We start from the raw sequence: 67,707 nt of genomic DNA, 5'->3' as shown, positions 1-67,707 counted from the left end.
AGGTGAGTCAGGCTCATTGGCATGGCAGAGTACACCCACAACCCTAGAGATAGTTAGTCACACCATCACATTATCATAACCCTATCAGTTAAAAGTGTTTGCAGTGAAAGATGTTTTTGAGATGCAATCTTTTACGGCCTTCTATTGTTATCAAATGGAACCGATGCAAAGCCCCATGTGTGTCTGTGTCTGTCTAATTCCACAATGGAGGTAGTGAATTACAATCCTACGTTACAATGGCTAAACGCATCTGGGTTCGCGTCACAAAAAGAAAAGACATTTCATACAAAGGCTCCTAATCTAATATCTGAAAGAGAGAGGGAGAGAGAGAGAGAGAGAAAGAAAGAGAGAGAGAGAGAGATGGAGGGATATGGAGAGCGATACAGAGGGAGCCATTGTTAGCATGACTGTGGTAAGTTAATTACTGTTCCTCTTTTTGTGATCCTGATTTCAGAACGGAGGCTGAAGATCCCAGGTGGCATTCTCTGCTCGGAATTAAGAAACGCATTCACGGGCGATTAGGCCGACATGGTGCCTGTCCTCCAGCATCACCAAGGTTACCAAGATTACAGGACTACATAAAGGGCAAGAACTAATGAAGGGTGCACTGGTACACTGATAAAGGCTCCCCAAAACATGTTATTTAGCACTTGTTACAAAAAATGTTTGAGGGGGTTTATGAGCATTGCAGACCTTTATTGCTTCTGTTCAGTTTAATGTTTTTGGTCCAGCACCTGCTCCCTCTCCGGTTTGGGACTATATGGCCTGACAATGGCTACGTTTACATGAGACATTTAATTTAGAATAAAAACTCACTTTGATTCTGAATAAAGCTTAATTCCGCTTTGAAGACATCATGTAAACACTTAACAATTCGGAATTAAATGAAAGATCAAAGTAAACTCGACTGAACTATTTAATTCTGAATTATTAATTGTGAATTAAAAATGTCATGTAAACGTAGCAAGTGAAAAACAAACCCACCCATTTATTTTTTTATTAGGCTAATTTATCGTGCAAAATTCAAGTGTGATTAAAAAATCTGAACACAAATCTCTACCCTTTTCATATCAATACATCCATACTGATCGATATGATAGCTCTGCACAGAGTAGTGCATGCTGCAAAAAAAATCACTGGCGCCATCCCTTCAGGGCTGCAAGATATATATGCAAGGGCAAAGACACGAGCACAAAGGATTATGAAAGACACATTCCATCCTAGTCACTCCATGTTCGAAAGGCTGCCCTCAGGGAAACGACTACGTTCCATAATATGTAGAAGAGAGAGACTGCGTAAGAGTTTTTTTCCTTAAGCCATCCGCTTTTTAAATTATTAAGACAATAACTATTTTTAATTATTTTTTATTTTATTTTAGTATTTTTATTTTTTACCATCCAACACAGCTCAGAGTAGTTGCAATCCCCATTTCACTGCCAATTGTGCTTGCACAAGGAAGCACGTGACAAATAAAAATCTTGAATCTTGAATCTAAAGTCAGCACTGCTCATCACTTAAACTCCTATGCATAGCCTACATACAGTCCTCCCTATGCATACATTAGCTTAACCCAGTAAGACACATTATAAATTAGCTGTTACCAGAATGGCAACTAATGTGTTTCTAGAGACTCTGTGCACTGTCGTAGTGGTGTAGTACTATGGTAGAAAAGGGTTTTCAGTGGCTTATACAGCATTGGTATGGAATGGTGTGTGTTAAGGGGCTACTTACTTGCTGTTATACAAAATACTATACAATCAAGGGTACTAAATTAAACTCAATGCTAACTAAATGGATCCTCATTACATTGTATGTACTGAGAGGAGAGCCCTTTCAGATGTTTTAAGTCCTGTGCCCATCCAAGTCTGTCAGTGGCCCTGGTGTACCTGTACTTGCTGCCAGCATTAAGTACGCCCTTGTGCTTTTAAGCCCTTAAACTGGCAAATCCTTAGGCCAAGCTGCTGAAGTGGCCATGTGCTCTCATCAACTATCAGGGCCACTGACAGCTTTTAGCTGGACAGGGCACAAAGCCATCTGAAAGGGTGCCTCACCCAACACATACAATGTAATGAGAACCCAATTGTTCTGGGCCCTCTCTCTGTCTGGGCTCGGAACAACTGACCCAACAATCCCCCCCCCCCTGTGTGTGTGTGTGTGTGTGTGTGTGTGTGTGTGTGTGTGTGTGTGTGTGTGTGTGTGTGTGTGTGTGTGTGTGTGTGTGTGTGTGTGTGTGTGTGTGTGTGTGTGTGTGTGTGTGTGTGTGTGCGTGTGCGTGAGACAGAGAGAGAAATGGTTTGGAAAAGGCAGCTCGTGAGGAGATGTGATCCAAACGTGTTCCCTTCCAGCTTGCCGGAGCCTGACAGTAGCTCTAGAACTGTTCCCTTGGCAACCAGGAGACCAGGATGGTAATTCAGAGATGCAAATGAGTTTTTGCAGGCAATTGGGTTTATTTTTACAAGAGCGCGGAGCACGTCTCGTCTTAATCATTGTTCACAGCGCTGGGTACGGTAAGCAAGGCTGAGCAGAGGTCTTCTGCTTGAGCTAGGTCTCAGTGCACTGCACACCAGCTTGCGGAGGGATTCACTGTATGCTTTGTGAGAGCATTACAATATTATCATAACGTGGGCATTCTTTATTCCAGGGGTTCCCAAACCTTGACAAGGCCCCCCAGATACCTCTATATTCCAGCCAAGGACCCCCTGCCATGGGCCGTGACACATTATTTTTTTCTGTGTACCCGATTTCACAACTCGAAGTTGGTGCATTCCTAAACCCATATGAGTAGGCTCACTACAGAATGCATACACCTCTGCAATGGCTAAAAAGGGATCCCAAAGGCTATATTTCCTTCACACTCTAAAGAAGGCCCAGCTACCACGAGATCTGCTCACTAACTTCTACAGGTGTACAATTGAATCAGTAATTACACGACAACAAGAAGATGTTACAGCGCATCATTAAAACAGCAGAGAGAATCATTGGATGCCAACTACCCACACTTGAGGAGATCCACCATACACGCTGCACAAACCGAGCATTAAACATCCTTAAAGATCACACACACCCTGGTCACAGGCTCTTCACCATGCTACCATCTGGCAGGCGCTTTAGGACTCTGCGTGCCCGCACTACGAGAATGAAGACAGCTTTTATCCTACTGCCATTAGACTCTTGAACTCAATACGTCACCTGCCCCCCCTCAATACTTCAGGACTATCGATACTGTGAGATGCACATGGATTTTTATGGATTTTTATATATTATTTATTTACTGTTAATATATCTTTTATTTTGTGGGCATTTGTGGGTTGCTACTAAACACAATCTCGCTATATTTGTATAGTGACAATAAAAGTCTACTCTACTCTACTCTACTCTACTCTAATAGCCTACATTGTAAAGAAGATTGTTTGGCTTATTTTTGTTTATGTTGGCTTCTTAGGCCATTCAATTTATAAAATAATTCATTTTATTTTGCTATATTTTTCCTGCCAACCTGCCGCGTCCCCCCTGGCCTCCCCTTACGGCCCCCCAGGGGTCCCCGGCCCCCACTTTGAAAACCACTGCTTTATTCTATTGCAATTCTGGCAAAACAAAAAACACCAGTGATCCATCGAAAATTTGTTGTGAACTTAACATTGCACTACCCTATTAATTTTTCAGGGAAGCGAATCTGCATTCTTGGTGTAAATAGTGTGATGCAATCCCACAAGAGCTGGCACTGTGATGTGTCCAAAAGTTCAGGAATCTCAAGTGCCCAGAGGCAAGTGCCCAACCGCACAGTAAGAAGCAAGTTACAACTAGGCCTATACAGTTCACAATACAAATCTCACAACACAAATACAATCACACAATACAAAAATCTCATATTGCATGCTTCGTGGATAACTGCTGTGAGGTCTATTAAATAGTCAACACGAGCAATGCAAGCAAACACGTGTACACAGCGACGCAAGTGTCGCCCCCATTGACAATGCATGAGACATGTGTCAAGTACCAAAAATAATGTGTTTTGCTAAGCATGGCGAAGACCCTGAATCGTGAACCCTGAAGACCCAAATTTGTGTTTAAATGATGCAGGCTGAAGCCCCCCCCCATTAGAAACCATAGTTGCATAACTATGTTAGCTACTCTGTTGCTTTGCAATGCAATTTTCCATTGGCAACTACCCAAGTTGCTAACTGGCTAACAACTACACTTTCGAGAAACGCACCCCTGGTTTCTACATTTCCCTGAGCAATGAGTTACAACATAATCTTAAATCATTAATTATAAATTCTTAAAACAATCGTTTTGTGTAATGTCATGGCAATCAGTCTTTTCAGACTTAAAGACAGCTGTTAAAATAATTAATGAAGTCTCGACCGTTACTTTTTATGACAAGCCTTCTCAGAATCTCGTTTCTTTCAATTTGTTCTTTTAATTGCAGGATAAATGTATTTTTCTATAAAAGACCTACAAAGTTTTATGACAGCTGCAAATTCTGTGCACAAAAAATGATTAATGTGTTGATTTAATGACTCTTTGCACAAGTTAATCAACAAGAGAGTAAATGATTCATCAGCTCTGAATGCTTCATTAACGCACATATCTCAGTGCTATATAAATGATGGCGTATAATAAATGTGAGCGTGTTTTTATGACTGGGTGAGGGGGGAGCATACTGTAGTGTGTAGTGCAGAGCTAACCATTTACCCTGAGGCCATAATGTTGGCCAGGGTGTGAAGGCCAATGCCCATAAATGCAGGGTCGCTGACAGCTTTGGCTGGCCGGGGCCGGGGAAATAGTAATCTGAAGGCCCCCCTCGCCCAATAGATGCAATGTAATGAGTACCCAAATCTTGGTCCCCTCTCTCCCTGGGCCCGGCACAGCGGACCCCTTTGTCTGCCTCTGTTGGCTTTCCTGCATGCATGCCCCCTCCACCCCCTACTTATAAGCGTTCCACTCAGCTGACTGGCCGAAGCAGTGGATCATTATTCACGCAAAAGCTTAAGGCTGGGCAGCGTAGTAAACAAAAAAGATTCACATTATTGTCTATTTTTTTCTCCGCTACAGAGAGTAAGCTGATTTAATCTGTATCAATAGTACATGCGACCAAGAGTGGGACAGGAAAATACTGGGGGAGAGAAATTTTGGAGGTTCAAGAAATGACCTCGGGCTGCAATCGAACCTGAGTCCCCCGGCTTAACAATAGGCTACCGTGCCTTAGCCAGTTGAGCCACAGCCGAGGCTGACTTCACCCTACATTTGATGTTCAGCATTTCTAAATGGGTGAAAGACCAATGTAAAACCAACCTTTGAAGTATTTGAAAAGAGTTTTTTGACCACGGAAACAAATGATTCTGCGCACATGGGTTCCTACAAGGCTATCCTGCCAGCTGCCTGACTTGGAAAAACTAACAGCCCTGTGAACTTACTGTCAGCATTTACAACTGACAGACTGTGCACGCACAACACCTCATGCAGACCCGACAGCCAACAAAACAGTTTATTAACCAACAGTCCCCAGAAAACAAGCATGGACACGAATCCAAACACAGGCTGGCATTGATAAACAGAGAAGGCGGTCAGAAAGGCCCTGTCGAGACAGCTAGACATGCAAGAAAACAACACAAGGACAAGCAAATGCCATGCAGCTACAATGTAGTATACACACACACACAACACACGGGCATGCAGGCGGGCAGGTAAACCAAAATCTATGACGCGAAACCGTCAGAGAAAAAGCAGGCAGATTCCATACACGGGAGGAAGTCACTCATGACAGTTGACACAAACAAAGTAGAGGAACAAAGTAAAGGAAATAGTCGGCTATAAATGGAGGCAGGAAGATGCCAGAAGAAAGATATAACTATTGTACACAATCTGAACGTGTACTGTCTTTACCATTATTTTTGTTTCATTTTATTCATTTTATTTCGTTGTATTTTGTATGGGGGTTTTGTATGCTCTGTCTTTGTGATTGTGTGTTTTTGTGTGTAGGAACCACAGACGAAGAGTAGCCATTGTGCTCATTGTGTCAAAAAAAAATGCATGCATTGTAGTTAAATATATGAATATGCATGGCCCCTATCAAATAAACCATTTCCATTCACTCATATAATAATACAACTGGCAAATACGATAAGGGGTAACTGATGGCTGTGTGGTTGGAGGGTAAGACGGATGTGCTGAGCACAGAGCAGAACAGAGTATGGTCTACTAACACAGTGATTTTGTCTGCCTTTTTGTCATACTATGAGTACCCCCTCCGTATCAGTTCCTCTTTTCCAGTCACTGTGCTCCATACATGTAATTTATTATTATTATTAGTAGTAGTATATTTGACATACCACCTGCAGTATGCTGCCGTATACCTTGGGGTACATGTCTCCCTGGTTGGGAATCACTGAACTGACACGACACAAACCCTGGACGACATAGAGAAGTGACAGGCAGGGGGAGACAAACACAAACCCTCGAAGAAAAGAACAGAAGTCATAATAATCAGATAACAGCTCCAAAGGTCAAGTATGATGTTTGATATCCATGAAGCACTACAAGCAGATGGACAATCCCCTTGACATTGTATGGACAAGCACAATACAATTATGCCAGATGCAATTACGTACATCAGAAAACATGTGAAGGTCGCATTATCTAAGATTGCAATGCACATGCAATGCACATCAGGCCAATATGATATTATGCCACTTGTTTTTTTGTTTGTTTTTTTGTTGCTTTTTTTGTCTAAATTTTCTGATTCTTGTGGATTTGTTTTTACTTGTTGTCTTTTTAATCAACAATATTCTATTCATTTCAGCTTTATTATTTTTTATTTCTTATTTATTTATATTTTCACTTCATTTCATTATTATTTCTTGTTGTAATCTAACTGTTCAACACATTGAGCTGCATGTCTTGTATGAGTTGTGCTATACAAACACAGTTATTATTATGATATTTCAATCTTGAAAAAGTTGGTAAAATACAGAAATGCAAGTAGAACTCACATGGGAGCTGTAGTTATGTATTGAGATATAGGCTTTATTCTTTATCAAGGCAGTGCAGAGTAGAAAACAGCGGAAGCACAGTATAGTTAATGCACGAGAAGAGATGTAAGAACAAGATGTGAGAACAATGTCAATTATGCAATAGCATGTACATGCTCTATTTAAGGCAGTTTAAAGAGGATATGCACCTTATTTTGTTCAAAACATGGCAATATGGTCTTTTGTTATGGCTACACTCTATCCAAACTCATCATGATAAAAAAATCAACACACAAACAAACAAAAACAAAACATAAGTTCCTCAATCTGATTTAAATTAACATAATGGCAAAATCTATATATATATTTATATATACTCAGACTTCCCCTGGACAGACGGTATAGTATTGCTAGAATCAGATAAAGAGTCATGCATCATGTATGACAGTCCTTGACAATATAGACCTACGTATTTAGATAGATATAACACAAAGTTGAGGATAGTTGGGGAAGGTAACACCCATCAACACATCAAAACATTAAAGGTGCATTGTGTAAAATGGTGGCCAGAGTAGGTATTGCAACTATGCTGCCCATTGAAACTGCTGTCTATTGCCAAATTAGATTTTTTTTTCATGAATATGTGCTGAGTGATGAACTAATATTTACTAGTATGACCGAAGTACAGTATGTTTAGCAGCTAAAAAGGTCTATTTCTGAAAATTCAAAATGGCGGACCATGGAGAAGATCCCCCTTTTCATGTATAAAAAGGGCACTTTTCCCAGTCCTAATGAATACTTTGAATGGGCAGCATGATTCTGTAAATACTAACAACTACTGAAATATTACACAGTGCGCCTTTAAGTTCCAAAAAGATGTCTTGACTATTTGATAATAATAATTACTGTTAATAGGTTTGCCTCCACATAGAAAAAATGGAATAAAGGTTGTCGCTATGGCAGTGATTTTTTAAGGGATAATTGCGCAAATGGTATCATAATGTCACGATATCATCTTCCTGATTTTAGAATTTTTAAAATCTGTATAAAAGGAGCTTTGTATCTGGAGATATAATGTTGTATCCTAGAGGAGATCACATTGTCCATTACGTAGAAAGTAAGACTGAGGAACATAATGAAAAAAACTTAGGCTTAGGCATACCAGTGCTTCATTCTCTGTGTGCACATATGATTGTCGGGAAAATATATCCTGAACTTATACAAATATCTCTGCCCCCTTCAGGCATGGAGTGCAGAATTATGCTGCAGATCAGGCTCATTGCTCATTGATAATGTATACACAGAAGGCACTGGTGCAAACGCAATAAGCTCTGATTTAGTTGTGATGCAATTTGGTAAACCACAGCTGTAAGTGTCCACACTCAATGCTTTCAGAGTACTGTGTGCAAATCCACATACAATGAGCAAGAGCATACACATATATCTCATGGTAGACACGAGATATAAGATGCACATTTGACAACAATAGCTGTGGGCTTAAAAATATAGGCTATGGGTTACATTTTCAAGTATAATGGGCTTGTTGCACCTTCAAGAAGTAGACAGAACACAAGCTTTCAGGAATGTAAATCCTATTGTAAACATTGGCTCCATGATTTCTTTGGGTTATGGCTTAAATTCCAGTGGCAGATAAAGCTATCAATCATTGACTATCTATTCAAATCTACCTATTCATTACTGTGCCATTAAATGCTTTCAGGTTCACATCACTATGAGTCATGTTTTAAATTTCCCCTCAGACTATGCAGTAATTGTAAATTACAAAACCATCAGTAGTGAATCAATCAGTTACTTTGTTTCTAAACACGGCGGATCCTGCGGGAAATAGTTGTGTTCAAGTTGGTCTGCGTCATGGCTGTGGGGAAAAAAAGGCAATAGCACCTCAGTCATAAAAACATCATGAACCAGGAAGTAACTTGGACATTCGCTACACAGCGTGTTTGTCCTAAATTCTTTCGTCCGTGGCCTTTGTAGGGCAGAGGGCATATGAAGGAAGACATGGGCCTCCTGTGACATACGGCATAATATAACTCATCAACATATGTAATCCACTTGAATACACTTGATTTATTTTGTATGATGTATTTTGTATTATTTTCATTCTTCTGGTTTCAGTAAACGCACACCATTTGAGGTGCGTACGGCAGACAATTAAACTCAACTTGAAAAAGAATGGTCGTCGCACACTCAGAACTTCATGCAGTTACATTTAATAAGGCCAACGTTTCGGCTTACGCCATCAGAAGGTGTAAGCCGAAACGTTGGTCTTATTAAATGTAACTGCATGAAGTTCTGAGTGTGCGACGACCATTCTTTTTCACATATTATTTTAATTAAAATACAAACTATCTGATACTTAATTATGCTATTGCCTTTAATAAATGGTTTCACATACTATCTGGCATCACATGAATGGAATGGAACAGGCCAACCATCAGAAAAAAAATCAGATTTTTGTTTTTTTGTTTGTGTTTTTATTATGCCTGGTCCTGCGCTGGTTGTACTAGCATCAACCCTGGATGTGCCTTTCTTCACTAGGCCAACCCTCAGCTATGGGTGTGGTACAGGGTTCTATCTATCAGTGATGCAAATCTGGTGTTCCTCCTCTACAGTGCCAACATTGCTGCAGAGCAGGATGCCACTTAGTGTCACACTGACGCCAAACCAGTAGCTCACTGTCCGGTGTACATGTACGTACAGTAGCTACCTGACCTGCCCTGTTACTTTCTGATTAAATCAAAGCAGCTCGATTGTCCTATGTCCTTTAGTTGCCAGTACGAGTATGTACATGTGTCCGTATATTTTAGTGCTTTTGACTGCTATTGAGAGTTCTTGTACTTTTGGACACATTTATGAACTTTCTTGCTGAAGCGCCTGTTCTTCATCTACACCTACAATGGGGGCTCTACATCCCCCCAGGAGCCCTTTTATTTCATTTTTTAAATTCTATTTTATCTTTTTAATACGAGGGGTGGCATTGGTAGGCCCTCATGATGAGGTCTAGGGGTATTGGCAGGCTGGTGATGGTCCCATACTCACATTACATACAGTACAATAATATACAGTACGCCTTAGATTACTGTACATGATACTCTATGTACGTAGTGTTGAGCATGTGAAATAATAACAGAACAAACAACAGGCATTTCAGAGTGGCTTCCCGTGGTACTTACCAGAGAAATCAATTTCATAAGTTTGTCCACTAACTGTGAAGGTCATGGTGCCCTGAGGGTCCTGCTGGTACTGGTCCTCAATCTCTTTGCTGCTCACAGAGCATTCAGTGTCAGTCCCACTCTGCACACATAAGAAGACCACACGTTACAGCAATGAGAACAATTACCAGTTTATTGCTAATTTAACATACGGTACATCGATGGTATGTACTTATCTAACACTTCCAATTCTATTTTGCAGATGTGTATACACTGCTTTCTTATATTTTTGTAAAGAAAATAATAATTGTATTATCTGATATGGTTGGTACTTCTCTAGTCCCCTATCTATGGATAGAACAGATGTACAACCAGTCAAGCAGGTTTTTCTCAGTTCCCGATATAGGGACATCAGGGAGATTATCTGATGCAGTCATGGGCTAGGTGGCTAAGAAATCTGGACTCGCAGCCAAAGGCTCACAAGTTCAAATCCTGACATGACACCCACTACTACATGCAGTGCCTGCAGTGCCAATTCGCTTCTCATTTGCATAATATTACACTTGGTCAAATAATTTTGTTTCGCTTCGCTCCCGTTCGCTTGCCTTCGCCTCCCTCATAGGAATGAATGGCGAAGTTCACTTCGCTTTGCCAAATTCGTGTGCATGTGTCCCTAGCGTCACAGATTCAAATCCTGACATGACACACACTACTTCATGCAGTGCCATCTATCTACTATCCATACTACGTGTAAATAGGGCCTTTGTGTTCAGCTAAGCAGTGAGCTGCCTCCTTACCCTGTGTTTGAAATCATACCACTGGCCACCTCGGCCACTGAACTGCCACTGACGAGGTCCTTGGCGAGGTTGTACTTGGCGTGGTGAGGAAAGGTTCATGTTCCGCATTCCAGAGGTAATCCTAGCACAAACAGAGATTAAGATTCATATGGATTAGTCTTTTTTAAAATTAATTAATTATTATTATTTTTATTTATTTTTTTGTTTGGGGGGAGGGTATGCTTTCATTTGATAGTGACAGTGATGGGATGACAGGAAGTGGTTGGGAGAGAGAGAGATGGGGAAGATTGGGAAATGACCACAGGCCGGTAATGAAATGAAGATTATTATTTTGTATATATTTTATAAATTAAATGACAAAGAAGGTCCCTTACTGTCTGTGTCCTTGAGAACTGTTGTACAAGGGACGTCGCTTAATTTTTCTCTTTGTCCCAGAAGAAAGGTTTTCCTGTGTCATATCTAAAGGGAACATTTCATACATACAAACGATCCATACATGAAGAGTTCAGATGCAAACCCCCCTAACTCCATTTCTGAAGACCTGCACCTCTATATTTTTAGAGAACACCGTTGTTGGTTTGGTTTACATTCATGTACTTGATAATACATATAAATAGTTATATTACATAAATAAAATAAAAAATATGCAATTTGGATAGCTTTGTATTAAATAAAAATGAATTAAGATTATTTTCTGAAATGGCACTTAGGGGGTTTTGCATCTGAACTCTTCATATGTACATGTACATGTTACTGACCTCATACAAGAACCTCATAAAAGACATTTTTTAGGCTTCATTTTAGAAGAGAAGGCAACATTTTAGAAGAGAAGAGTTGGTTATCATATAAACTGTTTCTTAGTCATTGCAGACTTTATGAAGCATTCATGCTGCATGGCAATTGAGTTAAGGTAACGAGAGTTGACAAACCTTTGAAGTTTATTTCAAAGTTTCCTGATCCGACATTGAACTGAAACGATCCTTTCTTATTATTCTGGTACTTTGCTTCCACGTCAGAGCTTTTCAAACCGACATTTCCCTTTGAGTCCTGCAAGAGAAAGAGAGACATTATTTAATGAGTTCTGTTGACCAGAGGTGTCCAAAAACTTGTTCAGAAGGTAAAAATTCTGCCTAGCGTTCCCTCCAACACAGGCGACTTAGTCACTACTCTACCGGTCTTGAGCACTTTCACTTTCATTGCGATTTGCTGAATTATGGTGGGCCCAATGTTTGCCATGCCCGGGCCAGATCTGGCCCACGGGCCACCATTTGGAATCCACTGCTGAACACCATGTACTTTTCCCACCTTTTATGATTATGTCCATGATTAGGACAGCAAGTTTTATAGCAGGTGGGTAAGTGTACAGTAATGAAATACTGTATAATACAATTACAATTAAACCTTTAAAACAAATGTACATACAGTATGTGCAACAGACCCCTTGATCACTACCTGGATTTCTTTTGTTCATGAAAATGTAATTGATTTTCAACAAAATTACCAATTTTATGAGTGAGATGTGTTCTTGTCAAACTTTCAAGAAATTGAATTGTTGACCTTTTCTCCAAACTGTGTCCAGCGTTTGTGACCTCTGTGGTACCAAAGCCACTGGGTCTGCTGGGTGTCCCGGCGCCGCACCTTCAGGTTAGTCTTCTTCAGGACCCGCATGTGCTTAAAGTCTATGGAGATCGCCCTGTGTTGAAGGAGTGGAAACCAATGAAAAAACATGTGTAAAGGGAAAAAAGTGGTTGATTCAGTGGTTGCATTGCAATCGTGGCCTCTAACTGTAGATAGACTCCTTCTCCTATTCACTCTTCTGCTGAAAACACTCAACTACATCATAACAACATTGCTATGACAATGCAGAGTCTTAAGTCACTGCTTAAGACTTAAGACTTCTTTTGGTGACAACACGGTTTTAACAGAGGCTCTGTGCTAAGGGGTTAAAACTCTAATGTGCTCATAAGGATCTGGAGGAGCAGGTCTTCAGTTACAAGGCTTATCCCTGTTAATAACTCACATCATCCCTCTACAACACAATGACAAAAGGATGTTTAGAACTGTAACAGTGTGTGTGTGTGTGTGTGTGTGTGTGTGTGTGTTTGTGCGTGCGTGCGTGTGTGCGTGCATGCAGGTGTTTGATCTGTTCTGATCTGATCCATCCAGTCCCGGTAAATGTCACCTCTACTGTTCTCTCCGATTCAGCGTCCCTATACCCTCAGTGTCCCTCAATACCCTCAGTGTCCCTCCAGGTACAGTAAGATACAGAGTGTATGTTGATGTGAGTAGCGTTATGCCGTGCCCAGACCAAGAGCGAACTGCGCTGCCTGGTAGCGTGGGTAGCAGAAGAAGCTTCGCCTTGAATTCGCTGTATTCGCTCCAGACGCAGCATTGACATGTTTGATTCAGCTAATCACATAACGGCTCTGGCTTGACAGCCTAGGACATTCAGAGTTATGAACGTTCCGATTGCTTTTCGCCGAACAGCGTCAGAGTGAATTCGCCTACGATTAGATTGAGTTTAATCGTCAAAATTCGCTCTGGTCGCTCAAGAAGCTTCGCTCCTGGCGAATTTGCTTTGGTAGCGCAGGTCGCGTGCCCTCCACAGAGAAATAATGACTTCCGTCGCTTTGTTCGCTCCGTTCGCTCCTGGTCTGTACACGACATTATAGTACATAGAGTATGTATGTGCTTCTCCACATCTTAATTATCTGTCTGGACTGGAGTAATAGTAATTATTTCAGGCAACCACAGTGAGTTTCTCTTTCTCCCAACACACACACACACACACACATACTGTACTCTCTCTCTCTCTCTCTCTCTCTCTCTCTCTCTCTCTCTCTCTCTCTCTCTCTCTCTCACTCACACACACACACACACACACACACACACACACACACACACACACACACACACTGAGAGAGAGAGAGAGAGAGAGAGAGAGAGAGAGAGAGAGAGAGAGAGAGAGAGAGAGAGAGAGAGAGAGAGAGACTCACCCATGAGGAGTATTGTATATCTTGATGCCTTTAGTGCAGGAGCGTGAGTACTGGGCCTCAAGGATATGGTCATTGTCAATGTTCTTCCACCCATGGCTGCCCTTTTTTAGCTGCCACTGGTACGGCCCCTGCACTACATCATCGTCACTCTCACTGTCTGGAACATACAGGACATAATAGAGCTGTAACAATACACTCAACTCACCATTTTGGTTTGTATCACGATTTTTTACCTATAGTTCGATACACCCCAGGATTTTTTTAATGTATCTTTTTTAATTAATTCATTTTGATAGGTTATAGGTAGAGAAGGTTACATGAGGCTTAAAATCATTTTAGAAAGTTTTACAATAATGATGATGCTGATTTGAAGCTTGGAAGCACTATTACACCGTATCAAGTGTGTGTTTTTGGACTGAAGGGTAAGAGCACTTTGAGGGGCATATCACGATACTGCCTTCTCACAATCCCGACACAGCATCATGACTTTTTGTATCATGATTTCAGGATTTCATGTATTCATGATTAACAACTAGCAAGGTGACTCGACTCCATGCCCTTTCTCCCCCCTTTTTCTATCAAGTGCTGTTCATGAGGACTTTGAAGAGGGCACATTCACACCAGTGTACATAGAATGATGGGAAGATTAGGGTTCTAAAGAATGTTGTACTGCATATAATGTGGAACTTTAGAACTTTTAATTGTTGTAGAACATACATACCGTAGTATGTTCCCAAAGACCAGTCATGGTCCAAACATGATTCTCTGCCACACAATAAGGACACATCTTTCAAGTGTGTAGTAGAACCCACTTTCACAGGCATTCTCTTACCACTGGATCGTGGCCTCCGTGAACGTGAACGCCTTTCTTCACCCTCGCTTCTGCTCCTGCTTCCGCTACCGCTCCTCTTCCTCCTTCCCCCACCTGAAGCGTTCCGTCCTCCTCCCCCTCCGTGCCCCTGGTGTTGCCTTTGGCCACCATCATCTGAATCCGAGTCGACAATGTGCCTCAGGCGACAGCTGTGTCCATAGCGACAGGTGCCCTTCAAGGAGTCCTTGCAGACGTGCAGGTAACGGCACTTCTTGCCATTGCGACAGTCACCGGCATTGTAGTACTTGCAGGGCTCTGACTGAAAGAACACACATGGAAGTACCCACACATATCAGCAACGTCACCTTTTTAACTGACTGGTAAACACACCTTGTATATTTGTATTACACATTACAGTATATTTAGACTCAGCATATATTTTCAACAAAGTGACTCGAAGGCCATGAAAACAAGGTCAACAATCAACTTCATGCAACATAAGACAAGACATTACAGGTGGCAGGTGGCTATTTGTATGGAGAGAAAGGATGAGGTGCTGCATTTAGCAATGCCCAGCAACCATATGTCTTAAAGAACTGTATTCACTAATTTATTCATTAGCTTAATTCATTATGACTCATTATTGCAGGACTGACTGTTAGTCATTAAAATATTCATCGTCATTGCTTTGTCTTGATCTTATGTAATCATGAAAATACACCTTTAGGGGGTGAGATTAACCAAGGTTTTACCCTGGTTAAATATGGTACATACTACATAGTACATTTGTAATAAATAATTAAGTGTTTATTGTCACTGCTACTGTGGGCGAAGTCCCAAAAGTTTTCAGAAGAACTTACAGTATATGTAATAAATTAGTTCAAGCTCAGACACAGAGTAGTCCCTGTGGACTAACAGACAAGAGTAAAGGCCGCAGAAGAGGTAAGTTAGGAGAGAGATGACTGACACTTTGGGATCTGGGACCTCCTGATGCTCCATGCTGAGAGTTGGTGTCGCTGTCTGACTGGTCATCTGAATCATCAAAGGATGAACTGGACTGCCCTGACCCATCACTGCTGTCATCACTGTGGTGGTCTACGGGTGGCGCTATCCAAACACAGACAATCAGCTATAAACATGCAAGCAAAAACAGAAAGATATACATCTCGCAAAAGTGTACAGTGTCTTCCTCACATCTCACGGAATGCAAGAGCAAGGATGGATAGATAGCATCCTGGCCAACATTTTTTGCAATTTGTAATACTTGGCCCGGGGCCAGGTCACAAAAAAAATCCTGGAAGTTGTCTTACAGACAGCACTTATGTTTATCTTTCAAGGGACCAATACATGAACTTTAGTTATGCTTTTGAGTCAATGCTGAGCTTTTGAAGCAGTATAGGTTTTCTGGCCCAAGTAAATAACTTAACAGTCATTGTGTAAAGGTTAACATAGCCTGCTGATACAGTAGAACACACAGTGAACACTTGGACAGTCTTAATCAACTTTCAGCTTTCATTTTCAATTTCATCAGGAAAGCAGTGGTCAAGAAAAAATAAATGTATTGCCCACGTTTCCAAGGGAACGGGGTGGGGGTAGTTCATCACCATGCTGTTCAAATTCAAAGACATGCCAAATAGTAGCAAGTTTGTTAATGGCTTAAAGATTTCAATTTCAGGAATGAGTCATTTTTATCTGTCTGCTTTGTCTGTTTTTTTCCCACAGCACACGTTGGAAGTTCCCTAGAGCCAGCAGCACCTAATGGCATACCACAACTGGGTTGGATTGTAGGCAAACAAACACAAATGGTGTTGTGCAACAGGGAGCTACCACACGTCATTTAAGTCAAACAAGTTTGTCTTATTCTCATTAGATCAGACCACAGCGCACGGTTGAAAAGTTAACATCTTTGCCCTTTGGCAGCATGTTTCCAACAGAGGTATCTACCAGTATCCCAGGTTCAGAAAGTAAAAAACCCTGCCAGATATTAGATCCAACCAGCTCTGACCCACCTGATTATTGAGCACTTGAGACAGGTAGGCCGGCTACTTTATGGAATCACCTGCATTGGAAGGAAACTGTGGCAGGGTTTTCACTTTCTGGACCTGGAATTGACACCTCTGGTTTTCAACATTCGTCATGTTTGTTTGTTTGTTTGTTTTAAATCGGGTTTTAATTTTACAATCAACTTTCCAAGCAGTCCAAGTCACTGACCTCCTACCTCTGCAGTGTCGGCTGTTCCTGTTGTCATGCATGCTTTATTCTTATCATTCAATATCAACTTCAGGGTCTTTCATTGAGCCCAGTTTCTTATATTGATTCAATCCATGCCTGCCAAAAGTGGAGTCCACTTTGGAAAACCACTGTATGATTGGTCACATTCATTTAGATCAGTTTGGTGACATTTCTCACATAACATCATAAGGTCATAAAAAGTAATAGGTCTTGTGTAGATCATCGATTCCCTTTCTAAGAATGGGAGATGAACCAAGACAGTGGGGAAAAACATTAAAATTAATTGAACTAGGCTATGACACAAATTTGAGAAGGCTGAACAGGTCAGAAGAGAACAACAATACAGTTATCGAGGGTTATGGGTTGTTTTGTTTTGTTTAAGATCTGAGTTTTTTATATGATCTACAATATCTTAGGCCTAGACCGTGAAACAATGACTAATTTAATCAAAGAAACTGTCATTGTAAAATTGCCCAATACCTCTCAAACATGCATAAGATTCTTCACCTTTTGCCTTCATGTGTGGCACAGTCATACTACAGAGGTTTCAGCCGCTCCAAACCATGTCAAAAGAAGACCAGCTATTGACGCTTTGCCATGGCAAGTGATATCAAAGGTTGCTATAACGTCAGCATAACCGATGAGGTTATTGCAAAAAAAAACTTTCAGAGTTTAAAGTAGAACAATTAAGCTAAAGCAAGACTTATTACTTACCCTCAGCGTTGGAAGCCATGTCATTGATTCAGAAGCAGCCACTTTCAGTTTCACTTTTGTCTAGACTCTAAAGAATATCGTCTAACACCAAGTAGGCTGTAGGCCTTAATGCTGTTTAAAATATATCACAATCCGATTGCCTATAGCTGTAGTGCTCCTGACTCAATGGAATCACCAAATTTGTTTACCCACCAACACCACCCCTTATTGCAATGACCTGTCATGCGGTGATAACGTGCTTACAATAATGGACAGGACAAGTCTATTTCGAGTAAATGAAACTGAAATTGAACATCATTGTTGGTCTTCCTCACTGGAAGTGGTGGTGAAACGTGAAATTAGCATACTATGGTGGACATGTATGACTATTCTAACCATGGGTATTGCCATTAACTGTCACAGTCTAAAGTTCTTACACATGTTGATAAATAATAGACTGATACAGTACTGCTGTTAAACAACATATCCCATAAGCAACCTCTTCTTCGAGCATGCGCAGTACAGTACATTGTGCTGAAGAGCGACTGGCTGTTCAGTGAGGACTGGCAAGACCCATGGTTTAGCTTACCAAATGTTAACTTCTTTTAAAATATGATCGATTACCTCTGTTTGTAAACATTTATTTTGACTCGTTGAAGGGTTGCACATATATCAATATTTGTTTACATCGCTACAAATCTATTTACGCTACTATGGCGGAAAGCACAAGCAGTGCTGCGAATCTTCCGCCCGGAGACCCACAGCTTATAAACATGATTGTTGAGCATCTGAAAAACCGAGGCCTCTTCGATGAATTCAGACGAGACTGTTTGGCCGATGTGGACACCAAAGTGAGTTCTTGACACCTTTAATATGGACACTGACTTTGCGCTGCAATACCGACAATTAACTGCCTCAAACGACTCATGCAGGACGGGATTACGTGTAACCTAACCATAGCTCGTGCTATCAACTAGCCAAAGTTGTACTCGCTGCTCTACCAGCACTTTCTCCTGAACTTGACCTCACGACCTGATGCCTTTGGAATAATTCATAATTCAGAGATCAGTAGAACTAATCGATTAGCTAAACAATATGGGTGATAGAACTATACTTCATAGTAGTTAAATATTGCATAATAAATGCACCTCCTACTGAATAAAAGGGACGCTACTGTTTGTATTAGTCTGAAATAGGCTACTGTGTATCTCTGATTGACAAAGATGGATGTGTTTGTTTCTCCGCAGCCAGCATATCAGAATCTACGGCAGAAAGTGGACAACTTTGTATCCAATCATCTCAGCACTCAGGACTGGAATCCTTCAATCAACAAAAACCAAGTGCGAAACGGTCTCCGGCAGACTGTCGTTCAGTGAGTAGGCTACATCAGTTGCATAACAACAACACTTTGAAAGCAGCAGCAATGAATCTGACAACAGAACTTGCTAAATTGTGGACTGTGGGATGTTAGTGTCAGGTTAATGGCAACCCAAGCCCACGGCAACCCAAGGGAGCAGTGTCAGTGTTTCCCACAGAAATTTTGGAAACTATGGGGGCAGCCGGGATTTTTTTTTTGTCCGGGGTTTTTTTTTTCACGCGGGCCTTTTTTTTTGGGGGGGGGGTTACGCCTACATTTCAGCCATTTATATTTTGAGAAATAAGGCTACATAATACACATGCAGGGGTCTATGTAATGAAAAAAATAATAAAACAAAATAGGAGCAGAAATAAGAATTTAAGATTGCTGTGAAATTGTTAACGCATAAACAAAAAGGGTCTAAGAGGGTAGGCTATGCCTTTTCCCCACACACACATACACATTCTACATGAGGGGTGCTGGTCACAGGGCCAGTTTTTCAAAATTCCTCCCATTAAAAGGGCTGAACAACATATTACACATTTATGTCTATATTCACATTCATTACACATTCATTTCTATATGCAGCCCGATGTCTCCTCTGCCTTGTCAATGAAGGCCTGTCACCTAACTCATTACAACTGTAAAACAAAGCCTGGGGAGTGTTAGTAAACTTATCCCAACTGTCCCTTCTCGGAAGGTTTTTTTTTATTGCCCCCAAAACCCAAGTTAACTACAACAACTTGACAAGGCTTTTGATCCCTCTCTCTTTCAAGCACTTGTGGTTTTCTCTATAGGATGTATTTACTCCAGGAGGAAAATGCGAAGGAAATCGTACTTGAAATCGCTTTTAACGTACACAGAACTCGTAAAAAAAAAAAAAAAAGTTAATTTTTTTTTTTTACATTTTCGGAAACTATGGCGGCCAAATTTAAACTATGGCGGGCCGCCATAGTTTCCTCAATGTATGGGAAACACTGGGGACGGTACCATGCTCCGGGTACCTCAGTCATGGAGGAGGATGGGGAGAGCACTGGTTAATTACTCCCCCCATCAATCTGGCGCGTCGGGAGTCGAACCGTCAACCTTTGGGCTACAAGTCTGACGCCCTAACCGCTTACCCATGACTGTCCTGAATGAAGTTATGCAATAGCGAGATGGGAGATGTCAGTTTTACACCATGTATTCACACACCCAACAAAGTGACTAAACCTCAATAGCATCCCTCTCCCTTGATTGTAGGCAGGGCTCTAAATTAACACCAGGCAACCGGCCAAATGATGGTGAAATTTCAGTTTGGATGGTAGAAGAACCAACTTACTACTAGCCACTCTGACCCATTAGTGAGTGTGTGTTTGGCTGGTAAGGTTTACATCTACAATCCATTATAGCTGGTGACCGTCAAAGTTAATTCAGAGCCCTGATTGTAGGTCATGTATTCAATTTGCATAACTCTTGTCCACAGATCCGGTATGCTGGAGACTGGGGTGGATCGCATCATCACGCAGGTCGTGGACCCCAAACTCAACCACACCTTCCGGCCTCACATAGAGGACGCCATCCATGACTTCCTAGTCACAGACAAGAAGGAAGATGGAGCCGCTAACGGCACGCCAACGGAGGCGGAGCCACAGATGGACCCTAGCAACGCAGGCCCCAAAACGCCATGAGGCGGGGTGGACTTTCTTTTCCACCGCAACTTTCTTTACACCCTTCTGGGCTAACTGCCAGCGGGTTTAAAAAGCTGCCACTGTTGGGGCTTTTGCCTCAGTGTTGAAAGTGTATGTGGTGCGTCGCGTTAAGGTGGAAATTTGCAGCACAAAAACTGGAAAGAAAGCAGGCAGCTTTGACTGAATTTCAGGGTGTTGGAGAATACTGTCTAAACGACATAAGTGACGCACCTGGATTTCTCCATGGGTTGTGTTTGTTTGATGTGTGAGAAATGAGCAGATGGCTGTGTGTGTATGTAGTGTACAGTACTTTCCTTCTGCTATGCAGCAATAAACTTCTGCACAGGTTTTCAACATGCCATATGAATTGTGTTGGTAATGTTGTTGGTTCACGAATGTGAAGACTTGTCCAAGACCACCACCTACCAAGACCAGATTGCATTTTTTTTACAAGAGCAGTGGTTTTTGGAGCAGTATGATAGATACAGTGCCCTCCATTATTATTGGCACCCCTGGTTGAGATGTGTTTTTTAGCTTCCAATTATTATTATTTTTCTCTAAATAATATGGGACCTTAATGGAAAAAAGAGAAAAATCCAACCTTCAATACAAGTGCATTTATTCAGTGGGGAAAAAATCCCACATAAAGAAATAATTATTTGACATCAAATAATGTGTGTCACAATTATTAGCACCCCTGTTGTTAATATTTTTTACAACCCCCTTTTGCCAACAAAACAGCACCTAATCTTCTCCTATAATGTTTCACAAGATGGGAAAAGACAGAAAGAGGGATCTTCAGCCATTCCTCTTTGCAGAATCTCTCTAAATCATCCAGAGACCTGGGTCCTCTCCTCTGTACTCTCCTCTTCAGCTCACCCCACAGGTTCTCAATGGGGTTGAGGTCTGGGGACTGAGATGGCCATGGGAGGAGCTTGATTTTGTGTCTGGTTAACCATTTCTGTGTAGATTTGGCCATATGTTTAGGGTCATTGTCTTGCTGAAAGACCCAGTGACGACCCATCTTCAGCTTTTTGGCAGAGGGCAACAGATTTTGATTTAAAATGTCCTGGTATTTCAAAGCATTCATGATGCCATGCACCCTTACAAGCTTCCCAGGGCCTTTGTAAGCGAAACAGCCCCACAGCATCACTGACCCACCCCCATACTTCACAGTGGGTATGAGGTGCTTTTCAGCATGCGCATCTTTCGTGGCACGCCAGACCCACTTAGAGTGTTTGTTGCCAAAAAGCTCAATCTTGGTCTCATCTGACCAAAGCACACGGTCCCAGTTGAAGCCCCAATACCGCTGGGCGAACTCCAGACGTTTGCGTTTATGATTGTGGGTGAGGAAAGGTTTTCTCCGTGCATGCCTCCCAAACAGCTTGCTGGCGTGTAGACAGCGCCTGATGGTTGATTTGGAGACTTTGTGACCCCAGGATGCTACCATTTGTTGTAATTCTGTAACAGTGAGCTTTGGAGATATTTTGATTTCTCTTACCATCCTCCTCACTGTGCGTGGTGGCAAAATAAACTTGGGTCCTCGTCCAGGCTTGTTTACCACTGTTCCAGTTGTTTTGAACTTCTTAATTATTCCTCTCACAGTAGATATGGGCAGCTGCAGTTGAGTGGCAATCTTCTTGTAGCCTCTGCCTGACCTGTGAAGGTCGACGCACATCTGCCTCACTTGTATGCTGTGTTCCTTTGTCTTTCCCATGTTTAAGAGTGGATAAGAGAAATGGCCTCGGTGTCACGTCATAGTTATACCCCAGGGAAACAGGAAGTGATGAATTACTAATTAAATGTTCCTACATACTCTGGTAAACTTTGTAAACTACTGTAGAAATGACAGAAATGCTTCAATTATATTTATTTCCTCGGAATTGTTAAGGGTGCCAATAATTGTGGAACAGGTGATTTAATGAAAAATAATTATTTTTTAGTCAGGGATTTTTTTTATTTTCCTACAATTCATTTGAGTTGAAGGCTACATTTTCCTAAAAATTTCAGTGTGACAGTATTCTTCTGCAATAAACACTGAATTTATTTTAAGGCTTTTAACACATCTCAACCAGGGGTGCCAATAATTATGGAGGGCACTGTAACTTTAACCAGGACTGTCATTCATGGCATGCCAAGGGAGGAATAGAGTAAAAAAGACGTGCCACTCACACCATCACTTGTCAGTTGTTCTTCAAACGTTTTAACTAGGTGCTGAGTCCCTCATAAAGTAGATGAATATAAAGAGGTGGAGTTCCGGGTGCAACTTAAAACATTCATGGGCAAATAATTATTAAAACTCCTTAAAGTTCCAGCCAGGTGATTTGACCTAGAACCGTCTGAAAAACACTCCATATTGAAATGGACACTGCAGGGCTGATAGTATTCAGGCTCCATGCCTGATTTCAGGCTTGACAGTTTGCAAAATAAAAACATAGATAATAATTAGCCATTAGGTTATTCTTATCTCAGAAAGTGTTACAGGTTCAGGGTTTTCTTCTACTATCAGGCTTGAATAATAGTCATACACAGGCTATTACAGTTTTTCTCAATTGGTTTTGTACATTTCTCACAACAGAATAATGATTCTCAAAAGTCTTTGTTCAATTGTGACTTCCTGGTGTTACCTGTGCACATGGTCAAATCAGTTTCTCATTGTTTTCGGCATATAGCAAATGCTCTCATCCACCATGCCATGGCTGTGTACAATTCTCAGTGATTTTGTACATTATCAATTGTTTTTGTCATATCACTCAAAAAGCTTTGTCACTGAATGCATGAAACTATCTCAATCTTATCTGATCAATATAATATAAAGCCGAATTTACAACATTTCCCATCCAATCTAAACAACATTTCGCTTCTGAAAAGATCCTCAAGAGTGTACTATTCCATTGACAACATGAGAAATTGATTTGACTAGCTTGTCCATACACTATGACACAATGACTAACCATTCTGCTGGCGCTGATACGTTAATTGACACAAAAACTTGGTTTTTGAAGACAAACTAAGGGTTTTGAGCAAGAGACTCGGTTTTGCAGGTTATCCACGGTGTTTTGCCATTTGTTAAAGCTGTTTTGAGAATGAATATTATGTTTTGCAAATTGCGAGAGATTCGAGAAATGTACAAAACCAATTGAGAAATACTGTAAATGTTTGAATAATGTGTCAAAATAGGCCTACGTTGCGTCGCTATGCAGTATCTTGTCGTCGTCGTTAGAGCAGGGGGAAAAGTTCAGGCTCAGGATTTTTCTTCACGATCACCCCTGACACTGGAGCTCAGCCCTTTACAGTGGAGAGATACCAAACATGACACATTCTATGAGAGATATAGTACAGTTTCTGTCTTTGTGAAGTTAGTGCGCTCTAGTTTTGTCATCTGCAGTGAAATTAACTGTTAATGGTTCTGATTAAAATCTGTACTTTATGCAATGCAGGAAAAAATGGATGCGTGGTCCCACACCAAGATTTTTTTGTAAACAAAAAAATGTTGAATCTGGCTTACAAAAAGAGACTATAGGTGCCCTTTGTGATAAAATGTTTCTATTTCCAATTTGATAACAGTTTTGGAAAATGATGAGCTTATACACCCTTTTCTAGTTGTATATGAACATTTCTACCTGTATAGCAAAAGCAAAAATCTGAACAGTGCTGTCCTTTACCGCACTTCTTCAAGGGCCTTGCGATGCCATGCCAGAGTGGCGTTTCACATACAGACCGGCTGTCTTGGCTCCTGAGAAGATGTACAGAGAGTCCAATATGTATTTGATCCCTTGCTGATTTTGCCAGTTTGCCCACTAATAAAGACATGATCAGTCTATAAATGTATGATAATATGTATTCTAATATGGAGAGACAGAATATCAAAAAGAAATTCCAGAGAATAACTTAAAATAATATATTTTAATTTATTTGTATTTAATTTAGGCAAATAAGTATTTGACCCCTCTAGCTAAAGAAGATAAAGTGCTTTGTGGCAAAGTCCTAGTTGTCTAGCACTGAGGTCAGATGCTTCTTTTAGTTGATGACAATGTTTGTGCATATAGTAGAAAATATTTTTGCCCATTTTTCTTTGCACATTATCTCTAAAACATTAATAGTTTGTGGCTGTGGCTTGGTAAATGGGAGGTTCAGTTCCCTCCATAGAATTACTATAGGGTTAATATTTGGAGACTGTCTAGGCCACTTCACGACTTTAATATACTTCTTATTGAGCCACTCCTTATTTGCTTTGACTGTATGTTGTGTATTATTGTCATGTTGGGAGATCCATAAATTACATGTCTCCCTCCATCCATTCGTTGACGATGTGAAGTTGTCCTGTGCCTTGGCCAGACAAACACCCTCAAACCATAATGATACCACTTTCATGCATGATGGTGAGGAGGGTGTTCTTGGGATCATAGACAGCAGTACTCTTTCTCAAAACACATTGAATTGTGATAATGCCAAACAGCTTGATTTTGGTTTCATCTGACTACAGCACCTCCTTATCATATCCTAAACCAGTCTGATGTCCGTTGGCAAACCTCAAGTGGGACTGCACAGGTTCCTTCTGAAGCAGAGGTAGTACCATGTGTGCACTACAGGATTTTAAACCTCTGTGGCATTAAGTGCTACCAGTAGTTTTATCAGTTTTGGTCCCAGTAGCTTTGATATCATTGCCTAGTTCAGTGGTTCCCAACCTTTTTCTTAAGGGACCCATGTTTTTACTATTGTAAGCTTTGGTGACCCAACCACGTTAGCGCCCGCACGAGACGGAGTCACAAGATGCCCTCCGTTTCCTGCGAAAACTTATTTTAGTTATTTTATTCCTCAATTCGTCTTTGGTCAAATATAGAATAAATGTTTTTGTAGCACTTACAATTTGTTGCGTCTATGCATTTATTAGTTAAATGCTTTGTCTTTTATTCAACATGGGCTATATATATTTAAAACGAAACCCCTTAAAATCAAGAGGGCTCCGCGACCCCCTGTGGATCTTTGGCGACCCATAAGGGGGGTCCCGACCCATAGGTTGGGAACCACTGGCCTAGTTCATCCCATACAGCTCTAGGGTGATTTCTTTCTGTTCTCATGATTATCAAATCCCTACAAAAGGTCAAATCTTGTATAGAACCCCAGACAGGCTGATGGATAGTCATTTTGTATTCCTCACATTTTGGAAGAAATGCATCAACAGCTGGGTCATTAATACCCAGTCTCTTTCTTGTGGCTTTGCAGCCCATTTAATCTTTGTTCAGGTCTAAAATCGTGTCCCTGATATCATTTGACCACTCTTTGGTCTTTCCCATGCTGGTGAGGTTGGAGTGTGGCTGATTCACTCATACTATGGACTGATTCTGCTGATTCAATGTGTCTTTTATGCATGTTAGTATGTACAGGTGTCTTTAATTCAGATGACAAGTTGATCGGAAGTGCACATCTGGTCTGTGGGCCCGCAACTGTAATCAGTTGGCAGGGGATCAAATACTTATTTTGCTCAATGAAATGGAAATAAATTAATATATATTCTCTTCAGTTAATTTCTGGATTTTCTTTTTGATAATATGTATTCTAATATGGAGAGACAGAATATCATAACATTTATTGACTGATCATGTCTTTGTTAGTAGGCAAAAAACTGAAAGGAAAGTCTGCGACACCAAGCTCCCGTTGCTCTTTTTTATTTAACGTTTCGGGCAGCATGCCCTTCATCAGACCTTTCAGTTCCTTTCAGTTTTTTCATGGTATTTTTTGGTCCTGCACCCAATCTTTTTGAGACGGATGTGCGTGTTTTTTTCTTTCTAACTACTTTGTTAGTAGGCAAACCAACAAAATCAGCAAGGGATCAAATACATATTCCTCACTGTATAAAGGAATTGTATAATCACAGGGGTACTTTGCATTTGATAAGCAAGAACATTAGGCAATGCAGCACAAAATGTCATATTAGGACTGTGTGTGTGTGTGCACGCGCACACACATGAGAGAGAGTGTGTGCGCGCAAGCATGTGCACATCAGCTGTTGGAGAGAACTACTTCTACAACTATTTTTCTGTTTTCAACTGTTCAATGAAAAATAACTTGTATTTCACCATATTTCGCAGGGTTTCCTTTGTGATTTCTTTCCTGGTTTGATCCCATACTGGCTTAATGACTTACGGGTTTCCTTTTTTTATTACTTAATAAATTTACTTTCAAGCATTGTTTGTTTTTCCACAAACTTCAAGCAACACCTACTCTTCTTGATATGAGTCGGCTTGCAGTTCTCCTCTATCAGATTTCCCTCTGCTGACACAAAACAGACCAAGAAAAAAAAGTTTGACAACATTGAGCACCTTATTTTGATGGGGGAAGAAAGAAACAGATGTTTCACTCTTGCATCACAAATGTTTCATCTTGAGTCTAGTGTAGTGGCTTCAGTTGGCAGTGCTGCTTGTCTTGGTGTTTGGCCATGATGCTGTTAAGTAATTCCAGCTATTTAAACATTTGGATAGATGGAATCCTCTTCTCTCTTTTCCTCTCTCCTCTCCTCTCCTCCTTTCCTCTGGTCTCCTCTCTTTCTCCTCTCCTCTTTCTTTTTCTCCCCTCCTCTCTTTCTCCTCTCCTCTCCAGCCTTTCGATTCCATCTGGAATGTTGACAGTGCAAGTTTCAGAGGATGCATACCATGGAGGCTCCTCGTGTTCCCCGTAATAAGGCCAGGGTGCGAAGTGATTGAAAGCATTTGGGGCCAAGTTGCAGCATCTCTCAAGTGACTTAAATTGTGTGTGTGTGTGTGTGTGTGTGTTGGGGGGGGGGTGCATTTAAGAGGCAGGACAGAGGCTCTGAGGAGTAGGAATGTTGCTGACTGGGACAAAGATTGGTTGTGTGTGTGTGTGTGTGTGTGTGTGTGTCCTTGAGAGGGAGCAATACGAGGAGGAGTGTGTGTGTGTGTGTGTAGGGTGAGATGTTGGATGATAGCGATAGCCTGGACTGGACTTGTCTCTCACCAGCTGGCGTCTGAGAATGTGCAGCAGCGGCGCGGATAGTGAGACAGAGAGACAGAGACAGAGAGGTGCATACTGACCTGATCTGAGCCTGCCACAGCCAGCCTTCTGTCGTCAATCTATCTAACCATCGCCGCCAAGAACACAGCGTTATAATAACGAGATCTACCCAATGATAACAACAACTATTACACAGCTAATTGGGCTCAAAATAAGCAATAATTTCATGTTCATAAATGTGATTGGTTGATTTCGAAGTGAACTGGTCGTGACCTGCCGCACGCATGGGCAATTGGAAGAAGATGACTGTGCCGTAATGCTTTCTTAACAGAAACGTCGGTCTGCGTATAGCACAGTCAAGAGTTCAGTAAGGTTGCCAGCAGGACAGCTTTGGCTGCCTGGCGCAGTGCTGCTTACAGCTTTCGCAGGGCCTGGACAAAGTCATGTGAAAGGGCCCCCTCCCCAATACATACAACGTACTGTAATGAGGACCCAATTCTGCGGCCCCCTCCCTCTGGGCCCGAGAAAACGGACCCCTTTGTCCCTACCCCCGGTCAGCTTCCCTGGCCTGGGCCTGGGGTCATACCAGACCAAGCACCGGAGCCTCTTGCACCCAAATCAGGAGTGCGAAGCCGAGAACAGAGTGCCACTGCCAGCCTGTTGGCAGCCGATGCAGCAGCCAAGTCCAGTACTGTAGGTAGGTCCTGCCAGGGCCTCTGACAGTCATCTGAACTAGGTCCCCCGTGCCCGGGACAACTGACCTCTTTGTGTCCCCTGCCGGCTGCTCTAGCAGTAGGTACTGGAGCACAGACAACTGGATGGGATAGGACTAGGGGTGTCATACTGGGGGGTAAAGTGGGACTGAGTCACCAGGGCCCAACGTATGAGGGGGGGGGGGGGGGGGGCTAACATGGAGCTGGATATAGAGGTGAAGGGGGTTCATTGGAGCTGGTTGGACATAGAGCCCAGAATTTGGTGCTAAGCCCCTGGATGGAGCAGCTCCTTTTTGGGGGAGGTGTTAAAACATAAAGTGCATGAAGTTCCCTGGTGAGTGAGGTCGTACCGTATGAGGTGACGATGACAAAATTGAAAATTACATGTGGCATTACAATTATTATGCTGGCACTGGTGGTACCAGTTATAATTACAGGGCAATTTTCGAAACACAAAATTGGCCAGTGACAGCTTGGAAGTCTCCAAACAGGGATAATGCATATCAAATTGTGCATGCACTCACTACACTCCCTGTGTGTGTGTGTGTGCGTGCGTGCGTGTGTGTGTGTGTGTGTGTGTGTACCACGAAAGCCAGGGACCTATTTTTAGAGGTTTAATATTGTCTTAATCGCCACTTGGGGGGCTTAGATGGGATCATGGTGATCACGGTGCCGTAGGAGCAGAGCCAGCCAGCTCCCATGATGGTGATGATGCCTCTCCACCAGGGCCGCTGACAGCTATTGCCGGGCCCGGGACAAAGTCATCGGAAAGAGCCACCCACCCCACCTTTATAACCAAAGCGACTTTCAAAAGAGGACATAATTATAGCCAACATCTCAAGCAAATACAAAGTGCACAGGAAATATAGAGAACAACAAGCACAGATGCAAAGAAGGGTTGTTTATTTATTTTTTATTCTGGGACCTCTCTGTTGCGGGGCCCAGGACTACTGACAACTTTGCCACCCCCCCTGCCATCTGCCCTGATGGTGGATGATGCCTCATCACCCTCATCACCCAGTAACATGATCCCCCCCATGGGCCAAGGCGCTCACTTACTGCCCTGACTAGAAGCTGTCATGTGGGGCAGGCTGGCCCCTGTCAATACCCCCCTAGCACCCTCTAGCAACCCCTCTCCCCCTCCCCAGCCCAAGGCAATCTGAACCAACCAGTCACCATTAGTGGCAAAGAGAGGGACTCCCAGTTCACCCTTCTATGCCAGGGCCACTGACAGCTCTGGCAAGGCCCGTTTAAAAATCACCTGCAAACCAAGCCCCCTCAGATCAATTATGCATGACATGAAGATAATGCAAAGTCATTGCCATTGTCATTGAGAAAGGCTTTTGACTGCAGGTTCAGAAATGGTGAAAAGAAAAAATACTTTTGAATCTGTGTCGAGTGTACTGCCTGTAATGCAAGCACTGACAAAAAGATTTTGCTGGTTTACACAAGTGTTGGTGACGCAAATTATGATATATCTTCAACCATGTTGACTATCTTTGATGAAGGCTCTTGTAGTTGAAATGTCTGACTACAGTGTTGTATAGTAGTAACAATACTTCACTACTGTACTTAAGTACATTTTGGAGTACTTTGTACTTTTCTCAAGTACAATTTTTTTGGATGACTTTTACTTTTACTTCACTACATTTCTGAACAAAATTGCATCCTTTTACTCCACTACATTTTCAATGTTCAGTTTAGTTACTAGTTACAAAAAAAGAGAGAGAAAAGAGAAAAAAAACTACGTTTTGACCCCACCCACTGCAACGAAGTCAGGACATGATGCCTGGGTTCCGGGCGTAGGTCGTCACACGTAGGTAGTCAAGTTTATTTTCTGTCTAATCCTGGTCTAAAATTAGACTGAATGTATATGTCTCGAGGGCCATTTGCAGCCCTTGAAGCCGTTTTATCCGGCCCCCAATATAATTTTAATGTTATGCAGCTTCATATGAAAGGTGACATATTTTGTAAAGAAATCTTAGAAATTACATTCGCAATACAATTAAGTTACATTCAGGGGACCTAGAAGGTGGGGTCTGTTTTAAAGGTGGCTGCCTTCAATATAGGCCTAAAGTGCAGGGGAAATCCTGGTTTGTGTTCATAATACGGCTATTGGAGGACTTTTACTGCCCTCAGAGGAATTTGAAGTGACCCTTCGAATGAAAAAGGTTCCCCATCCCTGCCCTAGGGCAAGGCACCTATCTCCATACAGCTCCAAGGACCATAACCAATACCATGTACTTCAAAATAACTGTAAGTCGCTTTGGATAGAAGCGTCAGCTAAATGTAATGTAATATAATATAATGTAAAAGCATGGCTCGGTCTGTGAAGTGAACATAGGCTACTGTAAATATTATAGTCATGTCAAAACAGTGCCATAGCTGAATCTTACTGGAAATGCACGCATTTAGTTTAACTGCTATTTTAAGTCAAAGGCTCTATTTCAGGCAGAGCGTTTGTGATCTACAGAAGTGTATGTTAAACTTAAAAATATCTTCAAAGCCATAGTTTACATTTTTGTGCATGCATGCAATTTAACTGACTATACAGTACATACACATATTCGTACAGCTGTAATGTCAGTTTAAATGTCACATGAAAACTGACCTCAAATAGGGGATTCTGTATGTTGTGAACTCCAAGGAGGATAGCGTGATCCCAGAGCCAGATATAGTTCATTAGCCCTGGTGTTCATTTTTCCATTGCATCACCTTGAGGACCATTTATTCCCGGAATGACCCGCCGTGAGGAGAGAGCACTGCAGACCAGAACCAGGGTTGCCAGATTGGGCAGCTTCCTGTCTAATTGGGCTATGGAGGATGACCATCTGAGGGGCACAAAGAAATGTATCTGTAGAATCATTACCATAGAAATCAATGTGATATAAGTGAAATTGGGTGGGATTTAGTGCCTCCAGCTACAAGCGGTTTGTAAGCCTTTATTAGCTGGAAATCCTCAGCCACGTCTGGCAACCCTGACCAGAGCACGCGCCTGCAGCCTGCAGTCAGATGATGCTCCAGTCCAGACATCTGTGAACATTTTAATATCAATTTGTTGTTGATTAGATAGTGATCTGCATGACTCGGTTTAATAGGTGAGGAACGTTAACAATGTATTGTGTGCGTCAGAATATTACAGTCGAGCGAGTTCCTGGTTCCAGCAAACAACGAAAAAGAAGCACAGTTTCCATAATAACTGGAAGGTGAAGCACTATTTCTGTGAAACCGAGGGTTTTTTTTCTCTCTTTTTTTGTTAAGATATTTTATAGGCTTTTGTGCCTTTATTGCTGACAGAGGCCGTGGAGAGAGACAGGAAGTAAGTGGGAGAGAGAGGTGGGGGTGGGGCTTGGACCTGACGCAGGCTCAAGGCTGGACTCAAACCTGTTTCCTAGCCGCCTGTGGGTAAGCTGACCATTTATGGTATGGCGCATAAGGGTGATGTACAATACGTCAAAGCTCCCCCAAAACAAATACATTTTTCTTAAAGCGAATTACCGGGGATAGAATAGATCAGAATTGGGTGAGCAAATACCCATACGGGAATGATGCAGTAAAACTGTCTTGCTGCACCATAGAAGGCCAGAGATATGATATACTGGGGTTCATCACGGTTTTGTGTGTGTGTGTGCCTAACTTATGTCCTTAACCATTAGGCTATGATGGCTCCTGAGATGAATGAGAATCTTCACAGACACCCAGTGACTTTGTGAGGGCTGCCATTTGTGACTGGATTTCAATCCCCCAGTCACATATCTGTCAGAGCAGAACTGAGAAAATTCCTACTTTTTTTCTTTTTTTTGCTGATTTTCATTTCTTCGCAGAATGTGCAAGTTTAGGTCCTGCAGAAGCTACTCAGTGCTTCTGAAAACAGTATTGGTTTGTCTAAGAGCATACATTTCTTTTGTTTTCTCCTTTAACAAGTGAGCGCATTCAAAAGGCCTCAAATTAATCAGATATCACCAGATGCATGCTTCATGAGTAAGGTATCACTGTAATTTTGCATTTCTTAACAGGGGCTCATAGACCCCCAGGGGGTGTTCAGGATCCCTTAGTAGGTGTTGAGGGGGAGACAATCGAGATCAATCGAGGGGCGTTAGCAGCAACGTTCATTCAAAAAAGGTTAAGATATAGCTTTGAATCTGCACTCCCAGAATCTATGAATAACTTAATCAGGGCTTGACACTGACTTTTTTCTTCACTGGCCACTGTGGCTAGTGGTTTTCCAAAGCCATTTAGGCTTTATACAAGCCAGAATTTTGTTGTAAGTTTTTTTTTAAAGAATTTTCTTTCTTGCTTTTAAATAAAAACAATTGATGCAACTACTGTGATTTGGAATAAGTTACCTGTCAAAGTGGCTAGTGAGACTGAAAATGTAACTAGCCACAGTCCAGTTTTACCAGCATTTGGCTGGTTGGCTGGTGCCAGTATCAAGCCCTGAATTTAATATGACCTCGCGCCTATTTGCAGCCTGTTTTATTGTGGCTAGTCACATTTGTTTAACATGCCGCTAAAGTTTTGAACATTTCAATTAAACCTAGCACTGGTAACCTGCACAAAAAGCAGGCCAAAACCATGCCATGACAGTTTAAGGGCTGTGCTTGTCCCTATGCAATGTATGTAATGTATTCTGCATTCTCTGGGCCGAATTAAGGTGGCCTGATGCGCCTAGGCTACAGGTTGCTGTGGGGGCCCCCCAGAAGGCAAATAACGCGACAAATTTACAAAGCCAGTGTCATGTTTGCGAGCTAGGAATTAAGGCTAACGTGTCTACCAACTGTACTGAACACAACAGATACATTTTTCAATATTGCATCTTGTCACAATTCTTCAATTTTTCACTTTTGGCCAATCAGGCCCCCCCCGGCAGGTGGGGGCCCCTAGGATGCATGCCATATCTAGCCTGTGTGTTAACCCGGCCCTGTGCACTTTCATAAGTTTAAAATCTTGCACATACTGTACTGTACGTGCTGTAATATTTGCAAGCTGATCCGACGTGTTCTTTTTTTTTCTCTAAACTGTTAAGGACACTCCATTCCATTCATTCGTTCAGCACTTTATCGTGTAACACTAGAAATTGGGACGAGATGGAGATGGAGGGGGGGGGGGGGGGCACCCCCCCACACACACAATAGGCCTGCTGTGTTAAATGAGTCTGTGCAGTGCAGCTAAAAAGTGTGTACAGTATGTGGCAAAAGCAATGACACAGCACATTTTCAGGCAGACATGCAGCAATTAACCCCCTTACCCCCACCCCCACCCTCTGCTACCCTCCTCTACCCCAAGAGCCCCAAGAGTGGCCCCAGCTAATGGCGTGTGAAATTACACAATCACTTTATCATGGGGACGGAGGAGACGAGGAGAGGGGGAGAAAAAAGTGTCAGCTGACATTGCATTTGTCTTCTGGACATTGCAAATCACCAGAGCAATTATTGGAGGAAAGTGGAGAGTGGAGAGTGGTGGTGGTGGTGGTGGGGCTGCATTAGGGGGCATAAGGACTCTGAGTTGCAGGGGGTAAGGGGAGGAATATGGGGTGACTATTACCACCACTACCATCGAGGACGCTGACAGCTTTGACCGTCCCCGGGGCAAAATTATCTACAAGGACCCCCCTCTAAATACATGCATGTAGGGCCGCTGACAGCTTTGGCTGGGCGCGGGACAAAGTCATCTGAAAGGGCCCCCTCACTCAACACATGCAATGTAATAAGGACCCAATTCTGGGGCCCCCTTCTCCCTGGGCCCAGGACCATTGACCCCTTTGTCCCCCCTTGTTGACTTCCCTGCATGCATGCAATGTAATGGGGGTCCCAATTCTGGGGCCCTTTCTCTTTCTGAGCCCAGGACAGCTGACCCATTTGTCCCCCCACTCTCGGTAGGCCTGACCACCACCACCACCTTCATTCCAAACCCCAACCCCCTGCTAAGAAATGCAGCTGTTTCCCGCTGTTGACTCCTGGCTGCTCGGGGTGCTGGATGGCCTGAGGTGCTGAGGGGCAGACTGCATACGTGTGACCAGGGCTCTAAATTAACACTAGTTCTAGTCAACTGGCCAAAAGATGGTGAAATTTCAGTTTGGCTGGTACGTAGAAAAGACCAACTTACTAGCCACTCTGAATCATAAGTGAGTGTGTGTTTGGCTGGTAAGACTAACATCTACTCGCCATTTTGGCTGGTGATGAAAAAAGTTAAAATTTAGAACCCTGCATGTATGTATCCCCACCACCACCTCCCCTGCCATCACCTACCCACCCCACCCCACCTCATACCGACCCCCATCCACACCTCCCAACCCCAGCCTACCCCCCCTGAGTCCACCGGTCCGGGCCTGTGGAAAGCCCCCTCACATCTGCTTGTGTTAATTGCCTGCTGGATGTTTGGGAGCCATTAGAGGGGAGATGCATTTCAGCCAGTGGTACATGGAGGCCCAAGGAGGTCAGGCCTGCAGAAGGCCAGAGGCATGACATCAGCTCAGCTCAGGGCAGGGTAGGGTATACATAGATCCTCAACTGCATAACATCACTCCTGCATACTGGCATACTGCCCTATGACCAGCTAATGTAATGGGAGTGTACCGTATGTGCACATGTGCATAGTATATGTGTGTGTGTGTGTGTTTGTGTTTGTGTGTGTGTGTGTGTGTGTGTGTGTGTGTGTGTGTGTGTGTGTGTGTGTGTGTGTGTGTGTGTGTGTGTGTGTGTGTGTGTGTGTGTTTTATGTGTTTTATTGATAGCCCTTATTCATTCTCTAGGGGTGTAGTGCCGATTTAAAAAGGAGATGAACAATGGATTTGTACAAAATGTAAAGACGTACAATATATCAATATAATCCAAATTGGATAATACAAGTGGCATTGTAAATTGTCATTTCACAGATGGTAGATATAAAAGATGTAATTTCTGGTGCATAAAAAGTCGGTAAACTCAATGACCAGGTAATGACAAGGATGCTTGCATTCTGCTGCTCGTAGATTTTCCATGCATTGTTATCAAGTGCTCAATCACATGTCATTGAGCGTATGTATTTATGTATGTATAATATAAAGACATTGGATTACGTTTGATGAAGAGAACATTGAAGTGTCCCCCCAAAAACCTCCCATTCCCCCATCATAAATCACGCTGGCCTGGCGTTGCACTCCCATTTAAAGTGTTTGACAAATGGCTGGCTATTGCACATCAGCCACTTCGACTTTGTTTAACTCTGGCAGGAGACACGGCTGGATTGGTCATAAGGCATACAGGGCATTTGCCCGGTGGACCCAGGCCAGAATCTTTACATAATGTGTGTGTGTGTGTGTGTGTGTATGTATGTATGTATGTATGTATGTATGTATGTATGTATGTATGTATGTGTGTGTGTGTGTGTGTGTGTGTGTGTGTGTGTGTGTGTGTGTGTGTGTGTGTGTGTGTGTGTGTGTGTGTGTGTGTGTGCGTACTCTACTACTGCACTTCTTGTTCTGTATATTTCCTGTGCACTTTGTATTTGCTAGTGATATTGGCTATGATTATGTCCTCTTTTGAAAGTCGCTTTGGTTATAAAGCGTCTGCCAAATGCAATGTAATGTAATGTAATGTAATGTAATGGACTGTTGATGATTTTGGCCTGGTCCTTCCCTCAATGTAGTGGTATCTGTTCTCCTTATGCCGCTACAGTTGACCTGTCCGAGTCAGATTGAAATCATTTTGCCTTTGTTTAGATTAGCTCGTAATAGATGACTAAAAATGTTGTCGTGTGCTTCATCGTGTCTCTGAATGCCTAAATGGCGGACTAGTCTCAGCTGAAAATGTGTCCGGCTTGATTTTTTTTGTGGCCCAGTCCAGCCCTGGCTGGAGCCAAATGTGGCGCGTGTGTTGGCCAATTACGAGTTACCCCACTGAATTCAAGTGGCCTGGCCTGCGTTCGAACCCTCTTTGTAAAGATTAAAGCGCGAGAGTAACGTGACTCCGCTTGGACACTGCGCTACAAATGTCATGACTTCATTGATTTACCCACTTGTTTTTGGCTCGTGTCTGCAGTCCATGTTTGCCAGGCCAGGCCAGCCCACTGCAGAAAAGGGTTGTAGTAAACAAACTCATGCATGCCTTCAAACATACGTACTCACACACCCACACCAACATTGGCTCTCTTACACACACACACGCACACAGACACATAGACACACAAACACACAGACATGCACACAGACACACACACATACACACACGCGCACACACACACACACACACACACACACACACACACACACAAGCACACAGACACAGACACAGACACAGACACAGATACACACACACGCACACAGACACACACACACACACACAGACACACACACATACACACACACAATGAGCCACGGTCAATTTTAACATGATCATTGCTTTATACAATTGTTAAATGTAGTAAACACAGTAGATGTGCAGTGAGTGCATACAGTGTAACTATAAGATCACCCCACTAAGGTCACAGAGTCCACCACTAAGACAGTTCAATTACCAATGGACCATTGTCAAAACTAACAATCAGTTGTTATTAGGGCATATTGTGACCCATCACGATATCTGTTTTAAACTTGTTAAAGACACAGAACCTGCTATAAATTAGCTGTTACAGGCCCTGCCATGTGGCTGACCTGGGTTTGAGTCCCAGCCCGGGTCCTTTGCCAGCCCTTCCCCGTCTCTCTCTCCCCACTCGCTTCCTGTCACCACCTTCACAGTCCTATCATAAATAAAGTCAAAAAGACCAAACAATATCTGAATTAGCTGTTACAACCATGGCAATGATCAAGTCGTAATGTACTGTATTACAAAAGGCCCTGTGCACAGTCACAGTGGTGTAGTACTGTGGTAGTAAAGTTTTTTCAGTGATTATTACAGGGTTCCACTGGTGGAACGGCATGCATTAAGGGGCTACAAGATAGACAGAGAAATCAGTGATCACCAAACAAAGCAACCAATGCAGGTAACAGCATCACTCCTCACCGGTAGCCTGCAAAAAAAGAAAAGACCACTGATGATCAGGTAGTCAAACCTCACACACAAATCCATATTTAGCACTTCACAGTAGCCACAGTGCGTATTGACATATTTGGATGAAAGAAGGGTCTGTTTTTGAATCTGTTGAGTATGTATAGGCAGGGAAGCTGACAAGGGGGGCAAAGGGGTCAGTTGTCCTGGGCCCAAAATTGGGTTTTCATTACATTAGGGATTGGATGGGGGCCCCTTTCAGATTACTTTGTCCTGGGCCCAACAAAAGCTGTCAGCGGCCCTGTGTATAGGACCAATGAGTTGTGGTGATAGCACACAGGTCAGGTGAGGTAAAGCTACACACAGTGTGCATACACAAGTAGGCACAATCTCACCCATAAGCAAATAAACACACACAAACTATGTACAAGAAATAGATTTAATAGTTGTATGATGTTCATTATGTCTAACTGTTATAGTAAAACTTCAGACATGTAAAAGTTTTATCTTTTACCTGACATGTTTCAATGGTGTAGCTTCCGTCTTTATCAGAGGTTCATACAGTATGGATGTTGATGTGTGCCGTGCTTTAAAATCAGCTGATGTTGTTGTATAGGAATCAGAAAGAGCAGCCCAAAAACCATGAACAGGGATGAGGGAGCATACATGCTCACCCACACCTGGACCCCCATCCTAAGAGGACAACTCATTATTGACAGGGAGGTCAAACCTCCACAACAACATCAGCTGATTTTAAAGCACGTCACACATCAACATCTGTGTGTGACCCTCTGATGAAGACGGAAGCTATACCGTCAAAACATATCAGGTAAAACATAACTTTTACATGTCTTTCAAGATTTTTACATATAAGGAGCTGACCAAAAAAACTGAAAAATAAGGATAGGTTGCACCATGCAACCATTTTTCTATTTTTACCACACTGATTTTAGTGTTTTGTTTTTTAGGTTAGAAGATTTAAACCGACATTTATAATTAATAGGCCACTGAGGGAGCACATACCACCACCTTTTTACATTATATTACATTACATTACACGTAGCTGACACTTTTGCCCAAAGTGACGTACTGAAGTAGTTGAAGACCTCTGCTGGTGAATATATCTATAACCTCACACACAATCCATATTTAGCACTTCACAGTAGCTGTTGACATATTTGGATGGAAGGAGAGGTTGTTTTTGCATTTGTAGAGTATATGACTATGCTTTTAGGACCGATGAGTTGTGATAAATAGCACACAGGTCAAGTGAGGTTAAAGCTACTTTGTGTGTGTGTGTGTGTGTGTGTGTGTGTGTGTGTGTGTGTGTGTGTGTGTGTGTGTGTGTGTGTGTGTGTGTGTGTGTGTGTGTGTGTGTGTGTGTGTGTTTGTGTGTGTGTGTGTGTGTGTGTGTGTGTGTGTGTGTGTGTGTATCTGAGTCTACATTGTAAACAGGCCTACTGGTGTGAATGTTTGGTAAATGACGATGAACAAGTGTCCACCTGGATGATGTTTTTTGTGCCTTGAGTTTGTGTATAAAGATGAGACACATGGGGGGCCTCACTAGCACAAACAGACAAGGGGGTGGGTCAGTGTTTGTCCCTGCGTGTGATGTGTGTGTGACGTGTGTGATGTGCGTGTGTGTGTGTGCACATGTGTGCATGCATGCGTGCGTGCATACCTGCCTGTGTGTCAAGAGGGGAGAGTTGGGAGTCTGTGTGTGTGCGTGTATGTGTGTGTGTGTGTGTGTGTGTGTGTGTGTGTGTGTGTGTGTGTGTGTGTGTGTGTGTGTGTGTGTGTGTGTCTGTGTGTGTCGGAAAGGGGGGAGTTGGAAGTACTGGTTTACTAACTTCCATTTCCCAGCCCAGCCCACACTTACCACCAATCTGACCCGCTGTCGCTGTGGTGCTTTTGGGATGTCACCAATCACCTGATCCCTTTTGGCCCCCCGAGGGGTCCAGCACTGGGTCACGAGTTTCAGGGCCATCGTTCAGGTTCGCAAAAACATCCTGTTCACAGCAGAGGTCAGGGGTCACGCAGAGGGTCAAAGGTCGAGTGTCTATGACGACCGCGTTACAGTAAGCCCTAGGCTATAGCCTACTCCCATACTGGCCTGCTTGCTTGCGGCACAGACGTTTTTGTGCGGCCACTGGTGTGTGTGGTAAAATATAGCAATAGGTTAGTGTAGTGACCCTCCAGATTTACGGCCGGAAGCACTCTATTCAGAGTTCGCTGAATGGCAGTGGTGTGTGTGTGTGTGTGTGTGTGTGTGTGTGTGTGTGTGTGTGTGTGTGTGTGTGTGTGTGTGTGTGTGTGTGTGTGTGTGTGTGTGTGTGTGTGTGTGTGCGCGCTAGGCGGAGGCATTGCAGGGCCACTGTAAACACTATACACCCTCTTAATCCCCACTGAGATTTCACATACACATACACACACACACACACACACACACACACACACACACACACACACACACACACACACACACACACACACACACACACACACACACACACACACACACACACACACACCTGCACATGCATATACAAACACACTTTATACCTGCAGCTGATCTCTTATAGTACAATCCAAAAATAAGATTTAACATGGGAATTAACCCTCTAAAAATAAGCTCTGACCTGTTCTGGTGTGGCGTATTTGTGGTGTGTGTGTGTGTGTGTGTGTGTGTGTGTGTGTGTGTGTGTGTGTGTGTGTGTGTCCCAAATCACCAGGGCCACATTAAAAGGCAACACGAGATCTCAAATACACTCATACACACAACACAGGCCATTCTTTCAGCATACTCAGTAGTTTTCTCAATCGTTAAATGTTTGCAAAATCGTTTCAACTTCAACTTACTAACTGTAACTTACTTGCGTAATAATGTGAAAGGGGCCTTTGCACAAAGTAAGCTCAGTTGACAGCAGGCCATATCTCTCTGTACAGTACACACATCTCTCTCTGTAGGCTACACACATGAACAGGAGTGAAGAGTACGTCTTTAGTCTAATAAGGCAACTGAAGATGAAAACTAAATGAAAATAGGCTACTCAGAGTTGCTTTCCCTGGGAGGCTGTGGGCTCTCTATGAACTTTCCTGATATGCACCCCTTCACCCCTGTTCAAATAACCTCAACTCAACTCTCAGCCCCTCGTGACATTTACCATCCTGAAGAGACAGCTTCTCCTTAATGATTATAATCTTTATACTAATTATATTGACATTTCCCTCACCTTATATGATACAGAACATCCAGGACAGGACAGGACGTGAAAACAGACTGTCCTGGGGGACAAATTAATTGACATTTGGTTAACCCACCTACATGAGGGGCAAGCATACTATTGTTATGCGACCGTTTCTTTGGATTAGTTTTTTGCCATGACCGATTTACCGCAATTTGAATTTTTAAAAAGTGAATAAAAATGGTGCTCAGACCATAATTTTTGTCCGATTGTCACCAACATTTTTCAGACCATCTTTTGACTGTTACATCTATGCCAAAATGTCCAAAGCGATAGCTACAAGCGTCAGCGCACAGCAGCCAATTAAAATTGTCAGCAAAGATGCCAAACAGTAAGTTAGCTCATTCCTCGGCAACGGCTTTGCGTAATTCGGAAGAAATTCAGAAGAAATGTTCCCCCTTATAGACCCATTCAGATTCGACGTCCTCATGAATGTGTGCGCATCGTTGACTCAAACACACCAGAGATATTGTAAGGATATTACGAGAGACTCCACTCTTCTGGGTGGTACTGCACTCTAGGGGGAGTGCAGACTCCATTCAGAAAGAACGGGCTGCTGCGCTCTCTCGACAGCGGCCACTAGGAGAACTGCAGGCATGGGTAAAATAGGGGCTATGTCTCAAATGACACACTTTTGTCAGTGCACTGACAGTCAGTGCATAGTGCACACAGTGCACTGAGGTCTTTAGTGCATAGTGTCGTGGAAAAAATTGAGCACTATGCACTGTGCCCTCGCTGAAAGTGACGGCTGAGCATGGCATTAGCTCAACAAAATACGAGTTGGCTACTGTTTACAATGCACAGCGTCCGGTGCTTGTATTTCCATGTCCTTCACCCCAAAGGACAACAATCACACATACAATACTTTGGTTGGCATGAAAAGGTTGGTGTCCCATCAACATTACTTACAGAATTAGGAGACTGTTGACCAAACTATTCCACTGAACTGAATTCCACATTTCCTCTGTGTCATTGTCAACATGGCCCCGGTTAGTGCATGCAGTGTCCATCATTCAAGCACTGCATTTTCCACCATTGTTAGGGGATCATCCTGGCACTTTCAGTGCACTGGCTCAACTGTAATTTTCAGCGTGAGCGCCCTAGGCACTGAAAAACAGTGCCCGAAGTGCACAAGTGCCGCATTTGAGACACCAGACAGGGAGTGATGAGTCTGTATGTAATACTGGGTGACAGTGCAGACACTAAAGAGAGAAAAACTGCCGTTCTGAAGCGTGTACGTTGATAAAAAATAGAGATTCCGAAAAGTACACTTGTTATGCTATTTTGAGAGGGAAGAGGCTGTTCCAGACGCATAGGAGATGTTTGTTGTTACAAGACATTAAACTACTGACTGGACTGATGACATCGCCAGGAATGCCCGTGTCTGTGGTGCCCACTGCATATCTGAAGTTAGCGCGAGCATTCCGTTTCTTATTTCGGAAAAAAACACCTGTCGAGTCTCTGTACAAGTGAACGGAGCATGGACGATTTTGAGGCAACAGTGCGCACGCAGCCAAATTACGTCATACCTGTTTACAAACTCTAAAGGGGTCTATACCCAGACAAATCGGCCACTAGGGTGCGCTGCAATAAGCAAAAATGTGTTTTGCCATTATTGAAGATGCCAAACAGGAATTTAGCTCATTCCTCGGCAACGAATTTGCGTAATTCGGAAGAAATTCCGAAGAAATGTTCCCACTTATACCCAGACAGCACATACCAAATTTGGTGCAAATCGGCCACTAGGGTGCGCTGCAATAAGCAAAAATGTGTTTTGCCATTATTGAAGATGCCAAACAGGAAATTAGCTCATATCTCGACAGCTCTATCAAAAACAAATTTGGTATACTTGACCTTTCCCATCCCAAAAGGAAACAGGCCAGATCATCATGTAATATTCCAATATGGCCTTTAGGTGGCGCTATAATAAGAAAACGTGTTTTTGACCTTGTTCTGAGATGCGTTGCGCAAGGGCAACATGCATTTTCTGTGAGGAAATAATAATAATCATTATCATTATCATCATTTATTTATAGGTATTTATTTGTTTTTACAAAAAAGAGATCACAAGACCCTTAAAAGTAGAGTATGCCGTTAGTTTCAAAACTACTTAACTACTAAGTAGTTTCAAAACTAAACTACTAAATTTCAAAATGTATACTGCTCATTCACAAATTTGATCTTTTCCACTAGTAAAGTAATAAACTAATATTTACTGGTCTAACCAGAGAACGTTTTGCATCCAAAAAATGTCTGTGACTGGTAATTCAAAATGGCAAACATGGAGAAGATCCACCTTTTTATGGGCTTAAGTAAAGTGTACATTTCCATATCGTAATGAAATTGATGGTGGTGGTAAATAAATATATGAAAAATATATAAACACATTCTGGAAGTAAACTACTACAAAATGACACACTTTACCTTTAAGATCACTCCACTTAGTCTCTTCCTCCTGTCTTCGTTCATTACCATGAGATATGGCCTGCGGCAGAAAGTGACTCAAGGTTAATATACATCATCTTGGGCCAAGCGATTAAACAAGAACACGTCCAGGAGGAGAACAGCGAGTGCCTGCAGATGGAGGTGCTGATAGCATGCAGTGCATACAACGGGACAGGCGGCCCTCTGCTCTGTTGCAGGGAACTGAAGTGTTTATTTGCGCCATAGCCCGTGCCCCCAAAACCCAGCTTGCTGCTCTATAGGGACTCTATAGGGGCGTTCTACTTCTCTGGCCGTCTTCCGTGCTCTGTCTCTCTCTCTCTACCCTCTCTTTGGCTCCGTCTTCTCTCACTCCATCTCTCCTCTGTCACTTCTTCTCTCTTGTCCTCCCTTTATCTCCCCCTCCCCTTCTCGTGCTCTCCTTCTCGCCTCTCCTCTTTTGGCATCTCTAACGGGCCAGGGCAAGGCAACTAAAGCTATGTTTACACTTGTCCTTAGCAGACCGCAACTGTACAGAAACCATCCACCACGCCCCCTTTGCAAAGCTGAAAGGACACCTTGCGGAGCTGAACGTATGGATCTCCTAGGTTGATATGTCCGTCGTCGGCAGGTATGATTAGTCAGCGGAGTTCCATTATTCTACTCTACTGGCGGCTAATTGATGTAATCTGCATCCTTGAATTCTCAGCGGGGAAAAACATGCCCTCTGTTGTACTGGGAGTGCGGACTTGAAGGCAGATCTATGAACACCCTCCCACCTCTGGTAGTGTGGTTCCGGCTATGTGAACTTAAGTGCAGGACAAGTGTAAACCTAGCTTAAGCTGTGGCTGTGAGCAGGGCTGCTGACAGCTTTGGCTGGGCCCAGGAGGACGAAGTCATGTCAAGGGCCCCTCACCCGATGGACCGAGGACACAATTATGGGCCCCCCAGCTCCCTAGGCTCGGGACAGCTTACCCCTTTGTCCCCCCTTGTCGGCTTGCCTGGCTGTGAGGGGCCCGAGCAGTCTGACGGCACACATTACAGAGCCTGCAACTCCTCAACACCAGAGTGCGGCGTCAGCATCTGCCACCACTAGTCACCCAGAGCAGATCAGCACAGTGCACAGTATTTTTTTACTGCACACATGTGAACGTGTGTGTGTGTGTGAATGTGTCAGAGAATGAATGTAAATGTATCAGCATGTTTGTTTTTAATGCACATTGTATATGTGTGTGTATGTGATTAATGTCTATTTTTATATGTTTAGTTTAACTGCACAATGGAGACTTTTCAAAAGCAATTTCAAACTTCTGTGCTAACCCTGTTATATAGATTTCTGACAACAAAAAACACTTGACTGGCTAAAGCCAATACAGATCAGATCAGCACAGCACAGCTCATCCAGGGGTAGAACAGATCAGGGGTGCACTTCTCGGAACCATAGTTGCAAACTACATTAGCTACTTTGCCGTTTGCAATGCAATTTCCCATTGGCAACTACCCAAGTTGCTAGCTAGCTCACAACTACACTACACTGAGAGACACTGCCCAGATCAGATCACCCGGTGCAGAAGTGAGATCAAAAGCCAACCTGGGTAACTGTCATTGTCATTGTGTCACACACGAAAATTGCATTTATGCCTCACACGCGCAAGGGAGCAGTCCCAAACGTTGCTTCAAGGGAGCAGTGTGATGGGACGGTACCATGCTCAGGGTACCTCAGTCTGGAGGTTGGTCCAGTGTAGCTCATCTCAGCCCAGCTACACACACAAAACACACACACACACACACACACACACACACACACACACACACACACACACACACACAAACACACGCACACAGTATCTCACATAATCAAAAAACACTCAAAACACATGTATGCATGCACACACACACAAACACACACACACACTGCATGATGTACTGTATATGTACGCGCGCGCACACACACACACACACTGCATGATGTACTGTATATGTACGCGCGCACGCACGCACGCACGCACGCACGCACGCACGCACGCACGCACGCACGCACGCACGCACGCACACACACACACACACACACACACACACACACACACACACACACACACACACACACACACACACACACACACACACAATGACATGCACAAATGCACTGCCACATGCACACACATAAACAAATAATACTGCCATCATTAAGGCAATAAGTGTCCTACTTTTTCCTACGACCATCTAAATGTCCTGACTGGTTCAGTAGCTTGTAACAGAGTGAAAGGGAATTTCCTTGGCGGGCCTGCCTGCCTCGACCGCACAAACAGCACCCATTGTGTTTACATGCACAGGCAACAGGGAATACATGGCATGTGTAACCGAGGTCATCTGACACAATCCACCACTCGGGGCTCAAGCTCGTGACCTCCCAATCACAGCAATCCTTTGGCATGGGAGCATTAGCCTGATTATCATCGACTTTCAAATCTCTTCGAGACTTGGTATGACTAAGAGCATAACGATTACCATTTCCCAAATTGCATGGTCGACCCCCCTCCCTTGGTTTTGCTAATGATTGCTTGCTTCCTGACAAAGTGGGAGGAGTTCCCAATATTTCAGGAGCTCAGAAACGATATTTGTGTTGCTCTTGGCCAGACTAGAAGCAACGCTGAATATATTGCATCACTAGGAGGGCACAGCCTGGCTATGGGAGAGCACAGCTATGATAGCACCGAGCTTAAGTTCTAGGTTGATAGCTCAGTGCTACCACATCTGTGTGACAGTGTGAGGCTTACTAACATTCTGCTGCCATACTCTTCTAGTTGGCATCCATTACACATGCTTTTCATTCTTTGAAGCTGGGATGTCCCCTTCAGGGATTCCAAGAAATGAAATCTGGCAGGACAGGAGAGAGGACGACCATTCGCTATCTCCAAGCCTTTCTTTCACTTCCTAAAGAGGATGCAGATGCACCATAGAACAGAAGTCAGTGTGTATGGCTTTGTTGTCGCCCCACCAACCCCACATATTCCCCATACCTCATGTCACAGTTTGTTTTTGTAGGCCTCTTTGGGAATCAGGTGGTACATTGTGTCTCCCCCCTCTATGTAAACACTTTACTGATGAATGCTATGCATGGGGGTAAATATTTACGTATCCACAGGGGCATAAATGACTGCTGTTGTGTTTGGTGGTTCGCTATGAATCATCACCCGCTGAAGGGGGACCTTAAAAAATACATTAGGCCAGAACAGTTTGTCACTGCTGCTGCGGTTGGTTTACAGATCCGTGATGGGGTATTCCCCCTGACAGGGATGGGAAGCCCTAACTAGGTAAGCTGTAAACCCTCTCAGTACAAGACTTTATACATGGGTTCACCGTGTGGGGGAAGACACTGGCAGCCAACCACGTGAGCTAATTTTTTGACCGACAGCAGTTTCCAACAATCAGGGGTTGAGTTGTGCACAGCCAGAGAAAACAAAAAATTAGAACCCATGTAACAAACAATGAGTGTGTTTTAGAGCATGACACGGGAGTGGATTTTCACTCCCATCCCATCCTGGTCCCAGAAAAAAAATCCCATCCCGGGCTGGAGTAAAAAAAGGAAATCCCATCCCGTCCCACTCCTGTAAAAATGTCTCCAATCCTGCCCACTCCCACACAAAATCATTCATTTTCGTTAATTTGTATTCCCGGTCCTGCCAGCTCCCATTCGTCTTTATTCCCACTCCTGCCCGCTCCCGTTCATCTTTAAAATTTTGACTACGACCCACAGGACCCACGGGAATTCCCGAAAAATGTCATCTTCTAGTGTGTTTACATGCAGTTCAGTATCCCGAATATGATCATAACCGGGATATGTCTCATATTCGGGATACAGAACTGCTATAAATGCACTCAATGCCATGGGAGCCATTCTATTTGAAGATGTAGGCTACCATTTGATCTGAGTGGACAGTTCGATGTCTAAACCTGATGTCTGGATTAATTTAAATTGCCATTTCAGGTAAAACAAAAAAATCACAGTTTGACAGAGGTTCAACCACTTCCACACTGCCAGCGCCCATTTCAGTTTAATGACGACTGTCACAGTACCTCAAGTTAAATGAAACAATTTGATGTTCTTTGACAGAAAGGCAGAGATCTTTATGTCATGCTATTCTACGTATGCAGAAAATTATCAAACATTTCAAAAGGTATTATGCCAGTCTACCAGTGAATGTGAAATGCCACCTATTGTCCGATTTATGAGTACACACCATTCCTAAGATGTTTCAGCCCCTGGTGAGTAGTGGTGTAAATCACAGCCTCCATGACGATACAATTCAATATCGATATCTTATTAGTCGATGCGATGCGATTATTTTCGATATTTAAGAATGTCCCATGATATGATTCGATTTTTTCCAAATTACTTTTCCACCTCTATTATGTTATGCAGCTAGGGAATTGGGCAGGGGCCAGCGATTCCATTATTTTCGATACTTAAGAATGCCCCACGATACGATACGATGCGATTCGATTCAATCATCAGATTATATTGCGATATATCTATACATTTCGATTATTATTTACACCCCTATCGGTGAGTTAAGGGCATGTCTTGTGGTTCTCCCGTACGTACATACCTTATTTGTTTCTCATCCACAATGCCAGGGCAGCCTGCACACAAATACAGTATCAAGTGAGTGTGTATTTGTATGTGTATTGAATTGTACATGTCTATATCAGTATGTTAGTGTTTGAAAACTGCACATGTGTGAGTGTGTATTGTCTATGTGTATGTTGTGAATGAATGTTGTTAGAGTTGTTGAATTGTAAATTCATGTATGAGTAAGTTAGTAAGTGTAAATGTGTGTGTGTGTGTGTGTGTGTGTGTGTGTGTGTGTGTGTGTGTGTGTGTGTGTGTGTGTGTGTGTGTGTGTGTGTGTGTGAGAGAGAGAGGGAGAGAGATTATTGTCAATGTCTCATTTAAATGTTTTAGTTAAACTGCACATTGGAGACTGGTCAAACGCACTTCTGTGCTAACCCTGTTACAAAGATTTTTGACAATAAAGTACACTTGACTTGACTTTACTTGGCAGTCTGCTCACAAATATCACATTTTGGTTGTGCAAACACAGAGAGGAAGAGGGAAAAGTAGGCCTACCATAAGACGTGTTTCCCTCCATTCAGTGAAACGTGTAACGAATTATAATCGAGGGCTACATCAAGGCAATGGAAACAGGACTCTGCAACTGTGGTGGACATTTTGCTGATGAGGCTGTTTTCCCCTCTAAACATGTCGGAGGAGAGGGGCCAGTCTACTGGAGAGACACTTTGCGTGGGGTCACTAAGCGGCGGATGTAAACAGCACTGCTGATGCACCGTGAGGCTCTGACAGCGGGTTGGAACACAGTGGACAGTTGTTGGTTTTTTTTGCCTTTTTATTTATTTTTGAGACAGGACAGACATGAAGCGAATGGAGAGAGAGAGAGAGATGGGGAGGGGACGGCAAATGTCGCCGGCGTAGCAGTCCAGTGCCCAGCCGTTTGATCTACGGCTGGGCCAGTGGACGGTTGTTAGGAGTGCATGAGCAGGGGCGCTGAAGTAGGGGGGTAGAGAGGGACTGAGTCAACAAGGCCTCACGTATGGGTGTGTGTGTGTGTGGGGGGGGTGTCACAGGGGGTTCTACCCATTTGGAGGCCCTAGGTGAGATAAAGACATGGGGCCCTCTTGAATTATTTTTGCCTGTATTTACCATGCAGAGAGCAGACCGTTGGGGGACCTTACAGAGGGCATATTTTTAGTGGGGCCCGGTGCAATTGTCTAGTCTGCCTATTGGTAAACCCGGCTCTGCTGGGGTTCATCGGAGTTGGGTCCAATTTCAATTCCATGCTACGTATGTAGCCTGATTATCATCGACTTTCAAATCTCTTCGAGACTTAGAAGCAACGTCGAAGGTGTTGCGTCACTAGGAGGGCGTGGCCTGGCTAACGAATATGAGTGTTGACCAAAATCCACACCCCTGATCCAACCCACCTCCCCAAACACTCCACTCTAAGGCATGGCATCCTCTATCCTAATCCCAATGTCCAGTGCTGCACTGGGACCGCAAAACAGTCCGGGCATCTTTTGCATGGACCAGCCCACTGCTTTTCTAAAAAATCATTATTAGCTCAGTCCACTGTAAATAGATAGATCAATGGGCCACCGGGCTGGTCTATCAGAAAAAAGAAGCAACCCAGGGCATCGACCCCCCTGAGGTCTGTTGGCCCACCGGGAAAGGCCCTGCATGTCAGACTACCAATTCAACCCTGGAAATGTCCATCCCCCACCCTCTCCAAGCAGCAGCACTCCTGACCTGGATATGTTTGTCTCCACAGGGAACGCACAGTGTCCCACTAGCAGCAGCCTCGCCTCTGTCAGCCATGGTGCAACAGCAGAGGCGCATTCTGCGCATACCTGCTGGTCTGTCTGTTGTCAGCGGAGTCAGAGGATGTTTATGGATGTGTGAGTGACCTCGCTGCTGCTGTGCCATTGACCGAACGGTTTACTCCCACTCATTGGATGTCCCAATCACATTGTCAGGTTGCAGCAATACGTTCAAAACAAGGCGGGGAATTGGCCACTTGCAGTTATAGCCTACTGGAAGAGTGATTATAGTTATATTCTGTTTTCCCTCCTGGTAGTATAGTACTACTTGGATTAGCTCCTACCTATTATTATTAAACCGCTTTCTCTCACACACCTCTTTGTGTGTGTGCATGCACGTGTGTGTGCGCGTGCGCGCGTGTGTGTGTGTGCGCGCGTGCACAGGAGGGGGGTGGTGGTTGTGTAATCTGTTTTCCAAAAGACACATGACATCAAAAAGACTTTATACATCAAACACACTCAACCTCAGATTACCTTTGACAGCCATTAAGAAAACATGTTCTGTCATGCCTCTTATAATCACCTCCTCAAGGCATCCTCTTATTTATATCTTCTTCTTTTATTGTCACCAAATTAAACTGCACGCAAGTACTTGCAGGTAGGCTGCAGTGATATTTTTAGCCGTTATTCAATGTGTTGGCCATTAGCCTTTGATTGAGGTGGGTATCGGGAGGTGACATCTGGATAAGGACTGTTTATAAATACAAGGGCACAGCCCACAGCTCACGCGCACTTCTAGCCACGCTGCCTGTGAGTGAGCAACATCGGCTGCGCTACCACACTGACGGACCCTCTCCTCTCCTCTCCTCTTCTCTCTTCCCTCACATCGAACGTCCGCCTTTCAAACTTGGACGTGGCTCTGGTAACTTGCTATTGGCCAGTGGAAAAATGACAGCACCTGCTTGTCTTCTTCAGACTAAACTGACATAAACGTTATATAGCCAGCGTTCAATCCTCCTCCAGCGCTCATTCGCGGTTGTTACGGGTCAAGAGACTAATCAACGTATTTAACTTGCGGGACTACACCTCAGCGTTTATCACTTTTGGAGAACATGGGCGTTAAATTGGCTTTGGTCATTTTAATATTTCTGCATGTAAATGAAGTCCGCGCCACAGATGTAACGGAGGCTTATGAGGCATCGCAGGACAGAGCGCTGAACTTACTGAAGAGAAGACTTTCTCTCCAGAACACAGGTAATGACTAGTTCTATTTTAATTTACCCGTGCGCTTTGGTTGCGGTCACCGTCCGTTTATTACAGATGTTGCACAGCCATAACTTCTGCAACGTGGCCATGCCCATGCTTGGAATTCTACAAACAACTTTACCTGGCGCAACAGGCAGCACATGGGAAGCTATATTTCCCATCAATCATGTCACACATGACAACGTAAATGGTACTCTGTTAATATTTATGGTGGTTGTTGTATTGCAAAAAAGTTTTACATTACAGTGTAACGATTGGTCAACATTTATCTTTTGTGTGTTATTTCTCAAGCCGATATTCAGCACTGCCTCTTAAACGCCGGTGATGTTGGCTGTGGTATGTTCGAGTGCTTCAGCAACAATACTTGTGAGATTCGTGGCCTTCACGACATCTGCCTGACGTTCATGCACAATGCTGGCAAGTTCGACTCTCAGGTAAGAGACCGGCGGTGCGCACTGCGCACTCCACTGTTGTTGTTCAATCACCTGACAGGACATCTTGGCGCAATGTCACACTGACAAACTTTTAATCTGTGCGCTCAACTGTCTATCACATCATGTTAATCCAACGTGTTAATCTGACATTTGCTACCCACAGGGAAAGTCCTTCATAAAGGATGCTCTGAAGTGTATGGCGCACGGACTGCGCCAGCGCTTTAGTTGCGTGAGTCGTAGGTGTGTGGCGGTAAAGGAGCTCGTGTTCCAGCTCCAGCGACAGTGCTACACCAAGCACAACCTCTGCTCGGCGGTGCGACAAAACGTCAACGTGATGGTGGAGATGATTCACTTCAGTGATCTATTCCCCAGAGGGTGAGTACGATAGCATCGTTACGCATGGAACACTATAGCCATACTGATGAGCTTTCCGCTTATTTTACTTTACAACGATGGTAAGAAAGCACATCCTAAGGAGGACAACTATACGTGGGTCATGTTGCTTTAGGTGTACTTTGTTTAAAGGACAAAATATTGTAATAATAGGTCAAACTCTATTGTACCGTGAAAGTGCACCAAAGTTGGGGTCGGATGTAAAGTGTTAACAAGTGTGAAAATGAAAATGTTTTTTTTTGCTGTGAGTGATTGCCTTGGTTTGACTGACAGATAGCGGTGTTTATAAATACCATTTGTCCTACTCACCTGGCCTTTAACCCCCAGTCGCTCTCTGCCCTCCCCCGTAATCAGGCCTCACGTGGAGCTGGTGAACATTCTGCTGGGTTGCGGGGAGGAGGTCCAGGAGGCCATCAGCCGCCGCATCCGGGCGCAGTGCGAGCTGAACTGGGGGGCACTGTGCGGCAGCTTCAGCCGCTGTGCCCTGACCAGGGTAGCAACAGGTGCAGACCAGTCCCTGACCCTGACCCCGACGCCGGCCACCCCCGCGGTGGGCAACGGGAACACACTGCCCCCTGGAGGAGGGCAACTGGAGGAGGCAGGCTGGGAGCCATCCTGGATGGAGGAACTACTCAAGGAGAACCAGTCAAAGCTTCCGGATGAGAATGTTAGTGCAGCTGCTGTCCAACCTCTTCAGGACAACAGCGCTGATACATTAAAGACTGACACTCAGAGAACTGCTGAAAGTGAACAGTAGAGCGGAGAGAGAGGGCGCGCAAGACAGCAAGGACCATTATGTAGGCCTCAACTTCCTCATTTACCGTCAGTGATGGGCAAAATGGATTCTTTAGTCTCAGTCTAGGGCCACATATTCTAAATGACCTTGTTTTACCTGTCCAATTCAACCAGGTGATCATTCAATCAGCCAATTATCTGGCTGAACTGGACAGGTAATACCAAGTCATTTGAAATATGTGGCACTGAGTTGCAACCAATGAATTAATTTTGCCCATACCTATTTACTGTGTAGGTAATCCACTGACTCACAAAGGATGACTAGCTGAATAGTCAGAAATAACTGGGCAAGCACATGTGTGTCTCTAAGGTATAGTACATCCAAGCTTTAACCCCTTAATGCGCGCCGTACCTCCAGCGGCACGCTGTAATAGTCTTTAAATTGTAACTACCATAGCACTACAATACTATGACACAACTCAGGCCCTTTAGAAATGCACCACGACTTGGTCATTACCATACTGGTAACAACAAATTTATTAAGCCGTGTCTTAAGGGGTTTTAATGGATGCAATTAACACCTGTGCTTGCCTTGCTATTTCCTGGGAAATGGTCATGACATGGAGACATTGGGCATTTCTCAAAACTCTAGTGCGCGCACTTCCAAGTGTATCAGCCTAATTAGTCACTCCCAGTGATTGGATACTCTTTACTAGTCACGCCCAGTGATTGGATACTCCGCAGAGTTCACCAAAGAGTATCCAATCACTGGGCGTGACTAATTAGGCTGATGCACTTGGAAGTGCGCGCACTAGAGTTTTTGAGAAATGCCCATTGACACAGAGCAAAGACTTCCTTCCTCTCTTAGACAGAAAGATACACTTAAACGATAAGCTAAATTATGGATAATCATACATACATTACACACACAATCATCACACACATCTTTACCGAAAGTACTGTAATAGGTTAGGAATATTACTGTAGGCCTATATGGTTAACACACAGTACAACTCATACTACCGGTAGTTGAGACATTCATCACAGAGGATTTGCTACCCATAGCAGTTATTCAAGCTTATTTAAGAGGGTCATGTGTTGTTTTGCTCTAAATGAAATCCTCTTCTGTATTTCATGTCATTTTTGTGATAAGACAGGGATATTCACACATTTATTTGATATTGTGACAGACACTTACATATTTATGTTACTTAGCCAGACTGCCTTTGCTATTATATTTTTTTTATACGAATCACCTGAATGTCTATAGCCTACTGTATGAAGGCAAAACGTATTAATCCAATACAGGCAGGCACATGTGAGACATTCGGGTTATTCACGCACACAAATAAATCAGATTTGTGCATAAATTGGCATTATTAACATGCCAAGGCATACATCAAAAACAACTTCTTAATTCAAAGGGTGCATGGGAAATTTTAATTGGAGCAGTGTATAATCAGACTAAGATCTGATTTAATTTTTGGTTTGCACGTCGACACACTGAGTGTATTTTTTTTGCCAACTCTCAGAAATATATATAAGCTGTTATGAAAGCCAATTACACATCTAGGCTACACCTAAAACCGAATTTCCAAAGCTGTTTGACACAGATAAGCAAGGGATCTACCTCACATCACCACTTCATGGCTGTTACAGAGACTGCAAGGGCAGAAGAATAATTTTAGTAGCAATATTTTTTCACTTTTTTTTGTTTGTTTTGTAAAGGGGGAAAGTGTTGTAACTACAGTATTTCCTTAAAACATTGCATTCTTCTTTGTTTCTCTTGATTTTTTGTAAGACGTGTAAATACAATACATATTTTTGGTATTTATTTTTTTGAGAGTATGCATGATGTCTTAATCTCAGTGCAGCTGCAAATGTCAAGTGCTCTTTGTTTCAGAGTATTTTATATTTAGGTGCAGTTTTCTTTTAGTTGGACGAATACTGTAAATACCTTCATATTTTTACTAACTTCCTTTTGCTGTTGTAAGAAGTGAGTTATTATTATGAAAAGTTATGGTGTAATGCAGTGTTTTTAAACAAGCATAATATAAAATGGTACTTCAGCTGAATGTGAAACCATTAGCAAAAAAAACCCAACTGGCCATAATAAATATCAATACAGGTGATTTTCGTGTCTTATGAAATATTTGTGTTCTCATCAAAGGCAAGGATAATGCATTTTTGCATGTGGGGAACCCATGTCTCGAAGGCCATTTACGGCCCTTGGGGACGTTTTATCTGGAATCCGACATATATTTAATGTGAAGCTGCATAACATTAAAATTGATACATTTTGTAAAGGAATCTTAGAAATTACATTTGCAATACAATTAAGTTATATTCATATGACCTAGAGAATGTGGAGTCTGTTTTAAAAGGTGGCTGCTTTCAATAAAGGCCTAAAGTGCCGGGAGAAATCCTGGTTTGTGTTCATAGTATGGCCCTCTGAGGACTTTTACTGCCCTTGGAGGAATTTGAAGTGGCCCCTCGAATGAAAAAGGTTCCCCATCCCTGGCCTAGGCCTACTGTACAGTATGACAAATTGTTTCGTCTGACACTTCAATTGAATTGTAACGGCTGATTTGACTTTAAAGAATACCATTCATCCCAGGCATGCTAGTATAACAGTGCAGTTGTAAGCAACAGTCTTTCTTTTTGGAGCTTAAGGCATTTCACTCTTCATACAAAAACCTTCTTCAGTTCTGTTCTAGAGATTCAGTCAGTCCAGAACAGAGGAAAGATTTTGGCTAACAGGTGGAATTCAAGGTCCAAATGCATAATCAGTTGCTTACAAACTTAACCGTTTCATCTTACACGGTTTCATAGTGGAAGTCAGTCTTGACACAGTTAAGTCAGTTTCACATTTCAATGTACATATTTTACAAAATGCAACACTGAATTGTTAAAAAAGAGTATCACAGGTCATTAAAATGGCATAGGACAAAACACACCTTCACTGACCACATGCATAAAAAAGATGGAGCAGCAGATTCTGTAAAGGTAGCCTGACCCCTAGTGGAATTGTTAGAAATGTCTTACAAAGTCACTGAAAAATAACCTACCTAAGTTGTATCCACCACCACCACAACAAAAACCTCAAAACAAAACAAAACCACTAAAACATAAAAATTGAGAAAGAAAAGAAATCAAGTACTAACGTGCCATGTATGTGAAATACAATGAAACACAGTGAAAAGTATAACCTCTTCTGGTAAATATTGTTATAAGGTAGTTTACCCACACAAGACAAACGATTCGATCATATATCAGGTAATTGCGGATGAACATTTCTGACCTGATCAATTTGTTCGAAAATAAATAAAGACTGAAACTAGAAAAAAATATATACAAACAGTAAGTCTGTGCATAAAACAATCAGTACAAACAAATGTGCACACTATGTGTTCTACTCTGGCAGCAGTCACCACTAGTCTTTTTACAAAAACTACATCATTATATGATAATGAAAATCTTCCATTCTAGGTCTCTGTGAACTCTTCAGACAGACGACATACCAGTGTGTACTTTTGAGGAAAGCAGCGTTTCCTCTGGTTCAGTAGATGAACTTTATCCCCATTTTATAACAAAGCAAATAATGTAAACAAGTGCCCATGTGTAAGAGGCTGAAATTAAGTCTTCCAACACACTACCACATTATTGATGCTATAGTTTTTAATTGTCGCCATGTCTAAAAATCATACCAAGTGTAAAATATATTTCCTTCTCGCGCACTCTGCGTCGTCAAATGCTCTCGTCCCTGTTCTATAATATTTCTAAGCAAAAAAAAAGAAATGATGTTCAGGTTCCCAGTTACAAAAACCTTGCCTCTAGTAGGGTCAAAGGTACTGCATGAGTCTCTTCTTCACTATGTAGATTACGGTGGCCAGAAACAAAGCAAGAGCCAGGAAGAGGAGCAGTCTGTCTGTGACCTCTCGCCTGTTGTATTTGGAGATCAGCTTCCTCCCCAGAAGGATGGCTCCATTCAGTGCCTTGAACTCCTCGCTCGTCTCCAGGACAGTTCTCGAAGAGATTGCTGCAGAAGGACAGAATTGTGATATCATATGTTGTACAAATTCAATATTTTATTTGTTGCATGCTGTCTTGTGCTGGCACAATTGGCAGTGAAATGAAGGTTGCAACTGCACTCCACTGGGTAGTAATAAATAATAAATAAAAAATAGATAAAGAAGGGGGAAACAATAATAAAAGGAAAAGATGGCCTAAGAATTTAAAAAGTGGATGGCTTGAGGGAAGAAACTCATGCGCAATCTCTCTGTCCTGCATTGTATTGAGCGCAGTCGCTTCCCTGAGGGCAGCCTTTGAAACATGAAACGGCTAGGATGGAAGGAGTCTTTCATCATCCTGTTTGCCTTTGTCTTTGCTCTTCTTGAATATACGCATCTCTTGCAGCCCTAGAAGGATGGTCCCGGTGAGTTTTTTCAGCAGAGTACATTACTCTACAAGGCTGCCCTATCTGGTGCCCCATTAGGAGACCTTTGATTAGGAGAGCTCCAGACTTTAGGTTGAGAATATATGTAGATCCCTTGGCGCTGTAGATGACGGTAGCACACATCTCATGCAAACGCCAAAGAAAGAGAAGATGGAGGGGACAACGCCCCCTTGGGGGACCAAACTTGAGCGCTCTCCTTTGCATTGGGTAGACGTGGTTTGGGGTATCTTACTCGAATAGACAATTCTTTGATTTAACCATGTTCTCAAACTACCCTGCTGAACCTGTTATGGCTTACCTAGGCCATCAAGGGTCCCTGCACTCTGCTGGACCTGCTGGACCATCAAGCGGTTGATGCTCCTTAGGGACTCCGTAATGTCCCTGGAGGTCTGGGGCAGGTTCTCCTCACTGGATTTCCTAAATACATGAAGTAAAATTAAAAACCCAAATCAACAGATCAATCAGACGGTTCACTAAATTGTTATGATTGCTTCATTGTTGCACAATCATGTTTTGCGCAGGCATGCGAGAAAGAGAGAGCAGCATGCTTTGGAGGCCTCACCTGAGTTTAAGGGACGAGTTCCCCCCACTGAATAGTTCATCTCTCTCTGTGTTGTCTATGAGGAGCTTGCAAGTTAGATTTGCCTTCCGCCACATTGCCTGGTTACTGAAAGATTAACAGTTACAGGTATAGGCCTATTGTACAGCAAAGAGAAGGATATATATTTTTAAATCTAACTAAAAAACAAGTTTAAAACAAATGCCACAGATGGCCACGTAAAGCTCAAGTTATTCACTGAAGAAATTCTCTCATTAATTTAACTCATTTAGCAACTCCTTACCTCACCATCTGTTTTCGATGACCATCTGCTTCACACAGGATGGCACTTTTATCTGCCTCACTGTCTTGTTCCCTCGCCAGCTGTTCGAAATGCTGAGAAAGAAAAGGGGCAACATGTTTGTAACTGGGACTGATAAACGCGCGCGCACACACACGCACGCACACCTTCTATCAAAAGACAATTTTCTCATTTATGGCAACTTTTCGAATCTTTGAAAGAAACAACATGTTAGACCTACATGTTGGCTATCCTTTACTGACTGACATCAAATGGAAAACACGAGGTAATGACTACGACTACCCGATGGACACGGAACGATTCTTCAAAGCAACAAAAGAAACGGGAACTCAACTCACCTGTATCTTCCGTCTTAGTTGACGAAATTTGTCTTTGACTTTAAGATTCAAGTCATCAAGTGTAAATTGGGGTCCCGAACAATCCCGTATATCCTAATTTGCATCAACGCAAATTAAGAGTGGGAGAAAGAAATACATAATAATGTCAAGTTCAAGAATGCTGACCTAAACGTCTATGGAAAGAGACACATTGTGTAGCTTGACGTTTTGTTGTTTCACCAGTACCTCTGAAAAAGCAATCTCAGCATTGACAAGGGAATTTTTGAGCTTACCTGTATTAGTGCCTTTAGTTGTAGATCATTTTTAATAATTTCTTGACTACAAATTCATACCCCAACCTCTGACACTGCCGCCATATTTTTTGTTTTGGAAGATGGTGTTTAGCGATTGGCTACGAGAGGTAACGGTTGTTCTTTTGTGGTAGTGCTACCTCCGAGGCACTTCACTGCCACCCATCGGCCTAACTAGTAACTACGGCAGATATCATCAGAGTAATAAGTAAAATAGTAATTTCTGACCATTTACATCCTCCCATACCTAATTTAAAAACAGCTATTTAGAATAGTAAGGCCTTCTTGATTGTGCAACCATGGAAACAGATTAAATTGGGGCCAGAGGCAAATATTCTAGAGCAGGGTGTAGGTCAGACACACGGTGGGGAAACTCAGGCCCAGGGTCCACTTGCGGCCTGCTGAGCCTTCATCTGGCACACAGAGCCAGCTTTTACAGTCTATGATAACAAAGGGACACCACTGTCATCGAATCAACACCCTTTTCCTGTGTGCGGTTAGGCTGGGAAGTCCCATGATGCTTTTGTATAATCGTTCCGATCTGAAAGACACTAATCTCACTTGTGATTAGGTCTGGTGGTACCAGGCAAATCTGGGGTGGTTTTGTGTTCCCAATGTATAGTAGCTATTGTTAGCAGACTCAGTGATCTAAAGTCCAAGATGTGTACCTCAAGAAACGTTTTGGTTGATGGGAAAGGTGACGTGTCTTAAAGCTACCAAAAGAAATGCAGTTGCTCACTAACATGACCTAGCCGGGCGGTGGAAATAATCACAGACAGACTTTAATAGGCTCTTGTATTGTAGGCTACAAGATAACGAAACAGGCCCATATTATTCATTAAGATGCACCAATTTAGGCCTACTTTTAAAGGCCCACCTAATCTGCATGCTGCTGCATGTAGTCCAAAACACACTAACTCAGCTAAGCAATGACATTTTCCCTCACAGCCCTTCATTATTTAAAGGTGCACTGTGTAAGATGGCCAGAGTAGGTATTGCAACTATGCTGTTCAGTGAAACTGGGCTTCCTTTTTTAATATTCATGAATATTTACTAATTAATTAACTAATATTTACTAGTTTGACCAAAGTACAGAAAGTATTTCAGCTAAAAATGCCTATTTCTGGAAATTCAAATGGCGGACTATGGAGAAGATTCCCCTTTTCATGTGTGAAAAGTGTAATTTTTCCCAGCCATAATGAATACTTAGAATTTGAAGCTAACATTCGTGAATGGGCAGCATAAATTCTGGAAATTAACTACTAAAATTATTACTCATTGCACCTTAAATGCAAGTCATAAAGTGCATCATAGTAAGCTAACTTGAAGAACTGAAAAACATGACTCGAACAAAACGTATATGGTTTCTAATGTTTATTTTCATATTAAAATCAATAACAGAATTAGACTACCATGGTTACAAGCAAACTGTGGTACCAACTCCGGGCTGATACAATGGTGTGACATAATGAAAAGGTAATAATAGAAAATAAAAATAAGAGAAAAAAGAAACAAGTGAACAAAAAAAGAAAAGAGAAATGAGGCACAATTACACAAGTAGACATCTTCTCAAAAACCAATCACCACTGTCTCTACAAGCCTACTTCACATCTGCATCACATGTACAAAGCTTAATGATCTAGATTGAGTCTCCAATTAATTATGCCTCAAAAACAAAAAGAAAAGAGAAGAATCAAAACAAACATGGAAAAAATAACAGAAAACCAAGAAATAAGCAGACCATCCGAAGTATAACCCCAGCACAACATTTAAACATAAATATAACAACTGTCAAGATATTGTATTTGAACAGGCATATATGTGAAACTACAAATATAGACATTGCTAATAGGATCAAGTTAATGTTTAAGTCAGCAGGATACACCTCTGCAGATTTGCTGAAGAATTTCACCAAGAGTTCTAGAACAGAGCACTTAGCAATGAGATACAGCCTTCCTAGAGTGACAAGAGATTTTACACTTGAGGGGGGGTACGCACACAGTACTAGCTACGTAAAGATCCCATGCTAAAATTATCTAAAAGTTTTACCATACAACATCTGAAGCATTACATCAAGATCATGAGTTACCGTGTGACCTTTTTTTTCTTCACTTTTTTTTCTTTTCCATTCTGAAACGATGGGTGAGACTGTTGTAATCGTATTTGAATTGATTGTGTTGTATGGATTTCAGTGGTTCTTGTTTGCTGTAACCACAACTAATGTTGAGGGTCAAATTTGCTCTCACACCATTAAAGTTTGTATATTATATATAAATATACATTTTGGCAAGTTTGGAAGGAGATGTAAATCACTGCGACGTGTAGGTCTGTCTGCCTGCCTGCCTGGCTGCATGTGCACAAGTTGAGAAGAGCGTTTAGACAGGATTTTTTTTCCTTAAACATCATCAGTACGGGTCGGTTGGCCTTCTTGTCGTGTGTGTGTGGGTGTGTGTGTATGCATTAGTCTACATTGAGCCCAGTGCAGGAGGGAGGGAGGGTGTGTGTGTGGTCCAATCACCCATGTTATAAGGGGAGGGAGAGACAGATCAATGGCCACTGGCCGCGCTACTCCACAGTATCCCCAGCTTCTCACCTGCCTGCTCCAAACGAGGCCCCTTGGCAAATTAACACCCAACTCCCCATAGTAGAACGAGCCAGTTCTTCCACCCAAACCTGACTGTCCCGATAGAGAGAAGGGCATGGACATGTACAGCATGTCTTTGGAGAGGGGCATAGACAGTGAGGGTACAGTCAACTATACTAACTCCCGTCCTCCACCTGTGCTTGTGGCCTCCCGCTGACGCCCTGCTGACATGGAGAAAACAATTATGTTTCCTCGCTGCCAGCCTAGCCACACTAACCATTGGGGGAATTTTTCCCATTGAACATCTATCCGGTTGCAAAATAAGAAAGTGACCTTTGAATTGGGCTTTTGCGAGATCTTGAATTAAACTTCTGTCATCTATGACATCTTGCTACGTCAACACGAAGCCAGAATCACAAGGGAGGATGGGATTAAGATAATGGAAAGAAACCCCATGTCTCTGGAGAGGGCCGTAGACATGTGCAGCATGTCTTTGGAAAGGGGTGTCAGGGGGGTGTGGGTGTGGGAGCAGGGGACCAAGGCCTTGGCACTGGTGTATATAGAATATAAAATAGAACGCAGTGAGAAGCAGGTCATGCTTCTGGTTCGCTCACTGCCACAGGGAGAGGCAATGGTGTCTTCCTCAATTGCGGCGAAAAGAAAAGGGAAAAAAAAGAAGAAACAAAATTGTAAATAAAAACGAAAAAAGAATGTTGCGCCAAGCCTGGCCCTCAGTCACTTAGGCTGTTCAAGTATGGATTTCTTGTTTTTCTTTTTTTATCTTTTTGTTTTGAATTCAGCACCGTGGGCAATGAGACATAACCTCAAACTAAAGTTCCCAAAATCAACGTTTTTTTTTGTTTTTGCTTTCTACCAATGTCTTTGTATACATGTCTCTGTGTGTCCATGTTTCTGTTTAAACTCACTACGACTGAGTATTGACAGACTTGCTCCAGAGAACCAAAATGGGAAGTAAAAAAATAAAAATAAAAAATAACAAAAAAAAAGAACAAACAAAGCCAAGTGGGTTTCTACTTTCGGGGAGAAATACAGGGCAGGACAAGACAGGAACACAAACGATCCCATGCTGCGTCACTGTCACCACGCCAACTGAGAGAGCTGGTCTGTAAGCACCACTTTTTATTTGATTTAGAGTCCAGTCCAAAACACTGAACTGCAATCAGTCCAGTCACTTCTTTGTATGGCTGTCTTCAGTTACGAACAGGTCTGGGATCCAACCATGTGCACCTCGGTGTTTGTATGTGTGTCATGCTGCGTTGACGCAAACCATTGTTTGGTATTCTGTCCAGGAGTGACTGCAGAAGGCCATTTGCAAAAGGGTTAGGTGTGTGTGTGTGTGTGTGTGTGTGTGTGTGCGTTTGTGTTTCATGTGTGCTCGTGTATGTTTTCACACTTTAGTGTGTGTGTGCATGCGTGTGTGAGACAGAGTGAAAGCCAGCAGTCCGCGGCACAGTAGAGAGACCAAGGAATTCGAGAGGCACAATTATCTTTTTCACGTTTGTGAGGAGACACAAACTGTTGAGGCTCTGCCATTGTCTCAAGCAGGTCTGATCTACCTTCGCAAAAGTGGAGGGTTCTCAAAGCCCACAGAACCCAATGGAAGTCAGTTTGTGGGCGTAGCTGGGTAGTGAGAGCAATTCATCAACATTGTCATGGGTGGAATCATGTATGTCTACTGATGTTCAAGATAAGTGACAGTGGAAACTGAGGATAACAAGTCAGGGTGAACAGAAAAACAAAATGGTATGGCAAGTCTTGAGTCGAGGGCCAAATACAAAAGGCAAAAAATTAATAATAATAATAATAATAATAATACAATTCCATCAAACAATTCAAACTTGTGCACCAATTTACAGATTTTGAGCATAAATACAAAACGAAAGAAGAAAATGACGACAAAAATTGAAACAGAAAAAGGGACACAGAACTACAGAAACAGCTCAAAATGAATCTACAATATGATTGCAGCACTCTTTGGAAAGCCTCTCGCCCCACCATATATACACCATCAGACACATAATAATTTCTTTGCGTAAAAAGACGTTCTTCTCTCAATATTGAATTGAATCCTTTGAAGGAAGACTACATTCATCATTTAAAATAGAGCCTGCAAGGAGGCAGAGCAGCGACAGTTTTCCATTCGGCCCAGGTCCACCACCACAGCCTCTCTGTTACAATTTGAAAACATCACAACAAATTGTGTTTAGCTTCTTGGCATGATGGGAGGAGAAGGAGGAGGAGGAATATTGTGTATCCATAAAAAAAATAATCTCAAGACTTGATCAAGTTTGGATTCTTGTTTTTTGAATAAGGCACCTGATTTTGCAGGCATCGTATTAAAAATAAATGTTGGACATTTTGTTGGAAAATAAAAATAAAACGAGTGCAATATACGGGCTGTATCTCTTTTTTTGTGGTTGTGTATTATTTATATTTTTTTGTCATAAAAATACTTGGAACGCCAAGGATAGCTTAACTGCATGTGAATATGTTAGGCACCCTTTGCAAATCCTCCTCTTTCTTACACTTGTGCTCATTGCTTAGGCTTGGAGATGGTGGGCGGAAACCTTCACCACAAACGGCCCCCCATTTGACGCAAAGCACTCGTGTCAACAACTCTGTTCCAATGACAGAAGAGAACACACATGTCAAAAATGAGCAGGATCTACATGCACAGTGTCCATGCCTTTCACATAGTCTCTGCATCGAAGTGCTTCATGTTAAAGATACCATATCATTACCAAAAATAAAGGTCTATATACACACGCACACACACACACACAACTTTTAGAGCACAGGGAACAGGCTCATACAAGCTAAGAAGGATATCTGCAGTGATGATATGTAGGAATGCTTCTGTAATGCTTCTGAACAACATTGGATCTGTTAGATTCTGTAATACAGTATACAAGTCTATGAAAAGTTTTGCTCTTGAAACACAGGAGCATTGTTTTCTTTATATAGAGAGAGGCATTAGATCAGTGTGACAAGAGCTTAGCGTTGCACTGAAAAGCTTTTTTTTTACAAATAGGTTCATAAAGAAAGTGCTCGAAAAGCAAAAAAACAAACAACAAAATAAAAATAAAAAGCCTACAGCATAACTGGTTAAATATGTTAAAAATATGATATTCATTTAGGAAAAGTAACACAAGCTTCCATAGATTAATAAAATATGCTTTACGCCTTTCCTCGCTACAGGAAAAAACAAGAAATGAAACAAAAATCCCACAATGCGTCTGATTCAGTTGCAAAAGAAAAGCCTCTCTAAATTTATCAGAACAATTCACTTCATAGGTTAACATCCAAAAACTTGTGGAGAAATGTGTTGAACAAAATGAACAGAGAAGGGAGAAATGAAAAAAATAAAATAAAAAGTAGCCGAGCTACAGACTGCAAACAGCAACATATAGCGCTTTACCGAAGGGAATATAAGCTGCATAGCACACTATTAGGGATCCCTAAAGTTCTAAAGGCGGGCCAAACAACTCTAGAGGGATATTTGCATGCCAGATATCAGTCGAGTAGAGAGCACAAAGAGAGCGTGGACAAAATCACCAATTTGTTTGTTGTTGTTGTTGTTCTCAAATAATCAACAACAACAACCACCACCACCACCACCACCACCACCTACGGTATGTTTTATGTTACTGTGTCCTGGAGCACGGGTACAGCTAGAACCTCTCGCTGGTTCTCTCAGTCAATGTATCAATTAGACACAACTTAGAAACACTGAAAGCCCTAGTTAAAGCTAAATAATATGCAACATTAAGGAATGACTCTTTACAGAGGTCATTGGAGAGGGCCAGACCAGTACTGGTTCTCCTGGGTTCTGCCATACAGAGGCATAGAGCGGCAAACTTACTCAAGCACCAGCTCACAACACCTCCATGCCACGAAACAGCGAGAGGTGCCAGGAGAGCTCATTTTAGAACCTCTCCAAAAATGTCTCCATTCTTCTTCTGAAGACGCAGGTGTTCATAATACAAGCAAGCTTTTACATCTTTGATTTGGATGATTGCACAATGTAATTTTCTGATCGAAGCTATTGTTTTTCGTTGAGAATTATTCCAAATCAAATCAAACTTATTACGGCACATCAAAACCAAAACGACTTGCCAAAATGTCAAAGTGTAGGTTATATACAAGACAAACTACTGCGGTTTGCAACAGAAGCCCACTCCTATTAATATTTCCCAACATCCGACTAAGTAAAAATAGTAGCGTGATGCAGTAGCTTAATTTCTTAGTGATGTCTGTAAGATAGGATGCAAGAAACAATACATACAAAAATGAGTACTGGCTTTGCATTACAACCTTATTTTCCTTGTCTGTTAAAATGCCACAGAGTCTCCTGGTATATTTGAAGTTGCACAGCTTGTGTCCCATTTAGCTCGATGTCAAGAGAAACAAAACCGAAATGAACCAACCAGTTATTATAACACATGCCACCTTACTGTTGCCCCTGCTTGAGCCTTGATTTTTCAACTCCACCAAGAAAACAAAAATGGATGGAAATCCACATGCTCAAAGGAAAATCCGCACCTCATCCTCTCCGACTGTCCCTGTGCTATGCATATGGGTGGATGCCTATCCCATGCCTGACGCACAGGTTCTTACACTGTTTTCAGTGGATGTACGGTAGGCCTATATATCTGCCTTACTGTAGACAACACTATGAAAGAGACGATTCCTCGCCGCCTTAATCAAACTACTTATTCTGGACAAAAGAAAAGAATAAACTTGCACTTTTAGACATGCGTTTTAGCTTTTTTCCTGCTCTTTCTCAAACATATGGATGGGTTTTGAGGGGGAAAAGGCAAAAGGTTTTTCAGTACAAGTTCCCCAAAAGTGGCAAATGTCTTTGCCATACAGTACAGTGATAATAGTATTCCTTCTGAGCAACACATTACAGGAAAACAAAACACGCAACGTCTTATTTTCTGCTGCGTCTCAGAGCTTTCCCCCACGGCGTACAGGTACAAATTACTTTTTTTTTCTTCGATTATCGATTTTTATCTTTTTAAAAATATATAACAATATCATCATCACTCTCTGGAATCAAGCCCAGAAGAAATGTTGTCTACACTGTACATCGACCTGAAGAGGAACCCAGAGCAGAATTTGATTTTCCATAGGAAATGTCTACCGAAGGCAAATTAATTCATGACCATCAGAGTCATCAGGCATACACACTTCCATTCACACACACACACACACACGCACACATATACACCAAGGGCCCATTCTATAGAGGCATCTCGTCCCCAGACTCCCCCTCTGCCATCGCTGACCGCTCAGGTTGTTTAGTCACGTACTCTCTGCAGCATTCAACCAAGGCCAGGTTTTAGCAGCAAAAATGGAAGGAAAATGCATTTTCTTTTTTTCTCAACATTTTTCAGATTTTTAAAACAAAGTGCTTCTTTTTTCTTTTACATGTAATATAGAGATTGTAATATATATATATTTATAGACCTATATACAGAATAAAGAGATCGACAATACAGAGAGAACACTGCAACAATAATCACAAAAAACATTGGACGGTATAAAGTAAATTTAAATTTGAAGACTACACTGATAAGAGAAGGAAAATAGGCATATTCTGTCATCTGTTTAAGTCAAATACCGAGAATTTAAATATCAATCATGCTTGGACAGAGATAAAGGATCCTTTCCCTTTTTGTATTGAAACAAACAACCAACTAAAACAAAAGACGTACAATATCATCACTCGAGGGTCGTACACCCTGGGTCTTAGCTACGTATAGAAAGGCAGGGCTTTATGCTGAATTTATACTATGTATAAATCACTGTAAATAAGAGCTCAAAAGAAACACACAGAGGGGGCAGCTGACACCACTACAAGCTCTCTGACTTAGGCTGTTGACACGAGCAACGCATGTTAACACGCCTTGATGTATAACACAAATATCTCCTCCATTTACTATACATGGCATGCGTGTCAAGTATCAAAAATTCAGGGGACGCTACGCATTGACGCATAATGGCGCCGATGAGTAGGGATGCGCAGCCTTGCGGCACGCATCTGGATTCCTGGACTATGCAAGTCCCCTTATAGACAGGTGTATGCAGATGGAACACAAAAACTATTAGTTGGATAACCTACTACAACGCTCTTTTCATTCTAGATTCGGTTGACTACAAATGCTTGTCATGCTGCTCATTGCAATGAATCAAAAAAGGAAAAGTCAATTTCAATATGTTAAATCAACTGTATCTGATGTACAAATCAGAGTGAAAACAATCTCCAACATGGGCTATTCTTTCCAAATATAGTTTAGGGATCGTTTTTGGAACAGAATAACTGAATGAAAACACAGAACAGATTATCTGAAATCTTACTTCAGACAACACTAAAAAAATGTCAAGACTCCAATGGAGTTACAGAACAGTTAAACAACAGGAAAAAAGTGATAGCTAGCAATTGGTAATGGAATTAATAAAACAGCTTAGTTTCGTTTTTGTCAAAATCACCACTAGAGACAGACACATCTCACTACTGTCAAGATGCCTTGTCAAGCCTTGGTGCTTAAGACATGAGCACAAATAACAAAGATGCACGCACATTGTAACAGCATATCTATGTATAGCAATTCAAACTAACAAGAGCACACTGTTCAGCTTAGATTCACAACAGGACTTGCAAAGGGGATTGACCAAAAATGATTCCTCAGAGGGATTCAATGAAATACATATTGGATAATTCTGTTCTCAGCTCCTCCACAGTCAAAACTAAGGGAGACCTGTTCACAGAGGGAGTGCTGAAAGCTACCTTTGCACTCTACAAATGCACACAGAGCATTTCAAAAGACAAGAAGAAAAACACAGTCTTTTCCGCAACCCCATCAGAAAGACTCAGAAAGGCCATCGGTAAAAAAATATACAGACGTTAGTATCTTTTTTTTTTTCCTTCTAATTTCCATTGATGTGGCATGCTTGGTAAAGTGGCATTTTAGAAT

General features: G+C 42.5%; 4 protein-coding genes across 6 annotated transcripts in view; 1 reads left to right on the top strand and 3 right to left on the bottom strand.

Annotated features, from left to right (window-relative positions):
* Positions 1-7,094: 7,094 nt before the first annotated feature.
* On the bottom strand, positions 7,095-17,757 carry LOC134451791 (protein mono-ADP-ribosyltransferase PARP12-like). The gene is made up of 10 exons (XM_063202192.1): positions 17,695-17,757; positions 15,716-15,855; positions 14,770-15,091; positions 13,938-14,094; positions 12,499-12,634; positions 11,871-11,988; positions 11,316-11,400; positions 10,942-11,062; positions 10,166-10,286; positions 7,095-8,847 (listed from the first exon to the last, which is right to left on the bottom strand). Exons 1-10 carry the CDS (start codon positions 17,711-17,713, stop codon positions 8,792-8,794), a joined length of 1,275 nt encoding a protein of 424 aa, XP_063058262.1. The 5' UTR covers positions 17,714-17,757; the 3' UTR covers positions 7,095-8,791.
* A 427-nt stretch (positions 17,758-18,184) lies between these two features.
* LOC134451790 (stanniocalcin-2-like) lies at positions 18,185-52,227 on the top strand. The gene is made up of 7 exons (XM_063202191.1): positions 18,185-18,524; positions 18,921-19,045; positions 20,496-20,693; positions 50,420-50,604; positions 50,908-51,050; positions 51,214-51,425; positions 51,798-52,227. The coding sequence occupies exons 1-7, from the start codon at positions 18,387-18,389 to the stop codon at positions 52,198-52,200; spliced, it is 1,404 nt and encodes a 467-aa protein (XP_063058261.1). The 5' UTR covers positions 18,185-18,386; the 3' UTR covers positions 52,201-52,227.
* A 2,809-nt stretch (positions 52,228-55,036) lies between these two features.
* bnip1b (BCL2 interacting protein 1b) lies at positions 55,037-58,299 on the bottom strand. Its single transcript, XM_063202441.1, is given in 6 exon segments — positions 55,037-56,217; positions 56,933-57,051; positions 57,197-57,301; positions 57,477-57,568; positions 57,833-57,925; positions 58,105-58,299. Coding segments are annotated over 6 exon segments (690 nt in total). The 5' UTR covers positions 58,189-58,299; the 3' UTR covers positions 55,037-56,020.
* A 1,182-nt stretch (positions 58,300-59,481) lies between these two features.
* The window catches only part of crebrf (creb3 regulatory factor), a 39,525-nt gene continuing 31,299 nt past the window's right edge, over positions 59,482-67,707 (bottom strand). For all 3 annotated transcript variants that reach the window (XM_063203173.1, XM_063203172.1, XM_063203174.1), the window contains one exon: positions 59,482-67,707. This exon is cut by the window's right edge and continues 3,014 nt beyond it. The gene's annotated coding sequence lies outside the window, so the exon portion shown is untranslated.

This window comes from Engraulis encrasicolus, chromosome 7 (genome assembly GCF_034702125.1).
Source record: "Engraulis encrasicolus isolate BLACKSEA-1 chromosome 7, IST_EnEncr_1.0, whole genome shotgun sequence".
Lineage (NCBI taxonomy): Eukaryota > Metazoa > Chordata > Actinopteri > Clupeiformes > Engraulidae > Engraulis > Engraulis encrasicolus.
The sequence above is the reverse complement of the archived record's forward strand: the minus strand, read 5'-3'. Positions and strand labels throughout refer to the sequence as shown.

Excerpts from the sequence above, each read along its gene's own strand:
- LOC134451790 (XM_063202191.1), top strand. The coding sequence starts at position 18,387 with ATGGCGGAAAGCACAAGCAGTGCTGCGAATCTTCCGCCCGGAGACCCA. Across the intron at positions 50,605-50,907 it reads ACTTTCTCTCCAGAACACAG|CCGATATTCAGCACTGCCTC; the intron begins GTAATGACTAGT and ends TTATTTCTCAAG. Across the intron at positions 51,051-51,213 it reads CTGGCAAGTTCGACTCTCAG|GGAAAGTCCTTCATAAAGGA; the intron begins GTAAGAGACCGG and ends TGCTACCCACAG.
- LOC134451791 (XM_063202192.1), bottom strand. Across the intron at positions 12,635-13,937 it reads ATATACAATACTCCTCATGG|GGCGATCTCCATAGACTTTA; the intron begins GTGAGTCTCTCT and ends CCTTCAACACAG. Across the intron at positions 8,848-10,165 it reads TTATGAAATTGATTTCTCTG|CCATGACGCAGACCAACTTG; the intron begins GTAAGTACCACG and ends TTTTCCCCACAG.